General features: G+C 43.8%; 1 protein-coding gene across 1 annotated transcript; it reads left to right on the top strand.

Annotated features, from left to right (window-relative positions):
* Positions 1 to 27,896: 27,896 nt before the first annotated feature.
* On the top strand, positions 27,897 to 71,443 carry LOC132820052 (sodium- and chloride-dependent neutral and basic amino acid transporter B(0+)-like). The gene is made up of 15 exons (XM_060831970.1): positions 27,897 to 27,956; positions 29,217 to 29,249; positions 39,233 to 39,386; positions 41,128 to 41,259; positions 46,345 to 46,512; positions 47,659 to 47,797; positions 53,400 to 53,532; positions 54,225 to 54,365; positions 55,572 to 55,800; positions 57,479 to 57,604; positions 61,853 to 61,971; positions 63,182 to 63,281; positions 65,444 to 65,553; positions 65,639 to 65,809; positions 71,306 to 71,443. Exons 1-15 carry the CDS (start codon positions 27,897 to 27,899, stop codon positions 71,441 to 71,443), a joined length of 1,953 nt encoding a protein of 650 aa, XP_060687953.1.
* Positions 71,444 to 72,089: the final 646 nt, after the last annotated feature.

Raw genomic sequence — 72,089 nt, 5'->3', positions numbered from 1 at the left:
CCTGATCAGGTCCTGGTATTTGTCCACCTTTGTGTGTTTCAAGACATCCAGCACTTCCTCCTCTGTACTATGGACATTTTTCAAGATGTCGCTTTGTGCGTGGGGAATCATGTCTCATAAACTTGACTGAGTTCTCTACAAAATATATCTTCCATGCCCTTTTCCACAGTAAATACGGATGCAAAGTACTCGTTTAGTATCTCCCCCATTTTCTGCGGCTCCACACAAAGGCCGCCTTGCTAATCTTTGAGGGGCCTTATTCTCTCCCTAGTTACCCTTTTGTCCTGAATGTATTTGTAAAGATTCTTTGGATTCTCCTTAATTCTATTTGCCAAAGCTATCTCATGTCCCCTTTTTACCCTCTTGATTTCCCTCTTAAGTATACTCCTACTGCCTGGGTTCTGGGTAACCCAAAATGGAGGATGAGAAAAATTTCTAGCTGTAACAGCTGCTCCTTTTTTTGAGGTATTTTAGGTGTTGGAGGTGATGTCCTCGAATTCCAGGAGAAGCAATTACTGTTTCATATGCTGTTGCATTGTTTTGGAACTTTGGAAAAAAAAATAGTCAAAACAACAGCAGTTTTTAAAAAGGAGAGGTACAGTCAAAGTAACCTCATGGTGAGGTCCGTGCAGCAGAGAGAAAGAGAAGGACAAGGAATCCAGTATCTCATTCCAGGGTGCCCCCTTCACGTCAAAGACAGGTTGGTGCTGGCAAGCAGCTGTAGTTAGGAGAAGCACAGGACCAGCAGAAACTTCCCCTCCAGACACTGCGAAGTTCCTGGCCTTTGACCCATACCTTCTGCTTCGATGAAGAGGGTGAATCTACATCTGAGCAAGACACTCTCAAACGACTAGTGCTGTCTTGGCCCAAACAACTCTAGAAGGAACTAATTGAGTTTCGGAGGCATGCAGGGGAGCTACGGTGTAGGACCTTCTCTACTACCAGCTATGGGTGTTAGGAATATACTGAGTATAGGGATGCAAAGAAAAAAACAAAAACTCTTACCAAGGGCACATTGATAGCACCGGTGACGCATCCGTAAAAGTATTTATGCACTGTTATAAATAAACGTTGAATCGCACTCTGAAAATGTCTGCTATAGTGTCATTGTTGTTGTCGGACCTGATTAAATCTAACCCATTTGAGAGATTAGACATCCCAAGATAAAAGGATGGGATGGCCACGCAGTGCGCATTGTTCACACTTAACACCCCTTCGACATCAGGGAGACAGCCTCAGACATCGTGGATCATGGTTATTGATCGTAACCAAGGTTGACTTTAAATTGGACAACACTGAGACTATGTGATATTGGTAGGACCTTCCTTGCTCAGATCATCCATACTTGCGCACCACTCTGTGAAAGAGCGGGTGGAATCTTTGCAGGCAATCCTTCACACAATCTTTCAGCTTTTTGAGAGAGTGCACAGCCATTCAAGGGTAGGAGTAGGAGATAGACAATGGGCAGTTCACATCTCCACTCTCTCCTCAGGCACAGTGAGTCATGCACAAAGCCCTGCCTTTCTCTGGTTAAATGCTGTTTTACCAGATGCATAAATGAGAAGACTACTTGAATTCTGTAACATCGAATAGTAATGTTGAAAGTTGAAGGTAAGCTGGGTCTCCGACTTATTCCCAATATGCTGCTTTATGAGGCAAAAACAGAAAATGCTGAAGAAACTCATCAGGTTTGGCAGCATCTATGGGTCAAGAAAAGATTTAATGTTTCCAGTCTGGTGACCCTTCATCAGAACTGTAAACAGCATGAGGGACTGAGAGACACGCAGAGGCCATTTGCTGACTGAAACCTTAAAATCCACCCAACCTCAGTATCTTGAGTAGCTTTTTATTTTTCATTTCTATTATATACAATTGATATAGTTAAAACCAGACAGCCTTCCTCCAGGTTCAAGGGTGCTACATGGACAGCACAAAGTACACAATCACACATGGCATAAAGTGCACGATAAGTACAAAACTCTCAAGTTATAGTGGAATAGAAGAATGATAAACAATAGACTTTTTTTGCAGCATTTCATATTTGTGCAAATAATTTCAGATGGGAAACAGTTCGATCATATAGATTTATGAAGCCTGATGATTTGGGGGAAGAAACTGTTGTACAGTCTGGCCATGAGAGACTGAATACTCCAATATCCTCTGCCAAATGGCAGGAGGGAGAAAAATTTGAGTGAGGGGTGTGACAATAGACAATAGGTGCAGGAGTAGGCCATTCTGTCCTTCAAGCCTGCACCTCCATTCAATATGATCATGGCTGATCATCCTTAATCAGTACCCTGTTCCTGCCTTATCTCCATAATCCTTGATTCCACTATCCTTGAGAGCTCTATCCAACTCTTTCTTAAATGAATCCAGAGACTGGACCTCCCCTGCCCTCTGGGACAGAGCATTCCACAAAGTCACCATTCTCTGTGTGAAGAAGTTTCTCCTCATCTCTGTCCTAAATGGTCTACCCCATATTTTTAAGCTGTGTCCTCTGGTTTGGCACTCACCCATCAGCGGAAATATGTTTCCTGCCTCCAGAGTGTCCAATCCTTTAATAATCTTATATGTCTCAATCAGATCCCCTCTCAGTCTTCTAAACTCAAGGGTATACAAGCCCAGTCGCTCCAGTCTTTCAGCGTAAGGTAGTCCTGCCATTCCAGGAATTGACCTTGTGAACCTACGCTGCACTCCCTCAATAACCAGAATGTCTTTCCTCAACTTTGGAGACCAGAACTGCACACAATACTCCAGGTGTGCTCTCACCAGGGCCCTGTACAGCTGCAGAAGAACCTCTTTGCTTCAATGCTCAATCCCTCTTGTTATGAAGGCCAGCATGCTATTAGCCTTCTTCACTACCTGCTGTACCTGCATGCTTACCTTTATTGACTGGTGTACAAGAACACCCAGATCTCTTTGTACGGCCCCTTTACCTAACTTGATTCCATTTAGGTAGTAATCTGCCTTCCTGTTCTTGCCACCAAAGTAGATAACCATACATTTATCCACATTAAACTGCATCTGCCATGCATCTGACCACTCACCCAACCTGTCCAGGTCACCCTGTAATCGCCTAACATCCTCCTCACATTTCACCCTGCCACCCAGCTTAGTATCATCAGCAAATTTACTAATGTTATTACTAATACCATCTTCTATATCATTAATATATATTGTAAAAAGCTGCAGTCCCAGCACTGATCCCTGCAGTACCACACTGGTCATTGCCTGCCATTCCAAAATGGAGCTGTTTATGACTACTCTTTATGGGCTTTACTCTTGTATGTATGTGTTTTTTTACAATGTTCTTAGCCTTTCATCTGTAATGAAGGGAAGAGAGACCCCGATGATCTTCTCAGCTGTCCTCACTATCTGTTGTAGGGTCTTATGATCTGAGACAGTGCAATTCTCAATGAACCTCTGTAGAATGTGGTGAGGATGGGATGTGGGAGATGAGCTTTCCTCAGCCTGCACAGAAAGTAGAAACACTGCTGGGCTGTCTTGGCTATGGAGCCAGTGTCGATGGCCCAGGTGAGATTCTCCATCAGGTGAATGCCAGGAAAATGGTGTTCTTCACAATCTCCACGGGGAAGCTGTCAACGTCCAGCAGAGAGTGGTCGGTCTGTGACCTCCTGAAGTCAACAACCATCTCTTTCGTCTTATCCACATTCAGAGGCAGGTTGTTGGCTCTGCACCAGCCCAGGAACTGCCTGTGCTATACCCAACAGGAAGTTACACACTGAAAGGACATCCAAGCCCAGCTCATTATTCCTGGAAATGGGTTTTAGTCAGGTTCTGTCTGGCCTCTTGCACTTGATGGGAGATAGCTCTGTCATTGTCTCTTGGATGGTCCTGATTGTCAATCAAACCAGCAAAAAGTTGTTCTCAAGGCTCTGTTGTATCCAGGACATTCCCCACTTTGTTAGCTCTAGTTGTGGGGAGCACAGCATGCCACAGTGATGTAGCTGACCACCCGTTATGGGCTATCCTGCAGTTCCCCATCAGAGTTCTGCAGTCATCAAAACCTCATCATGGGGAGGCCTATGGTGTGTTCAACTAGGCCCTGGTAGAAGAATAACCAGCATTGTATCTCCATTGTGCATCACTGTGAGGGTTTAATGAAAATGTCCAGAGCCATGGTTGGAGATGGTAGCTCTTGTTTCCCAGCATCCATCCCTGCATGACCTGAGGAACCTGTGAGTTCACTGGTATGTGTACATATGGCAGCTCCATGGTATCGAGCACCTGTGGTCACAATGGAGCTGGAATTGATGGAGTGGAAGTCTTTTAGGTTGTTGAACCCTGCAGGTGGGGTGATGCAATGTGCAATACCATACAGCTGGTGGAAGCCAGAGATGGGTGATAATCACATGAGTTAAGCTGCATCACTCTCTTCGACAAGGCCCAAGGATATAAATAGGTGAAACCTGGAATAAAAAAGGCACCAGTGACATCTCAAATACATTTGTGGGTTGAGGGAATGGGAGATTCTGCACAATTCCTCAGATCCTTCTTGAAAAGAGCCACTGGCATACAAATTCAGACTGTAATCTCATATCCTTCAAGGTGGGAAGGCCACCCAATCTTTCTGAGTATAAGTCTTGCTCCAACAGACGACACCATTCGATAAGGATGGCCACAGGTACCTTTAACTTCCAGGCGCTATCAATAATCACCCTGACATCAGCAGATGAGATGTCTAGTCATTCTCCTCCACCCACTTGGGGAGCTCTCACCTCCTTCACCAACCTGAGGTTGTGAGACAACTGCTGCAGCTTGCTGTATTTTCAGGCATACTGACGAGGTTGTAATTGACGTGTTGTTTAATGCTATTATCTGATTTCCAATGAGGCTACAATGACTCCTCCAAGTGCATGTTCTAACCCAGATCCATGAGCCAATAATCTGTGGGATTGTTGGGCTGCAAACACTGAGCCTGAGCCCTCAGTTCCATCACTATGAAGTGACCTGTTATGGCCTCACCCAGTGTGGCATTGGAGACTTTGGCTTTCATAAGGAGACCTTGATGTGGAACTCTGAGCTGTGTAACATCATCCTGGTACATGCGACAGATGCAAAGTATTAAGAATACATTGGGGAAGTGAAATTCAGGCATCAGTTGCCATAATTGCACAGTCAGCCAAGAAAACTGCCACCTATGAACATCAAAGTTCACATCCTTGCATATGCACATTTCAGTGTGGCAAGATACTTTCCAAATTGCTCTCTTCTGGTGATGAAAGTGCTGAAGAAATGATCAAACCAGGTGAGAGTTAGTGCCTGTAAAGCCTTACAGATCTGATATGACTAGGTGAAAGTGAGGACTGCAGATGCTGGAGATCAGAGTCGAGAGTGTGGTGCTAGAAAAGTCAGGCAGCATCCGAGGAGCAGGAGAATTGATGTTTCGGGCAAGAGTCCTTCATCAGGAATGAGGCCCTTATTTTTGATGAAGAGCTCTTGCCTGAAATGTTGATTCTCCTGCTCCTCGGATGCTGCCTGACTTGCTGTGCTTTTCCAGCACCACACTCTCTACTCTGATATGACTGGGTGTCAGCTTGCAAAGTATGCAATGGCTAGGATTACTTGAGGCTGTAACATTTAATGTTCATTGTTGCAAGAAGAGTGAAATCCAATAGGACGTCAGATGGATGGTATAATTGAAACAGTGCATCTGTGATTAATAGAATTGCTGCTGGCAGGGCATCACTTGCAAAGAATTATATAGTACTGCCAAAGAGAGAAACTATAACTTACTCTACCTGTTTTGCATACAGTGCCAATGTTGTCTGTTTATTGTGCAGTTGAATTTGGAGCAAAGATGGTAAGGTTTGAGATTCACAACTTCATGAGGGACTTAGAAACTCCACCTGACATGAATAATGATGGTCCCCTTTTCCTTCAGGTTCCCTTGTGTATTGCTACCCCGTATCCTTGATAGCCTTTCAGCCTCCTTGTTTCCTTTCTACCCTTTGTATTGCAGTTAATGTGCCCCATTAATGACCCCAGTCCAGCCCATGGTTGGTGAATCGTAATGCCCTTTTTGGCCATGCATTGTCTTCAGACTCAGGCCAGAGTGATTGTGAGTTTGAGTACACCATCCTGGGGCTTCTTATGTCTGTGAGATCCGACCTTTCTATCTTGAATATGCAGTCTTCATTCCCATTGTTTCCTCAGTGACCTGGCATAATGAAGCCCAAATCCAAACTAGTGCTTCCCTGATTGCTCAGGACTTCACAGCATGTCCACTGTCAGACCCGTGACCATGACTATCCACCCTCAGATTCTGTCCTTTTCAGTCTAGGTATGATCCAAAAAACGTAAGCTACTGATTCGAATATAAAATTCAGATCTCTTAAAATATTTGAAAGTAAATACACAATACCTCCAACATGGAAACAATTAGTTGCTAGTTTCATCCATGCCTTCCTTTTGCTAACATATACATGAAAACCAGTTTGATATATATGTCAGGGTTGCATCTCTGCCTCACAGTGCCAGGGACCCATATTTGATTCCACACATAGGTGACTGTCTGTGTGAGGTTGCATGTTCTTCCTATGTCTGTGTGGGTTTCTGTTAGTTGCTCTGTTTCTTCCACAGTCCAAAGATGTGCAGGGCAGATGGATTGGCCATGCTAGGTGCCCATAGTGTACATGGATGTGCAGACTAGGTGAGTTAACCATGGGAAATGCCATGAGGAATGGCCACAATCCATGAATTGAAAAAAATCGCTGACATGCCTAGTAGAGGTTTAGCATCTTTATAATTTTAAACATTGACTCTGTTCAGTTGAGAATTTCCTACACCTATCTTCTTTTTAAAAACATTAACATTAAAGGACTGGTAAGTTGGCTTACTGGTCTCAAATTCAAAAAGGGTTTAATAGCCTAAGAGGTGGATTGTCTTATGAGGAAAGATTGAACAGGCTAGGGTTGTATCTGCTTGAGTTTAGAAGAATAAAGGGAAGCCTAACTGAAGCATAGAAAATCCTTAGGGGATCTGACAGGTAAATTTGGGAAGGATGTTCCCTCTTGCATGCGAATCTAGAATAATGGGTTGTGGTTTAAAAATAAGGGGTTAGCCATTTAAGTTAGAGATAATGAGAAATGTTTTCTCACAAAGAGTTAAGAGCCTTTGTAAGTCTCGTGTTCATAGGATGGTGGAGGCCTTTTAACATTTTTGAAGGTAGTGATGGGTAGAATATTACTAAGCAGCGATGAAAGGCTATCAGTGATATGCTGGAATATAGAGTGGGATTACAATCAGGTCATGCATGATGTTACTGAATGACTGAGTAGACATGAGAGGGAGGCAAACAATGGCATAGTGATATTATTAATCCAGAAACTCAGCTCGTGATCTTGGGATTAGGGTTTGAATCCTGCCATGGCAGATGGTAGAATTTGAATTTAATAAAATAAAAGACACACTCTGGAATTAATAACCTATTGATGGCCATGAAACCTTTGTTGGGGAAAACTCATTTTTTTAAGATGACAATGTGGTAGCAGCGCAACATGCAAACTAGGAGCCAGGAGGTCCCCTACTCTGTCAGCTTTACGATTTTATGCTTTCTATGCTTTCTTTTAATGTGTCCATTTATTATTTTAATAAAGTCAATGTAAGGTGTCTTCTCCCAGCCCAAGGCCCAGTGACAAGGTGGCTTCCAGCAGCCAGGAATGGCTATACAAGCCTGGTGGTCTTGCTCAGGAGGGGCAGTCTCAGCCTGCAGTGGCTTTCTTGTCCCAGAGGGATTCCATTTTGACATAGAGGTCACATCTTTGCTTGCGAGGCGGCTGCCGGGTCTTCCAATGGCCCAGTGTGGAGGTCTTGTCCCTCAGGGGAAGTTCTCGTCTTGTTGTTACAGTCACAGCCCAGTGTTCCAGCATACCACAAAACCAGGAGTCCTTAATTGAACTCTGATGAACTTTTTTTTTTCTGATTTATGATTTCTGTCATTATGTTAGGCACTATGATATAGTAACTTAAAAATCTTTTCACTGTATTTGATTTGTAAAAATACACATGACAATAAATTGCTATTCTAGTCTATTCTAAACTAACATCTTTCAGGAAAGCAAATCTGCCATCCTCAATTGGTCTGGCCTGTATCTGATTTCACACCCAAAGCAACGTGGTTGGAACTTAACTGCCCTCTGAAATGTCTGAGCAAGCCACAGAATTCAAAGGTAATTAGGGACATGAAATAAATGTTCACCAGCCAGCCATGTCCACATCACACAAGTGAATAATAGTGGCGTTTTCCTGCTTCTAACTCATATGTTAGCGTGTAACTTCATTGCCTTAAAATAAGAGGCTGCATCATCATAAGATCTCCAAGTCTGTTCCTCTTCAAATCCACTAATTCAGCAAAATAAATTACTGGAGAAACTCAGCAGCTCTGTGGAGAGAAAACAGAGTTAAAGATTCAAGTCAAGTGACTCTTCTTCAGAATCCTCCAGACCCTTCTCATCACACATGCTGCCAGACCTGTTGAGTTTCTCCAGCAATTTTTGCTTTTATTTGTTTCAGATCTCCAGCACCCAGTTTTATTTCCATCTGTACAGAAGACTGACTTCCCAGGAAAGCAATGAGAAACAACTACAGAGAATACTGGAGAAACCCACCGGGGCTGTCAGCATCTGTGGTTAGAGAAACAGAGTTAACATTTCGAGTCTGGTGACCCTTTTTCAGAATTGAGAAGCAACTACTTTTATGATGTGTTGAAAATCCACCTGTTTGAGGGAATCCTGGTAGGCCTTTGATATATAATTTTGGTTACTAAATTCACCTAACTATATTCCAGACCAACACCGAGATGGATCAAGTACGTGCCCTCTGTTATACTGTATATATTCGTGTAAAAGTCAAATATTTTAGAGCTAAATTTATCAGGTCGACTATTACACGGATACTACTTTTGAGGGGCTGAAATTCATGCTACAGTCCAAAATACTGTATCATTAGCAGAAGCCTAATTGATCTCTAAACAAATTAAGAACCAAGCACAATGAATTACAGTCATTACTAGATAAAGACAAGAAAAACAAAAAATGGAGTAGTAATATTTATAGGTACAAAAAGTGTGAGGTAGAACTATAATACAACTTCAAATCACAATTACATGGTACATCTTAAATTAAACATGCAAATACATCCATGTTTCCAATGTATGAAAACTTCCTTCTGTTGATTATAAACTGATGAAACTGTAATGCCTTCTAGTTCAGCAGCAGCTTTTGTGCAATCTTAGTTCTCTGCTGAAGTACTAAAAATTCAGTTCCTTATCGTAACATTAATTTACAGGATAATACCTTGACTCACAAATTTTGATCAGTTATCTATGAAGAACTGGGATTAACTTTTACACGAGATATATAGAAAATTCCAGATTTGTTGGCCAAAAGTAGGGAGTCGACTAGTACATGAGATTGACTTTTACTTGAGTATATAAGGTATCTTATTTAATTTGATTTATTATTGTCATATGTATCTAGGTACAGTGAAAGGTTTTGTTTTGCGTGTAGTACAGTAGATCATGGGAAGTTAGGACACTCTGAAAGCTTAGTTCATTTATCAGACCCTTCCAGTACCTCAAATATATGTAAACATAGTCTTGTACAGTGAGAAATGCTTTCATTGTTTGTTGAACAGAGTCAAACTCCAATGTTTCTGTTTCTTCATATGCTACTGTACAGAATCGAACTGCTTAAGTGACTATGTATGCATATAACAAAACTTTTATGATTAAGGTATATTTAAAAAATAAAAATGAGTTAGTACTAGCAATATTCACGAAAAGGGGGCTCAGTGGTCAAACTCATGGATGTGGCCATGGAAGTGCTGAATTTGCATTGGAATGTTACAGCAACCAATTGAGGTCTATTCAGAGCTATTTTGTTTAAGGGGAAACCTACCCCAAGCTTGTCAGCGTTTTCAAAGATACTAGCTGCAGGAAAACTTAGTTCATGGCTAGAGATGCAGAGAGTCCACTCAGAAACAGAGTAGAGGCCTGGTAATGAGAATCATTGGAAAATATGTAGCGGTTCCTTTATTAAAAATGTACCTTTTTTGAAACTCATCCATGAGATGTGAGCATGGTGTCACAGAGCCATAGAGCTGTACTACAAGGGAACAGACCCTTTGGAATAACCGTCCATGCTGATCAGATATCTGAAATTAATCTAGTTCCTTTTACCAGCATTTGGCCCACATTCCTCTAAACCCTTCCTATTCAAATACCCATCCAGATGCCTTTTAAATGCTGTAATTGTACCAGTCTTCACCACATCCTGTGGCAGTTCATTCCATACATGCACTACCACTACATGAAAAAATTTCCCCTTTAGATCATTTTAAATCTTTCCCCTCTCACTTCAACCTATGCCCTCTCATTTTGGACTCCCCTACCTTGGGGAAAAGACCTTGTCTGTTTACCTTACACGCATCCCTTGTGATTTTATAAACTTCTAAATGTCACCCCGCAGACTCTAATACTCCAAGGAAAATAGCCCCTTTCTATTCAGCCTCTCCCTGTAGCTCAAACCCTCCAGCCCTGGCAACAATCTTGTAAATTTTTTTTCAACCTTTTCAAGTTTCCCAACATCCTTCCTATAGCAGGGAGACCAGAATTGCATGAAGTATTCCAAACTCCTGTACAGTTGCAACATGACCTCCCAACTCCACTCCTTGGTCCATCACCCTATCTGATCAAGGTGCTGTTGTACTTTTAGATAACCTTCTTTGCTGTCCACAATACCATCAATTTTGATGTCAAATTTATTAACCATATGTCCTATGTTCACATCCAAATCATTTATATAAATGATAAAAAATAGTTGATCCATCATCGATCCTTGTAGCACACAACTGGTCACACCAGGCTTCTAGTCCGAAAAGTAACCTTTCAATACCATCCTCTATCTCCTATGTTGAGCCAGTTCTGTATCCAAATGACTAGTTCTCCCTGAATTCCATCTTGTAAACTTGCTACCATGCAGAACCTTATTAAATGCCTTACTGAAGTCCATATATAGCACATCAACCACTCTGCCTATATCAGTCCTCCTCATTACTACTTCAAAAGACTCACTCAAGTTCATGATTTCCCACACATGAAGTAATGTTGACTATGCCTAATCAATCTTTGCCTTTCTGAATGCATGTAAATCCTGTCCCTCAGGATTCCTTCCAACAACTTGCCCACCACTGATGTTAGGTTCACCAGTCTATAGTTCCCTGCCTTTTTCTTACCACCTTTCTTTAATAGTGCCTCCAGATTAGCCAACCTCCAATCTTCTGGCACCTCACCTCTGGCTATCGATGATACAAACATCTCCGTAAGGGACCAGCAATCACTTCCCTAGCTTCTCACAAAGTTCTTGGAATTACCTGGTTAGGTCCTGGGGATTCAATCACCTTTATGCATTTTTAGATGTCCAGCATCTCCTCCTTTGTGTATAGATATTGCTAGCCAGACCAGCATTTATTGCTCATTCTTAATTGCCTAGAGGGCAGTTAATAGTCAGCCATATTACTGTGGGTCTCGAATCACATGCAGGCTAAACTGGTTAAGAATGACAGATTTCTTTCCTTAAAAGGCATTAGTGAACTAGAAGGATTTTTCTTGACAATCAGCAATGGTTTCATCAGCAGTAGACTGTCCAAATTTTCTTAAAAATCCCAGGTTTTTATTGAATTCAAATACCACCATCTGTCAGATTGGGATTTGGACCTAAGCCCCCTGGATGTTAACTCTGAATTAGTAGTCTTGTGATAATACCACTAAGCCATTGCCTTCCCCCACAGTGAAAGCAAGTTACAGGGCTGCATGCACTTCAACAGCCTAGTAAGGTCTGCTCCACTTGACGTTCAGACATGACCATTTGCTTGGAACACTCACAGTGTTCCCAGCCAAGATCTCTGTCTCAGATTTGCACATACCATAGGTGTGACGTTGACATAGTACAGAGCTGAATAACAACAGGTCAGTCTCCTTGCCTGTTTAGTGCTTCGCTCCATGACATGCTGTTTGTCTCTTCCTTGGTGCTAACATGTAATGCCAGCCAAAGAGGCTGATAGTAACTGGGGGCTAACGATCCTGAATGATAAGGAAATGTGACATCACAACATCACATCACTTCCTTTTAGTTCGGCACTGAAATCAGTGAGTGTGAAGTAGAGGCTGGCCTCAAGTAAGTACAAAATGAGTGAGTGTTAATAAAATGAAAAATAAAATGCATCTCGTGCAGATGCATGAGATGATTGTATGTTCCTGTGCAAAAGGTGAGCTGAAAGAACTGCACCAACGTACACACCACTGAGCTTCAAGGGAAAGTGTTATCAAGCTGAGGTGCTGTATGCATTGATCTGAGAGTGTGCATGGTCATATCGTAAGGTTGGCGTTTGCCAATGCTGAGATGCATGGACAAAGAGATTGGTGGTCATGGTGCAAGCAAGGATAGTATTGTGAAGAAGTAGATAGACAATGGGTGGACAAGCATTTTGTGAGCTGCCTGGAACCTGTTCTGGGTTATATAGAGAGGGAATTTACATGATCCAGTTTTATGGAAGAAGGGAAGATAATTATAAGTGGTGTCTAAATATGGTGAGTTGAGGCTTTAGTGAGATCCAAATGCATAGAAATAAAGTAGTTGCTATTCAATGATGAGATTCTGAAAACACTATTTAAGACATGAGGAGAAATTAGGTCAAGAACCAGATTTCTTCATCCACACTACATTTTCTCATTTTCCTTATGATTACTCGAACAAGGAGGGGGAAAGATCTAACATCATAATGGATTAACTTCACTGCAGGACATTGTGTGGGAAGTGAAATATTATTAGATGCAAGTAGTTGTAAAATCTTCCATAATTTTTAAAAAGCTTCTCTAATAAAAACAAATCAAGCTCAGAAGATAAGCTGGTCTTTTCTCAATGTAAAATCCTTAGGAATTGAAACAACTTGAAAAGAAGACGCATTTTTTGTCTGATCAACTTTGAAGGAATGCATTTCATGCTCTCATCAAGGTAAGCAGCAATCTCAATTAAAAATAAACAAATGTTTCAAAAGCTTTTTTGCATTTTTACGAATGCATTCTTCTTTAGAATTAAGTCACATAAGTCAATCTTTAAAATTTGAAATTATCAAGCTGTATATATGTGTGAGCCTTTTTTAAACACAGAATAAAAGTCACTCGCATGCAAATCTTAATATTATAACTGAAGATTTTATTGTGACCAACAGAGGAACTTCTAGTTTTACCAGTTAATAAGTGAGTTAAATGGAAAACTCCCAGTTTAATTTTCAATTTATGTTTATCCCAAATTTAGTAAAAGCCTCAGCAGCAAGAGTATTTTGAATAATTTCAGTTTGGTTTCTGCCAAATATCTCAGGATTTCAGAGTAAAGTTTAAAAGGGCAATATTAACTTTAAGCAATTATATATGCTGTTATTAATACTGTTTCAAACAAAGGGATTACACAGTCACATAGATGCATAAACACTTTAGACAAGTTTCTGCTTTCAATGTTAAGAACCAGATGACAAGTTACTAAAGACCTTATTTTCTGCATGTATACACTAAATACTAACAAGCCTCCCTACAGCTGTTCGAAGTTATCCCTTTTCAGTCATTTTCTCTCAAAATTGTTTTTCACTTAAACCTCTTTAAATATAAGCAATTAAATAAACATCAAACATAAGAAAATACTTGAATGCAGACAGGAAAGAGTTAACAAATTTGCTTTACAAAAGGAAAAGCTTTGATATAGAAGACAGAGCAAAGTAGTCTGTCTGTGTGCTACTTGCAGGACAACAGAAGCATCAGAACGTGAATTGGATTGCTCTGACCCTAAGTATCTTTGCCTGAGAAAATCCTTGTAGGTAAGCCAACATTGGGTGGTGTTCTTTACTGGACTGAATCTGTATACAAGGAAAGGCCGAGAATGATTAAAAGATTATTCAGGTGAAATAAATTAGGACATGAGAGGAGGCTAGAAATGTAAAACCAGATAGCAAGAATTTCTATGTGTATCTACAATGGAAAAGACAAAGTAAGTGTTGAACCTCAAGAAGGTTAGTAAATAAAATATAGATGGCAGGTCTAATGAACAGACAGGAGAAAGTGAGAACTACAGATGCTGGAGATCAGAGCTGAAGATGTGTTGCTGGAAAAGCGCAGCAGGTCAGGCAGCATCCAAGGAGCAGGAGAATCGCGTTTCGGGCATGAGCCCTTCTTCAGGAATGGTACTGGTTAGTAAGGCGGGAAAGGAAGAAGCGGAGGGCTTTGAGTCCTTCATGATGGGGGATGGAGGTGTACAGGGACTGGATGTCCATGGTGAAGATAAGGCATTGGGCACCGGGGAAGCGAAAATCATGGAGGAGGTGGAGGGCATGGGTGGTGTCCCAATTGTAGGTGGGGAGTTCTTGGACGAAGGGGGACAGGACCGTGTCGTGGTATGCAGAGATGAGTTCGGTGGGGCAGGTGCAGGCTGAGACAATGCGTCGGCCGGGGCAGTCAGGTTTGTGGATTTTGGGCAGGAGGTAGTGGGACTATGAGGTTAGAGGCGGTGGATGGGAGATCCCCTGAGGTGATGAGGTTATGGATGGCCTGGTGGTGGGAGGTGGTGTCATAGTCAAGGGGGCAGTAGGAGGAGGTGTCCGCGAACTGGTGTTTAGCCTCAGCGATGTAAAGGTTGGTGCACCAAACTACTACCGCGCCTCCCTTATCTGCCGGTTTGATAGTGAGGTTGGGGTTGGAGCGGAGGGAGTGGAGGGCTGCACGTTCCAAGGGTGAGAGGTTAGAGTGGGTGAGAGGGGTGGACAGGTTGAGGCAGTTAATGTCGCAGTGGCAGTTGGTTATGAAGAGATTGAGTGAAAAGTGAGGTCTGCTGATGCTGGAGATCAGAGCTGAAAATGTGTTGCTGGTTAAAGCACAGCAGGTCAGGCAGCATCCAAGGAACAGGAAAGTTGACGTTTCGGGCCAGAGCCTGATGAAGGGCTCTGGCCCGAAACGTCGAATTTCCTGTTCCTTGGATGCTGCCTGACCTGCTGTGCTTTAACCAGCAACTCATGAAGAGATTGAGGGCAGGAAGAGGCCAGCACAGGGTGTCCAGGTGGATGGGATGTGTTGGAGGCGGGAGAAGGGGTCGTCAGAGGGTGGACGAGAATCCTGGTTGAAGAAGTAGGCGTGGAAGTGAAGGCAGCGGAAGAATTGTTCGATGTCTCGCTGCGTGTTGAACTCATTAATCCGAGAGCTTAGGGGAATGAAGGTGAGGCCTCTGCCGAGGACTGATCTTTCATCCTCAGAGAGGGTTAGTTCTGGAGGGATGGTGAAAACACGGCAGGGCGAGGAGCTAGGACCTGGTGTGGGGCTGGAGCTGGGAATGGGGGCGGGGTTAGGCGTGGGGACAGAGATTGGTGTGGGGGCGGGGTTAGGCGTGCAAACGGAAATCGGCGTGGGGGCGGGGTTAGGCATGTGGACGGAGGTCGGCGTGGGGGTGGGGTTAGGTCTGCGGATGGAGATTGGTATGGGGGCGGGGTTAGGTATGGTGACGGAGATCAGCATGGGGGTAGAGACGCATGCGGCGTGGTCGTTGTGCAGGTGAGTGATGTCACTGGGGGCAGAAGTGGCTGCTGTGACGGCAACCCAGGGGTCGGAAGTGGCTGTGACGACGGCAGAAACGGTGTTCCTGATAGCCGTGGACCCCGAGGAGGCCGCAAATCTGTCGGCCATGGTCTTCCTGGCGATCATGGAGGCGGTTGTCTGGGTGGCAATCGCAGAGGCTGCAATGTCGGTGGGGGTGGAAGTGACGTCATTGTTTGCTGTGGCGGTTGCTGCCGCAGGCGCTGCAGTGGCCGCGTGGTTAATGGCGTCTGAGTGATTTCGGAGGCCGATGGAAGATTCTGGAACAGTTGAGGAACCCAGAGTGTGGGGGTAAGTACATGAAAGTTTTTGGTACTTACTGTCTTTAATTTCCGATTTGGCTAGGAAGAACTGTTTGTTTAGTGTACGGATTTTCTGTGGATGAAGAACAGTAGAGGTCCTTTGCAAGTCTGTGAGAGTGTTATCCTGAGCTGGGTAGGGCTAATTGCAGGGAATGTAGGTTGCGGCACATGGCTGCAAGTGTGGAGCGGAGGATCTGGCGGGAGGTCTGTTGCTGGAGGCTTCGGATTTGTTGTAGGTACTGGTTGTCCTGGTTGGGTCCAAATTTTGTTAGTCTGAACGTAGTCCGGAGTCCTTGCGGGGTCAGTTGGTTCTGTAGGTAGGTGCTGAGGAAGGAGATGTGGCTGTGGTAGCGAGTCTGTTTGAGAACGTGGCTGAAAAGCTTCTGGGCAGAGGAGATGACCAGGGGTGCAGTGAGAGAGAGACTCACTGAAATCCTTGTAGAGGGTGGAAGAGAGCTTCTTCAAGGAAGGAATCTTTGCAAGAGGATTCACAGTAGGTTAAAATCTTCTAGGAGAAAGTGAGGACTGCAGATGCTGGAGATCAGAGTTGAAAATGTGTGGCTGAAAAAGCGCAGCAGGTCAAGCAGCATCCAAGGAGCAGGAGAATCGACATTTCGGGCATGAGTCCTTCTTCAGGAAAAGATAGTTTGCTTCTGTCTATTATATAGGATACAAAAAGCATCTTGGCAATACATTTACACCAGGAAGTTGAAGGAAGACGGAAACACAGTGAGATTGTGATCAATAGGGAAGCAATTGAGCAAATTGATAGAGGTGATGACTGACAAGTCTTGGAGACTTGGTAGAGTGTGTCCTAGGTTTTTAAAAGAGAAAGTAATGTGGTAGTTGGTGAGTTAGTGCTAATTTTCCAAAGTGCATAAGATTCTGCAGAGGGTCCCCCAGACTGAAAGTACTAAATATAAATTATTTAAGAATAAAGGGAGACAAAAAACAGGAAACTATAGGCAGTTAGCATGATATCTGTCACAAGGAGATGGAACTGATCATTAAGGAGATTAAAACTGGGTACTTGGAAAAACTCAAAGAAATCTGGAAGTGTCACCTTTTACAAAAGGAAAATTGAGTGTAACCAATTTATTGGAAATGTTTAAATAAGTAACGTACTTTGGATAAAGTGCCACCCGTTGATATGTTGTGTCTGGATTTGCAGAAGGAATTTGACAAATGTCCACATACAAGATTATTATTTAAAGTAAGAGCTCATGTGTCTTACTGCAAGGCAAATGCATGGAGTGAACAGATTGAGAGGGGTGTGTAACAAATCTGTATCACCATGAAGCACAATGAGAGAGGTGTGCGAGAAGTCAGTATCTGTGATGCAGTAGTTTTGTCGAGATTTATCCTGAACAACTCTGTGAGGCAGGGTTGTGCTCTATGGTCTGGCCTTCGGGATGTACACCAAAATAAAACATTGACTGCACCTGGAGGACTATCAACTTGACGAAGGATGCTCTTTGGTCTGTCCGAGACTTGCTAATCTTCCAGAACAAGGAATTGACGTTGACTAAGAGTTACAGACTGGCACAGTCCAAGGACCAGGACTATGTGCTGAGGGATCCACTACATCTTGGGCCTTATGCTGCCAAAGCGAAGTAGTGAAAGGCTTCAGTCTGAAGTCTTTCTGTGGAAATCAAATTGAGGTCCGTTCAGGTATTGGACCTTCCTGGTGCCTCAAATACGTGCAAATCTAGTTTTGTTCACATAAGAGTTGCCTTTAGTTTGTTTGGATAGAAAGTGAGGACTGCAGATGCTGGAGATCAGCGCTGAAAATGTGTTGCTGGAAAAGCGCAGCAGGTCAGACAGCATCCAATGAGCAGGAGAAACGATGTTTCGGGCATGAGCCCTTCTTCAGGAATGAGGAGAGTGTGCCATGCAGGCTAAGATAAAAGGTAGGGAGGAGGGACTTCAGGGAGGGGCGTTGGAAATGCGATAGGTGGAAGAAGGTTAAGGTGAGGGTGATAGGCAGAGTGGGGGTGGGGGCGCAGAGGTCAGGAAGAAGATTGCAGGTTAGGAAGGTGGTGCTGAGTTCGAGGGTTATATAAGTCCATATAGGTGCCAATGACACAGTAAGGACTTGGAAGGACGATCTGCTGAGGGATCATGAACAACTCAAAGCTGAATTAAAATAGCATTACCATAAAGTTAAGAATCTCAGAATTAGATTAGACTAGACTAGACTAACAGTGTGGAAACAGGCCCTTTGGCCCAACAAGTCCACACCGACCCGCCGAAGCGCAACCCACCCATACCCCTACATTTACCCCTTACCTAACACTACGGGCAATTTAGCATGGCCAATTCACCTGACCCGCACATCTTTGGACTGTGGGAGGAAACCGGAGCACCCGGAGGAAACCCACGCAGACACGGGGAGAACGTGCAAACTCCACACAGTCAGTCGCCTGAGTCGGGAATTGAACCCGGGTCTCAGGCGCTGTGAGGCAGCAGTGCTAACCACTGTGCCACCGTGCCGCCCACTAATTACTACCTGAGTACAAATTAGCATAAGGCAATTCAGATTGGCAAAGTAAATATGTTGCACAAAAATTTGTATGAAAGAAATGGGTATCAATTTATGGGGCATTGGCACTAGTTCTAAACGAGAGAGCTGTTCAGTTGGGATGGCCTTCGATTAAAACATGCTGGCATCAATGTCTTGCAACTCAAATAACTTGGGTTAAACACTTAAAGCGGTAGATTTTGGAAATATTGAAAAGTTAAGGCCAATAGGTAGCTGGTTGTTGAAAAGGAGTTGAGGCTTGGGGGAGATGAGCATGATCTTGGAGAATAGTTGTGCAAAAGTAATGTCCAGATAACTTACTGCTGCTCCTATTGCTTATGTTCCTATAATGGAGGAGTAATTTGGCATGGATTGAAGAGTGGCTGGCTATCAAAAAATAGGCACGATGCATAAATGGGTCTTATTCAGATTAGCAGGATCTGATGCGTTTTATGCTGGTTTCCAACTTTTTGTAATTTATGTGAGTTGACGAAATCAAAGGCACACTGGCAAGATTTGCAGATGGGAAAACAGAGTTGAGAAAGTACATTGTGAAAATGACACTATAAAGGTACAAATTAACTCTACGTTGAATCAGCTGGCAAAGGTCTGGCAGATGGAGTATAGTGTGGATGAAATAAATCAAATATAGCTCTTTATTTCACTTCTCCAGAGGCTGTTTGCCTTGTCCCAGAATATGGGTCAAATAAGCCACTTTTATGCTGGCAATTTTATTTTAAGCTAAACATATAACCAAACTGGCACTTCCTAACTAATTGGAAAGTTTAGTCAAATGATGTAAACGCTCATCTGTAGTTTGGCTAAACACAACCAAGAGACAAACGTAAAGCACATGGCTACATTATCCCTGATTAACTTAATTAATTAGTTGTTGGAAATGTTGCTCGTGTAACTGGAGCAGAGAGTCTCCATTAAAGTGCAGCAGAGAGTCTCCATTAAAGTGCAGCAGAGTGTGTCCATTAAAGTGGAGCAGACAGTCTGAGCGTAACTGGAGCAGAGAGTCTCAGTGTAACTGGAACAGACGGTCTCAGTATAACAGGAGCAGAGGGTCTCAGTGTAAGTGGAGCAGAGAGTCACCATTAAACTGGACCAGAGAGTCTCCATTAAAGTATAGAATACAGTCTCACTGTAACCAGAGCAGTGAGTCACCATTAAACTGGAGCAGAGAGTTTCAGTGTAACTGGAGCAGATGATCTCAGCGTAACTGGAGCAGAGGGGGTCAGTGTAACTGAAGCAGACGGTCTCAGTGTAACTTGAGCAGAAGGGTCCCTGTCTAACTGAAGCAGAGGGTCTCAGTGACACTGGAACAAAGGGTCTTGGTGTAACTGGAGCAGAGGGTCTCAGTGTAACTGGAGCAGAGGAGTGTAACTGGAGCAGAGTATCTCAGTGTAAATGAAGCAGACGGTCTTAGTGTAACTGGAGCAGGTGGTCTCAGTGTAACTGGAGAACGGTGTCCCAGTGTAAGTGGAGCAGAGAGTACCAGTGTAACTGGAGCAGAGAGTTTCAATGTAACTGGAGCAGAGGGACTCTGTAACTAGAGCAGACGGTCTCAGTGTAACTGGAGCGGACGGTCTCAGTGTAACTGGAGCACAGGGTCCCAGTGTAAGTGGAGCAGGGAGTCCCAGTGTAAATGGAGCAGATGGTCTCAGTGTAACTGGAGCAGAGAGTCTCAATGTAATTGGAGCAGAGAGTCTCAATTAACTGGAGCAAATGCACTCAGTGCAACTGGAGCGGAGGGCCAGAGTAACTGGAGGAGAAGGTCTCAGTGTAACTGGAGCACAGGGTCTCGGTGTAACTGAAACTGACAGTCTTAGTGTAACTAGATCAGAGGGTCTCAGTGTAACTGGAACAGAAGGGTCTCAGTGTAATTCGAGCAGAAGGGTCCCAGTGTAACTGAGGCAGAGGGTCTCAGTGACACTGGAGCAAAGGGTCTCAGTGTACCTGGAGCAGAGGGTCCCAGTGTAACTGGAGCAGAAGGGTCTCAGTGTAACTGGAGCAGAGGGTCTCGATGTAACTGGAGCAGAGTGTCTCAGTGAAACTGGAGCAGAGTGTCTCAGTGTAACTGGAGCAGACGGTCCCTGTGTAACTGGAGAAGAGCGTCTCAGTGTAACTGGAGCAGAGTGTCTCAGTGTAACTGTAACTGACAGTCTCAGTGTAACTGGAGCAGAGGGTGTCAATGTTACTGGAGCAGTGAGTCTCAGTGTAGCTGGACCAGAAAGGTCTCAGCGTAACTGGAGCAGAAGATCTCAGTGTAACTAGAGCAGAGGGTCTCAGTGTAACTGGAGCAGAGGGTCTCAGTGTAACTGGAGCAGAAGGTCTCAGTGTAACTGGACAAGAGTGTCTTGCTGTAACTGGAACAGAGAGTCTCAGATGTAACTGGAGCAGTCATTCTCAGTGTAACTGGAGCAGAGGGTCTCAGTGTAGCTGGAGCAGAGGGTCTCAGTGTAACTGGAAATGACAGTCTTAATGTAACTGGAGCAGAGGGTCTCAGTCTTACTGAAACAGAGAGTCTCTGTGTAACTGAAGCAGAGGATCTCAGTGTAGCTGGAGCAGATAGTCTCAGTGTAGCTGGAGTAGAGGGGCTCCGCCTAACTGGAGCAGACGAACTCATTGTAACTGGAGCAGAGTGTCTCAGTGTAACTGCAGCAGAGGGTCTCAGTGTAACTGGAGCAGAGGGTCTTGGTGTAACTGTAACTGACAGTCTTAGTGTAACTGGAACAGAGGGTCTCAGTGTTACTGGAGCAGAGAGTCTCAGTATAACTGGAGCAGAGGGTCCCAGTGTAGCTGGTCCAGAGGATCTCAGCGTAACTGGAGCAGACGATCTCAGTGTAACTGGAGCAGATGGTCTCAGTGTAACTGGAGCAGACGATCTCAGCGTAACTGGAGCAGATGGTCTCAGTGTAACTGGAGCAGAGGGTCTCAGTGTAACTGGAGCAGAGAGTCTCAGTATAACTGGAACAGAAGGGTCTCAGTGTAACTGGAGCACAGGGTCTCAGTGTAACTGGATCAGAGAGTCTCAGTGTAACTGGAACAGAAGGGTCTCAGTGTAACTCGAGCAGAAGGGTCTCAGTGTAACTGAAGCAGAGGGTCTCAGTGACACCGGAGCAAGGGGTCTCAGTGTACCTGGAGCACAGGGTCTCAGTGTAACTGGATCAGACAGTATCAGTGTAACTGGAACAGAAGGGTCTCAGTATAACTCGAGCAGAAGGGTCTCCGTGACACTGGAGCAAAGGTTCTCAGTGTACCTGGAGCAGAGGGTCCCAGTGTAACTGGAGCAGAGGGTCTCAGTGTAACTGGAGCAGAGGGTCTCAGTGAAACAGGAGGAAAGGGTCTCAATGTAACTGGAGCAGACGGTCCCGGTGTAACTGGAGCAGAGGGTCTCAATGTAACTGGAGGAGAGGGTCCCAGTGTAAGTCGAGCAGAGAGTCTCAGTGTAACTGGAGCAGATGGTCCCTCTGTAACTGGAGAAGAGTGTCTCAGTGTAACTGGAGCAGAGTATCTCGGTGTAACTGTAACTGACAGTCTCAGTGTAATTGGAGCAGAGGGTCTCAAATGTTACTGGAGCAGAGAGTCTCAGTGTAGCTGGACCAGAAAGGTCTCAGCGTAACTGGAGCACACGATCTCAGTGTAACAGGAGAAGAGCGTCTCAGTGTAACTGGAGCAGAGTGTGTCTGTGTAACTGTAACTGACAGTCTCAGTGTAACTAGAGCCGAGGGTCTCAATGTTACTGGAGCAGAGAGTCTCAGTGTAACTGGAGCAGAGGGTCTCAGTGCAACTGGAGCAGATGGTCCCTGTGTAACTGGAGAAGAGTGTCTCAGTGTAACTGAAGCAGAGGGTCTCGGTGTAACTGTAACTGACAGTCTCAGTGTAACTGGAGCAGAGGGTCTCAGTGTAGCTGGACCAGAAAGGTCTCAGCGTAACTGGAGCAGACGTTGTCAGTGTAACTGGAGCAGAGGGTCTCAGTGTAACTGGACAACAATGTCTTGGTGTAACTGGACAAGACTGGCTTGGTGTAACTGGGACAGAGAGTTCAGATGTAACTGGAGCTGATGGTCTCAGTGTAACTCGAGCAGAAGGGTCCCGGAGTAACTGAAGCAGAGGATCTCAGTGTAGCTGGAGTAGAGGGGCTCCGCATAACTCGAGCAGACGATCTCATTGTAACTGGAGCAGAGTGTCTCAGTGTAACTGGAGCAGAGGATCTCGGTGTAACTGTAACTGACAGTCTTAGTGTAACTGGAGCAGAGGGTCTCAGTGTAACTGGAGCAGAGGGTCTCGGTGTAACTGTAACTGACAGTCTTAGTGTAACTGGAGCAGAGGGTCTCAGTGTTACGGGAGCAGAGTGTCTCAGTGTAACTGGAGCAGAGGGTCTCGGTATAACTCGAGCAGAAGGGTCCCAGTGTAACTGAGGCAGAGGGTCTCAGTGACACTGGAACAAAGGGTCTCAGTGTACCTGGAGCAGAGGTTCTCAGTGTAACTGGAGCAGATGGTCTCAGTGTAACTGGAGCACAGGGTCTCAGTGTAACTGGGTCAGAGAGTCTCAGTGTAACTGGTACAGAAGGGTCTCAGAATAACTCGAGCAGAAGGGTCCCAGTGTAACTGAGGCAGAGGGTCTCAGTGACACTGGAGCAAAGGGTCTCAGTGTACCTGGAGCAGAGGGTCCCAGTGTAACTGGAGCAGAGGGTCTCGATGTAACTGGAACAGAGGGTCTCAGTGAAACTGGAGCAAAGGGTCTCAGTGTAACTGGAACACACGGTCCCAGTGTAACTGGAGCAGAGAGTCTCAGTATAACTGGAGTAGACGGTCCCAGTGTAACTGGAGAAGAGTGTCTCGGTGTAACTGTAACTGACAATCTCAGTGTAATTGGAGCAGAGGGTCTCAGAGTAACTGGAGCAGAGGGTCTCAGTGTAGCTGGACCAGAAAGGTCTCAGCGTAACTGGAGCAGACGTTGTCAGTGTAACTGGAGCAGAGGGTCTCAGTGTAACTGGACAACAATGTCTTGGTGTAACTGGACAATACTGGCTTGGTGTAACTGGGACAGAGAGTTCAGATGTAACTGGAGCTGATGGTCTCAGTGTAACTCGAGCAGAAGGGTCCCAGAGTAACTGAAGCAGAGGATCTCAGTGTAGCTGGAGTAGAGGGGCTCCGCATAACTCGAGCAGACGATCTCATTGTAACTGGAGCAGAGTGTCTCAGTGTAACTGGAGCAGAGGATCTCGGTGTAACTGTAACTGACAGTCTTAGTGTAATTGGAGCAGAGGGTCTCAGTGTAACTGGAGCAGAGGGTCTCGGTGTAACTGTAACTGACAGTCTTAGTGTAACTGGAGCAGAGGGTCTCAGTGTTACGGGAGCAGAGTGTCTCAGTGTAACTGGAGCAGAGGGTCTCGGTATAACTCGAGCAGAAGGGTCCCAGTGTAACTGAGGCAGAGGGTCTCAGTGACACTGGAACAAAGGGTCTCAGTGTACCTGGAGCAGAGGGTCTCAGTGTAACAGGAGCAGATGGTCTCAGTGTAACTGGAGCACAGGGTCTCAGTGTAACTGGATCAGTGAGTCTCAGTGTAACTGGTACAGAAGGGTCTCAGAATAACTCGAGCAGAAGGGTCCCAGTGTAACTGATGCAGAGGGTCTCAGTGACACTGGAGCAAAGGGTCTCGGTGTAACTGGAGCAGAGGGTCTCGATGTAACTGGAGCAGAGGGTCTCAGTGAAATGGGAGCAAAGGGTCTCAATGTAACTGGAGCAGACGGTCCCTGAGTAACTGGAGCAGAGGGTCTCAGTGTAACTGGAGCAGAGGGTCTCGGTGTAACTGTAACTGACAGTCTCAGTGTAACTGGAGCAGATGGTCTCAGTGTAACTGGAGCACAGGGTCTCAGTGTAACTGGATCAGTGAGTCTCAGTGTAACTGGTACAGAAGGGTCTCAGAATAACTCGAGCAGAAGGGTCCCAGTGTAACTGATGCAGAGGGTCTCAGTGACACTGGAGCAAAGGGTCTCGGTGTAACTGGAGCAGAGGGTCTCGATGTAACTGGAGCAGAGGGTCTCAGTGAAATGGGAGCAAAGGGTCTCAATGTAACTGGAGCAGACGGTCCCTGTGTAACTGGAGCAGAGGGTCTCAGTGTAACTGGAGCAGAGGGTCTCGGTGTAACTGTAACTGACAGTCTCAGTGTAACTGGAGCAGAGGGTCTCAATGTTACTGGAGCAGAGAGTCTCAGTGTAGCTGGACCAGAAAGGTCTCAGCGTAACTGGAGCAGACGATCTCAGTGTAACTGGAGCAGAGGGTCTCAGTGTAACTGGACAACAGTGTCTTGGTGTAACTGGACAAGACTGTCTTGGTGTAACTGGGACAGAGAGTTCAGATGTAACTGGAGCTGATGGTCTCAGTGTAACTAGAGCAGAAGGGTCCCAGTATAACTGAAGCAGAGGGTCTCAGTGACACTGGAGCAAAGGATTTTAGTGTAACTGGAGCAGAGGATCTCAGTGTTACGGGAGCAGAGTATCTCAGTGTAACTCGAGCAGAGGGTCTCGGTATAACTCGAGCAGAAGGGTCCCAGTGTAACTGAGGCAGAGGGTCTCAGTGACACTGGAACAAAGGGTCTCAGTGTAACTGGAGCAGGGGGTCCCAGTGTAACTGAAGCAGAGGATCTCAGTGTAGCTGGAGTAGAGGGGCTCCGCATAACTCGAGCAGACGATCTCATTGTAACTGGAGCAGAGTGTCTCAGTGTAACTGGAGCACAGGATCTCGGTGTAACTGTAACTGACAGTCTTAGTGTAACTGGAGCAGAGGGTCTCAGTGTTACGGGAGCAGAGTGTCTCAGTGTAACTGGAGCAGAGGGTCTCGGTATAACTCGAGCAGAAGGGTCCCAGTGTAACTGAGGCAGAGGGTCTCAGTGACACTGGAACAAAGGGTCTCAGTGCACCTGGAGCACAGGGTCTCAGTGTAACTGGATCAGAGAGTCTCAGTGTAACTGGAACAGAAGGGTCTCAGTGTAACTCGAGCAGAAGGGTCTCAGTGTAACTGAAGCAGAGGGTCTCAGTGACACTGGAGCAAGGGGTCTCAGTGTACCTGGAGCACAGGGTCTCAGTGTAACTGGATCAGACAGTATCAGTGTAACTGGAACAGAAGGGTCTCAGTATAACTCGAGCAGAAGGGTCTCCGTGACACTGGAGCAAAGGTTCTCAGTGTACCTGGAGCAGAGGGTCCCAGTGTAACTGGAGCAGAGGGTCTCAGTGTAACTGGAGCAGAGGGTCTCAGTGAAACAGGAGGAAAGGGTCTCAATGTAACTGGAGCAGACGGTCCCGGTGTAACTGGAGCAGAGGGTCTCAATGTAACTGGAGGAGAGGGTCCCAGTGTAAGTCGAGCAGAGAGTCTCAGTGTAACTGGAGCAGATGGTCCCTCTGTAACTGGAGAAGAGTGTCTCAGTGTACCTGGAGCAGAGGGTCCCAGCGTAACTGGAGCAGAGGGTCTCGATGTAACTGGAGCAGAGGGTCTCAGTGAAACTGGAGCAAAGGGTCTCAGTGTAACTGGAACAGACGGTCCCAGTGTAAGTCGAGCAGAGAGTCTCAGTATAACTGGAGTAGACGGTCCCAGTGTAACTGGAGAAGAGTTTCTCGGTGTAACTGTAACTGACAATCTCAGTGTAATTGGAGCAGAGGGTCTCAGAGTAACTGGAGCAGAGGGTCTCAGTGTAACTGGACAAGAGTGTCTTGGTGTAACTGGAACAGAGAGTTCAGATGCAACTGGAGCAGATGTTCCCAGTGTAACTCGAGCAGAAGGGTCCCAGTGTAACTGAAGCAGAGGGTCTCAGTGACACTGGAGCAAAGGATTTTAGTGTAACTGGAGCAGAGGGTCCCATTGTAAGTCGAGCAGAGAGTCTCAATGTAACTAGATGGAGGTTCCCAGTGTAACTGGAGCAGAGTGTCTCACTGTAACTGGAGCAGATGTTCCCTGTGTAACTGGAGAAGAGTGTCTCAGTGTAATTGGAGCAGAGGGTCTCGGTGTAACTGTAACTGACAGTCTCAGTGTAACTGGAGCAGAGGGTCTCAGTGTAGCTGGACCAGAAAGGTCTCAGCGTAACTGGAGCAGACGTTGTCAGTGTAACTGGAGCTGAGGGTCTCAGTGTAACTGGACAACAATGTCTTGGTGTAACTGGACAAGACTGGCTTGGTGTAACTGGGACAGAGAGTTCAGATGCAACTGGAGCAGATGTTCCCAGTGTAACTCGAGCAGAAGGGTCCCAGAGTAACTGAAGCAGAGGGTCTCAGTGACGCTGGAGCAAAGGATTTTAGTGTAACTGGAGCTGAGAGTCCCAGTGGAAGTCGAGCAGAGAGTCTCAATGTAACTAGATGGAGGTTCCCAGTGTAACTGGAGCAGAGGGTCTCTGTGTAACAGGAGCAGAGGGCCTCAGTCTTACTGAAAAAAAGAGTCTCAGTGTAACTGGAGCAGGGGGTCCCAGTGTAACTGAAGCAGAGGATCTCAGTGTAGCTGGAGTAGAGGGGCTCCGCATAACTGGAGCAGACGATCTCATTGTAACTGGAGCAGAGTGTCTCAGTGTAACTGGAGCAGAGGGTCTCGATGTAACTGTAACTGACAGTCTTAGTGTAACTGGAGCAGAGGGTCTCAGTGTTACGGGAGCAGAGTGTCTCAGTGTAACTGGAGCAGAGGGTCTCGGTATAACTCGAGCAGAAGGGTCCCAGTGTAACTGAGGCAGAGGGTCTCAGTGACACTGGAACAAAGGGTCTCAGTGTACCTGGAGCAGAGGTTCTCAGTGTAACTGGAGCAGATGGTCTCAGTGTAACTGGAGCACAGGGTCTCAGTGTAACTGGATCAGAGAGTCTCAGTGTAACTGGTACAGAAGGGTCTCAGAATAACTGGATCAGAAGGGTCCCTGTGTAACTGAGGCAGAGGGTCTCAGTGACACTGGAGCAAAAGGTCTCAGTGTACCTGGAGCAGAGGGTCTCGATGTAACTGGAGCAGAGGGTCTCAGTGTAACTGGAGCAGAGGGTCTCGATGTAACTGGAGCAGAGGGTCTCAGTGAAACTGGAGCAAAGGGTCTCAGTGTAACTGGAACAGACGGTCCCTTTGTAACTGGAGCAGAGGGTCTCAGTGTAACTGGAGCAGAGGGTCCCAGTGTAAGTCGAGCAGAGAGTCTCAGTATAACTGGAGCAGACGGTCCCAGTGTAACTGGAGCAGAGTGTCTCGGTGTAACTGTAACTGACAATCTCAGTGTAATTGGAGCAGAGGGTCTCAGAGTAACTGGAGCAGAGGGTCTCAGTGTAACTGGACAAGAGTGTCTTGGTGTAACTGGAACAGAGAGTTCAGATGTAACTGGAGCTGATGGTCTCAGTGTAACTCGAGCAGAAGGGTCCCAGTATAACTGAAGCAGAGGGTCTCAGTGACACCGGAGCAATGGATTTTAGTGTAACTGGAGCTGAGAGTCCCAGTGGAAGTCGAGCAGAGAGTCTCAATGTAACTAGATGGAGGTTCCCAGTGTAACTGGAGCAGAGGGTCTCTGTGTAACTGGAGCAGAGGGTCTCAGTCTTACTGAAAAAAAGAGTCTCAGTGTAACTGGAGCAGGGGGTCTCAGTGTCACTGAAGCAGAGGATCTCAGTGTAGCTGGAGTAGAGGGGCTCCGCATAACTGGAGTAGACGATCTCAATGTAACTGGAGCAGAGTGTCTCAATATAATTGGAGCAGAGGATCTCAGTGTAACTGGAGCAGAGGGTCTCGGTGTAACTGTAACTGACAGTGTTAGTGTAACTGGAGCAGAGGATCTCGGTATAACTCGAGCAGAAGGGTCCCAGTGTAACTGAGGCAGAGGGTCTCAGTGACACTGGTTCAAAGGGTCTCAGTGTACCTGGAGCAGAGGGTCCCAGTGTAACTGGAGCAGAGGGTCTCGATGTAACTGGAGCAGAGGGTCTCAGGGAAACTGGAGCAAAGGGTCTCAGTGTAACTGGAACAGACGGTCCCAGTGTAACTGGAGAAGAGTGTCTCAGTGTAACTGGAGCAGAGGGTCTCAGAGTAACTGGACAAGAGTGTCTTGGTGTAACTGGAACAGAGAGTTCAGATGTAACTGGAGCAGATGTTCCCAGTGTAACTCGAGCAGAAGGGTCCCAGTATAACTGAAGCAGAGGGTCTCAGTGACACTGGGGCAAAGGATTTTAGTGTAACTGGAGCAGAGGGTCCCAGTGTAAGTCGAGCAGAGTGTCTCAATGTAACTGGAGCAGAGGTTCCCAGTGTAACTGGAGCAGAGGATCTCAGTGTAGCTGGAGCAGAGGATCTCAGTGTAATTAGAGCAGAGGGTATCTGTGTAACTGGAGCAGAGGGTTCAGTCTTACTGAAAAAGAGTCTCAGTGTAACTGGAGCAGAGGGTCCCAGTGTAACTGAAGCAGAGGATCTCAGTGTAGCTGGAGTAGAGGGGCTCTGCATAACTGGAGTAGACGATCTCATTGTAACTGGAGCAGAGTGCCTCATTGTAACTGGAGCAGAGTGTCTCAGTGTAACTGGAGCAGAGGGTCTCAGTGTAACTGGAGCAGAGGGTCTCGGTGTAACTGTAACTGACAGTCTTAGTGTAACTGGAGCAGAGGGTCTCAGTGTTACGGGAGCAGAGTGTCTCAGTGTAACTGGAGCAGAGGGTCTCAGTGTTACGGGAGCAGAGTGTCTCAGTGTAACTGGAGCAGAGGGTCTCGGTATAACTCGAGCAGAAGGGTCCCAGTGTAACTGAGGCAGAGAGTCTCAGTGACACTGGAACAAAGGGTCTCAGTGTACCTAGAGCAGAGGGTCTCAGTGTAACAGGAGCAGATGGTCTCAGTGTAACTGGAGCACAGGGTCTCAGTGTAACTGGATCAGAGGGTCTCGATGTAACTGGAGCAGAGGGTCTCAGTGAAACTGGAGCAAAGGGTCTCAGTGTAACTGGAACAGACGGTCCCAGTGTAAGTCGATCAGAGAGTCTCAGTATAACTGGAGTAGACGGTCCCAGTGTAACTGGAGAAGAGTTTCTCGGTGTAACTGTAACTGACAATCTCAGTGTAATTGGAGCAGAGGGTCTCAGTGTAACTGGACAAGAGTGTCTTGGTGTAACTGGAACAGAGAGTTCAGATGCAACTGGAGCAGATGTTCCCAGTGTAACTCGAGCAGAAGGGTCCCAGTGTAACTGAAGCAGAGGGTCTCAGTGACACTGGAGCAAAGGATTTTAGTGTAACTGGAGCAGAGGGTCCCATTGTAAGTCGAGCAGAGAGTCTCAATGTAACTAGATGGAGGTTCCCAGTGTAACTGGAGCAGAGTGTCTCACTGTAACTGGAGCAGATGTTCCCTGTGTAACTGGAGAAGAGTGGCTCAGTGTAATTGGAGCAGAGGGTCTCGGTGTAACTGTAACTGACAGTCTCAGTGTAACTGGAGCAGAGGGTCTCAATGTAGCTGGACCAGAAAGGTCTCAGCGTAACTGGAGCAGACGTTGTCAGTGTAACTGGAGCAGAGGGTCTCAGTGTAACTGGACAACAATGTCTTGGTGTAACTGGACAAGACTGGCTTGGTGTAACTGGGACAGAGAGTTCAGATGCAACTGGAGCAGATGTTCCCAGTGTAACTCGAGCAGAAGGGTCCCAGAGTAACTGAAGCAGAGGGTCTCAGTGACACTGGAGCAAAGGATTTTAGTGTAACTGGAGCAGAGGGTCCCATTGTAAGTCGAGCAGAGAGTCTCAATGTAACTAGATGGAGGTTCCCAGTGTAACTGGAGCAGAGTGTCTCACTGTAACTGGAGCAGATGTTCCCTGTGTAACTGGAGAAGAGTGGCTCAGTGTAATTGGAGCAGAGGGTCTCGGTGTAACTGTAACTGACAGTCTCAGTGTAACTGGAGCAGAGGGTCTCAGTGTAGCTGGACCAGAAAGGTCTCAGCGTAACTGGAGCAGACGTTGTCAGTGTAACTGGAGCTGAGGGTCTCAGTGTAACTGGACAACAATGTCTTGGTGTAACTGGACAAGACTGGCTTGGTGTAACTGGGACAGAGAGTTCAGATGCAACTGGAGCAGATGTTCCCAGTGTAACTCGAGCAGAAGGGTCCCAGAGTAACTGAAGCAGAGGGTCTCAGTGACGCTGGAGCAAAGGATTTTAGTGTAACTGGAGCTGAGAGTCCCAGTGGAAGTCGAGCAGAGAGTCTCAATGTAACTAGATGGAGGTTCCCAGTGTAACTGGAGCAGAGGGTCTCTGTGTAACAGGAGCAGAGGGCCTCAGTCTTACTGAAAAAAAGAGTCTCAGTGTAACTGGAGCAGGGGGTCCCAGTGTAACTGAAGCAGAGGATCTCAGTGTAGCTGGAGTAGAGGGGCTCCGCATAACTGGAGCAGACGATCTCATTGTAACTGGAGCAGAGTGTCTCAGTGTAACTGGAGCAGAGGGTCTCGATGTAACTGTAACTGACAGTCTTAGTGTAACTGGAGCAGAGGGTCTCAGTGTTACGGGAGCAGAGTGTCTCAGTGTAACTGGAGCAGAGGGTCTCGGTATAACTCGAGCAGAAGGGTCCCAGTGTAACTGAGGCAGAGGGTCTCAGTGACACTGGAACAAAGGGTCTCAGTGTACCTGGAGCAGAGGTTCTCAGTGTAACTGGAGCAGATGGTCTCAGTGTAACTGGAGCACAGGGTCTCAGTGTAACTGGATCAGAGAGTCTCAGTGTAACTGGTACAGAAGGGTCTCAGAATAACTGGATCAGAAGGGTCCCTGTGTAACTGAGGCAGAGGGTCTCAGTGACACTGGAGCAAAAGGTCTCAGTGTACCTGGAGCAGAGGGTCTCGATGTAACTGGAGCAGAGGGTCTCAGTGTAACTGGAGCAGAGGGTCTCGATGTAACTGGAGCAGAGGGTCTCAGTGAAACTGGAGCAAAGGGTCTCAGTGTAACTGGAACAGACGGTCCCTTTGTAACTGGAGCAGAGGGTCTCAGTGTAACTGGAGCAGAGGGTCCCAGTGTAAGTCGAGCAGAGAGTCTCAGTATAACTGGAGCAGACGGTCCCAGTGTAACTGGAGCAGAGTGTCTCGGTGTAACTGTAACTGACAATCTCAGTGTAATTGGAGCAGAGGGTCTCAGAGTAACTGGAGCAGAGGGTCTCAGTGTAACTGGACAAGAGTGTCTTGGTGTAACTGGAACAGAGAGTTCAGATGTAACTGGAGCTGATGGTCTCAGTGTAACTCGAGCAGAAGGGTCCCAGTATAACTGAAGCAGAGGGTCTCAGTGACACCGGAGCAATGGATTTTAGTGTAACTGGAGCTGAGAGTCCCAGTGGAAGTCGAGCAGAGAGTCTCAATGTAACTAGATGGAGGTTCCCAGTGTAACTGGAGCAGAGGGTCTCTGTGTAACTGGAGCAGAGGGTCTCAGTCTTACTGAAAAAAAGAGTCTCAGTGTAACTGGAGCAGGGGGTCTCAGTGTCACTGAAGCAGAGGATCTCAGTGTAGCTGGAGTAGAGGGGCTCCGCATAACTGGAGTAGACGATCTCAATGTAACTGGAGCAGAGTGTCTCAATATAATTGGAGCAGAGGATCTCAGTGTAACTGTAACTGACAGTCTTAGTGTAACTGGAGCAGAAGGTCTCAGTGTACCTGGAGCAGAGGGTCTCAGTGTAACTGGAACAGAAGGGTCTCAGTATAACTCGAGCAGAAGAGTCCCAGTGTAACTGAGGCAGTGGGTCTCAGTGACACTGGAGCAAAGGGTCTCAGTGTACCTGGAGCAGAGGGTCTCAGTGTAAGTCGAGCTGAGAGTCTCAGTTTAACTGGAGCAGACGGTCCCTGTGTAACTGGAGCAGAGTGTCTCGGTGTAACTGTAATTGACAGTCTCAGTGTAACTGGAGCAGAGGGTCTAAATGTTACTGGAGCAGAGAGTCTCAGTGTAGCTGGACCAGAAAGGTCTCAGTGTAACTGGAGCAGAGGGTCTCAGTGTAAGTCGAGCTGAGAGTCTCAGTTTAACTGGTGCAGATGATCTCAGTGTAACTGGAGCAGATGGTCTCAGTGTAACTGCAGAAGAGCGTCTCAGTGTAACTGGAGCAGAGTGTCTCAGTGTAACTGTAACTGACAGTCTCAGTGTAACTGGAGCAGAGTGTCTCGGTGTAACTGTAACTGACAATCTCAGTGTAACTGGAGCAGAGGTTCTCAGTGTAACTGGAGCAGAGGGTCTCAGAGTAACTGGAGCAGAGGGTCTCAGATGTAACTGGAGCAGACAGTCTCAGTGTAACAGGAGCAGAGTGTCTCAGTGTAACTCGAGCAGAGGGTCTCAGTGACACTGGAGCAAAGGGTCTCAGTGACACTGGAGCAAAGGGTTTTAGTGTAACTGGTGCAGAGGGTCTCAGTGTAACTGGAGCAGATGGGTCTTTGTGTAACTGGAGCAGAGGGTCTCGGTGTAACTGTAACTGACAGTCTCAGTGTAACCGCAGCAGAGGGTCTCAGTGTTACTGGAGCAGGGGGTCTCAGTGTACCTGGAGCAGAGGGTCTCAGTGTAACTGGAGCAGATGGTCTCAGTGTAACTGGATCAGAGAGTCTCAGTGTAACTGGAACAGAAGGGTCTCAGTATAACTCGAGCAGAAGAGTCCCAGTGTAACTGAGGCAGTGGGTCTCAGTGACACTGGAGCAAAGGGTCTCAGTGTACCTAGAGCAGAGGGTCCCAGTGTAACTGGAGCAGAGGGTCTCAGTGTAAGTCGAGCTGAGAGTCTCAGTTTAACTGGAGCAGACGGTCCCTGTGTAACTGGAGCAGAGTGTCTCGGTGTAACTGTAATTGACAGTCTCAGTGTAACTGGAGCAGAGGGTCTAAATGTTACTGGAGCAGAGAGTCTCAGTGTAGCTGGACCAGAAAGGTCTCAGCGTAACTGGTGCAGATGATCTCAGTGTAACTGGAGCAGAGGGTCTCAGTGTAACTGGACAAGAGTGTCTTGGTGAAACTGGGACGGAGAGTCTCAGATGTAACTGGAGCAGATGGTCTCAGTGTAACTGCAGAAGAGCGTCTCAGTGTAACTGGAGCAGAGTGTCTCGGTGTAACTGTAACTGACAATCTCAGTGTAACTGGAGCAGAGGGTCTCAATGTTACTGGAGCAAAGAGTCTCAGTGTAGCTGGACCAGAAAGGTCTCAGCGTAACTGGAGCAGATGATCTCAGTGTAACTGGAGCAGAGGGTCTCAGATGTAACTGGAGCAGACAGTCTCAGTGTAACAGGAGCAGAGGGTCTCAGTGTAGCTGGTCCAGAGGGTCTCTGCATAACTGGAGCAGACGATCTCAGTGTAACTGGAGCAGATGGTCTCAGTGACACTGGAGCAAAGGATCTTAGTGTAACTGGAGCAGAGGGTCCCAGTGTTAGTCGAGCAGAGAGTCTCAGTGTAACTGGAGCAGAGGTTCCCAGTGTAACTGGAGCAGAGGATCTCAGTGTAGCTGGAGCAGAGGATCTCAGTGTAATTAGAGCAGAGGGTATCTGTGTAACTGGAGCAGAGGGTTCAGTCTTACTGAAAAAAGAGTCTCAGTGTAACTGGAGCAGGGGGTCCCAGTGTAACTGAAGCAGAGGATCTCAGTGTAGCTGGAGTAGAGGGGCTCTGCATAACTGGAGCAGACGATCTCATTGTAACTGGAGCAGAGTGCCTCATTGTAACTGGAGCAGAGTGTCTCAGTGTAACTGGAGCAGAGGGTCTCAGTGTAACTGGAGCAGAGGGTCTCGGTGTAACTGTAACTGACAGTCTTAGTGTAACTGGAGCAGAGGGTCTCAGTGTTACGGGAGCAGAGTGTCTCAGTGTAACTGGAGCAGAGGGTCTCAGTGTTACGGGAGCAGAGTGTCTCAGTGTAACTGGAGCAGAGGGTCTCGGTATAACTCGAGCAGAAGGGTCCCAGTGTAGCTGAGGCAGAGGGTCTCAGTGACACTGGAACAAAGGGTCTCAGTGTACCTAGAGCAGAGGGTCTCAGTGTAACAGGAGCAGATGGTCTCAGTGTAACTGGAGCACAGGGTCTCAGTGTAACTGGATCAGAGAGTATCAGTGTAACTGGAACAGAAGGGTCTCAGTATAACTCGAGCAGAAGGCTCCCAATGTAACTGAGGCAAAGGGTCTCAGTGACACTGGAGCAAAGGGTCTCAGTGTAGCTGGACCAGAAAGGTCTCAGCGTAACTGGAGCAGACGTTGTCAGTGTAACTGGAGCAGAGGGTCTCAGTGTAACTGGACAACAATGTCTTGGTGTAACTGGACAAGAGTGTCTTGGTGTAACTGGAACAGAGAGTTCAGATGCAACTGGAGCAGATGTTCCCAGTGTAACTCGAGCAGAAGGGTCCCAGAGTAACTGAAGCAGAGGGTCTCAGTGACGCTGGAGCAAAGGATTTTAGTGTAACTGGAGCTGAGAGTCCCAGTGGAAGTCGAGCAGAGAGTCTCAATGTAACTAGATGGAGGTTCCCAGTGTAACTGGAGCAGAGGGTCTCTGTGTACCAGGAGCAGAGGGCCTCAGTCTTACTGAAAAAAAGAGTCTCAGTGTAACTGGAGCAGGGGGTCCCAGTGTAACTGAAGCAGAGGATCTCAGTGTAGCTGGAGTAGAGGGGCTCCGCATAACTGGAGCAGACGATCTCATTGTAACTGGAGCAGAGTGTCTCAGTCTAACTGGAGCAGAGGGTCTCAGTGTAACTGGAGCAGAGTGTCTTAGTGTAACTGGAGCAGAGGGTCTCAGTGTAACTGGAGCAGAGTGTCTCAGTGTAACTGGAGCAGAGGGTCTCTGTGCAACTGGAGCAGAGGGTCTTAGTGTAACTGGAAATGACAGTCTCAGTGTAACAGGAGCAGAGGGTCTCAGCATAACTGGTGCAGACGATCTCAGTGTAACTGGAGCATTGGGTCCCAGTGTAACTGAAGCAGAGGATCTCAGTGTAGCCGGAGCAGATGGTCTCAGTGTAGCTGGAGTAGAGGGGCTCCGCATAACTGGAGCAGACGATCTCATTGTAACTGGAGCAGAGGTTCTCAGTGTAACTGGAGCAGAGGGTCTCGGTGTAACTGTAACTGACAGTCTTAGTGTAACTGGAGCAGAGGGTCTCAGTGTAACTGGAGCAGACGGTCCTTGTGTAACTGGAGCAGAGGGTCTCATTGTAACTGGAGCAGAGGGTCCCAGTGAAAGTCGAGCAGAGAGTCTCAGTGTAACTGGAGCAGACGGTCCCTGTGTAACTGGAGAAGAGCGTCTCAGTGTAACTGGAGCAGAGAGTCTCAGTGTAGCTGGACCAGAAAGGTCTCAGCGTAACTGGAGCAGACGATCTCATTGTAACTGGAGCAGAGGGTCTCAGTGTAACTGGAGCAGAGGTTCTCAGTGTAACTGGACAAGAGTGTTTTGGTGTAACTGGGACAGAGAGTCTCAGATGTAACTGGTGCAGACATTCTCAGTGTAACTGGAGCAGACGATCTCAGTGACACTAGAGCAAAGGATCTTAGTGTAACTCGAGTAGAAGGGTCCCAGTGTAACTGGAGCAGAGTGTCTCAGTGTAACTGGAGCAGAGGGTCTCTGTGCAACTGGAGCAGAGGGTCTCAGTGTAACTGGAAATGACAGTCTCAGTGTAACTGGAGCAGAGGATCTCAGTCTTACTGAAACAGAGAGTCTCAGTGTAACTGGAGCAGGGGGTCCCAGTGTAACTGAAGCATAGGATCTCAGTGTAGCTGGAGGAGATGGTCTCAGTGTAGTTGGAGTAGAGGGGGTCCGCATAACTGGAGCAGACGATCTCATTGTAACTGGAGCAGAGTGTCTCAGTGTAATTGGAGCAGAGGGTCTCAGTGTAGCTGGAGCAGAGGGTCTCGGTGTAACTGTAACTGACAGTGTTAGTGTAACTGGAACAGAGGGTCTCAGTGTTACTGGCGCAGAGAGTCTTAGTATAACTGGAGCAGAGGGTCCCAGTGTAGCTGGTCCTGAGGGTCTCAGCGTAACTGGAGCAGACGATCTCAGTGTAACTGGAGCAGACGATCACAGTGTAACTGGAGCAGACGGTCTCAGTGTAACTGGAGCAGACGATCACAGTGTAACTGGAGCAGACGGTCTCAGTGTAACTCGAGCAGAAGGGTCCCAGTGTAACTGAAGCAGACAGTCTCAGTGACACTGGAGCAAAGGTTCTTAGTGTAACTGGACAAGAATGTCTTGGTGCAACTGGAACAGAGAGTCTCAGATGTAACTGGAGCAGACAGTCTCAGTGTAACTGGAGCAGACGGTCTCAGTGTAACTGGAGCAGAGGGTCTCAGTGTAACTGGAAATGACAGTCTCAGTGTAACTGGAGCAGAGGATCTCAGTCTTACTGAAACAGAGAGTCTCAGTGTAACTGGAGCAGGGGGTCCCAGTGTAACTGAAGCATAGGATCTCAGTGTAGCTGGAGGAGATGGTCTCAGTGTAGTTGGAGTAGAGGGGGTCCGCATAACTGGAGCAGACGATCTCATTGTAACTGGAGCAGAGTGTCTCAGTGTAATTGGAGCAGAGGGTCTCAGTGTAGCTGGAGCAGAGGGTCTCGGTGTAACTGTAACTGACAGTGTTAGTGTAACTGGAACAGAGGGTCTCAGTGTTACTGGCGCAGAGAGTCTTAGTATAACTGGAGCAGAGGGTCCCAGTGTAGCTGGTCCTGAGGGTCTCAGCGTAACTGGAGCAGACGATCTCAGTGTAACTGGAGCAGACGATCACAGTGTAACTGGAGCAGACGGTCTCAGTGTAACTGGAGCAGACGATCACAGTGTAACTGGAGCAGACGGTCTCAGTGTAACTCGAGCAGAAGGGTCCCAGTGTAACTGAAGCAGAGATTCTCAGTGACACTGGAGCAAAGGTTCTTAGTGTAACTGGACAAGAATGTCTTGGTGCAACTGGAACAGAGAGTCTCAGATGTAACTGGAGCAGACAGTCTCAGTGTAACTGGAGCGGACGGTCTCAGTGTAACTGGAGCAGAGAGTCTCAGTGTAACTGGAGCAGACAATCACAGTGTAACTGGAGCAGACGGTCTCAGTGTAACTCGAGCAGAAGGGTCCCAGTGTAACTGAAGCAGAGAGTCTCAGTGACACTGGAGCAAAGGTTCTTAGTGTAACTGGACAAGAATGTCTTGGTGTAACTGGAACAGAGAGTCTCAGATATAACTGGAGCAGACAGTCTCAGTGTAACAGGAGCAGATGGTCTCAGTGTAACTGGAACATTGAGACTCAGTGTAACTGGAGCAGCGCGTCTCCATATAACTGGACAAAAGTGTCTCGATGTAACTGGAACAGAGGGTCTCGGTGTAATTGGAGCTGAGGGTCTCAATGTAACTGGAGCAGAATGTCTCAGCGTAACTGGAGCAGAGAGTCTCAGTGTAACTCGAGCAGAAGCGTCCCAGTGTAACTGAAGCAGAGGGTCTCAGTGTAACTGGATCAGAGAGTCTCAGTGTAACTGGAGAAGAGGGTCTCAGTGTAGCTGGAGCTGATGGTTTCAGTGTAACTGGAGCAGACGGTCTCAGTTTAACTGGAGCTGTGGGTCTCAGTGTAATTTGAGCAAATGGTCTCAGTGGAACTGGAGCAGTGGGTCTCTATTAAACTGGTGCAGACAGTTTCAGTGTAACTGGAGAAGAGTGTCTAAGTGTAACTGGAGCAGAGAGTCTCCATTACACTGGTGCAGAAAATGTGTTGCTGGAAAAGCGCAGCAGGTCAGGCAGCATCCAAGGAGCAGGAGAGTCGACAGTGCTCCTTTAATGCCGCCTGACCTACTGCGCTTTTCCAGCAAGACATTTTCAGCTCTGATCTCCAGCACCTGCAGTCCTCACTTTCTCCTATTAAACTCGTGCAGACAGTCTCAGTGTAACTGGAGCAGAAGAGTCTCAGTGTGAGTGGAGCAGACAGTCTCAGTCAAAGTAACTGGAGCAGATGGTCCCAGTGTAACTGGAGTAGATGATTTTGATTTAATTGTAGCAGTGTCTCAATATAATCAAGATGTGTAGACTCAGTGCAATTGGAATAGTTAATCTTCATAGAATTGGGATCAAAGCAAAATTTCAAACTCTGATTTTAAAATGAACAACATTTAGTTGTTTGAAGTCCAAAGTTTAATAAATACATCGAGTATTGCTTCAGCCAAGTCCATGTTCGGTGGAATTCCACTCGGTGCTGTCCCATTGAAAGATTCACTTGGTGTCAAGCCAGTTATTGTTGTTCTTGCTGTAGAATAATTGCACTTTAATGCTGAGTATTCTGAAACTGGCATGCAAGCTAGCCTACAGAAAGTTTAGGTTCAATGGTTTCACCTATTCTTTCACCTTCGATGTAACATTGATGCATGAAACTTGAGCTATGCTCTCTTTTGATCACATGTGGAATAGTTATTGAGCTTTGTACTGTTCTTGGACTCTGTTTAAGAATGCAAGTCTTTAACCAGAGTTCTGTCCAAGTAAAACTTCTTTGTGTTAAATTCAAAACCCTCTTGAAACTGCAGAATAATCTTCAAAGATCCAAAGATGCACCAGCGAGAGTTAGCTTTAACTGGATTCTTAAAGAATGACCATGGAACACATCTTCCAGAAGATATGGTGAGTCTTTTTGTAAAATATGGGAATTCATTCATGTAAACACTTGAGAGGTGCTGATGATTTTCAGGAGTTTGTTTGTTGCGAGTTGAAGAGATTTTCTATTGGGGTCAATATCTCCACAAAGCATTGAGAATTTTTGTTAAATGTGGAACAATGCAATGTTTCTGTAGTGGGTGAAACCGTACTTTTATATTCAATTTCACTTGGACGAAGTTTGATTTCTGAGTTGGCCATTTCCTCTCTTTTCCCCAGGCTACCACCAATGAACATGTGGGTGAAAGTGACGAGAATGTGGAGCGAGGTAACTGGTCCTCGAAGGCTGACTATCTTCTCTCGATAATTGGTTATGCTGTGGGTCTGGGCAATGTCTGTCGATTTCCTTTCCTGGCTTACAGAAATGGAGGAGGTACTGTAAATAAATCCAAAATACAGGGCAAAGAACATTATCAGAAAATGTGCAAGAAAACACCTCTTTCTCAATCAATATCATGAGATCTTTCATACTTTCCAAGAGAGCAGGCAGGATATCAGTTCAAATTTTAACCTGATAAATGGAATAGTTAGAAAACCAAAAGAAAACTTGTTATTTACTTCATAAATAAACCTGATAAATATTACCTAGACAGATCTAGGTAATTATAGGTCACCATTTGTGTGCTAGTTAGTGTAACAGTTGAATATATACCATTCTTTTCTTCTTGACCATTCCCACAATCATGTTGAAGAGAATATTTGTGCCGTGGCAAGGCATCTGGAAAGTTCTTGTAAAGTAGTAGTGTCCATACCTTAAAGCCATACCTTGCTCTAGACATGTGTCATATACAATGACATACCTGAACAGGTTGATCAAAAGTATCTGTCCTGTGTGTTAGTATTTCCTGTGTACCAAATGATTTAACAGTATCCACAATTGGTTAACTTGTCCTTCAGGTTAAAACTGAGTTGGTAATTAAATAGAACAGGAATGTGGGATCTGAGTGAACAGAGGAAGGAATGGGGTATCTCCTTCACCATCAAAGTGAAGGATTGTGAAATAAACTGGGTAACATAGAAAGGGAATATTCATGTAAATATGTAGAGTCAAAACCAAAACAGGTACAGAAGAAATCAAGACATAAAAAGGATTGGATTAAGAAAGAGCAAAAGAAAGGACACAACAGAAAAGAATAATCATTATGATGGTTATAAGATGGTTCACATCAGAGCTGTGTCTTGAATTTCAGATGAATGAAGATCAAGTGACCTGTTCCAATCTTGTCCTGATTGGTTGGAATTTGGTTGGAGATTTAGTTGGAATGCCATGCTTCTAGGAATTCTTGTGCATGTCTCTGTGACAAGCCAAACAGAGACATGCATGAGAATTCCTAGAAGCATGGCATTCCAACCAGAATTCTATCAACAACCACATTGACTTGGATCCCATTTACCACCCCCTGAGAAAAAGAACATGAAATGACGTCCCAACAGGAAATGACAACACCAACCCAAGGAAACCCAAACATATAAATAGAAAGTGGGCTACACCACCAGGGCTTCATCTGAAGGCTCACTAGTGTGGTGACGAAACGTCTGAACACAAACCTTCCAGCTCAGCAGACAAACCTACATCCAGAACCTTAACCTAGCTACAAATCTTCTCAAAACTCACCAACACCATTTAGTTGTTGTGTCAGTATGAATTAGTTAGTTACATTCTTCAAACAAGATGCAGGGCAAAAAGTTGTTGCTGTAGCCATATTTCTTACATTGTTTGGGTGTTCAATAAAGCACTTAAATGATGACATTTAAATTTATTTCAGTGCGTTTAATGTATGAGTGGTGTAATCGTTCATAATTTTAATATAATTTTATTTTAACATTACCTTAATTTAAATACACATTCACCATTTCCCATTACTTGCTGAAATTGTTTGTCAATTTTTCTTACACATGATTGTTACCTGTGTTTTTTAACTCAACTGTTTCATCCAGTTATAAGTTTTTTGATGCTAGTCACACTGCAATCCAGTTTTCAGACTGAAGGTGTATCTTAAATAAAATAGGATTATTTTAATTATTGTAACAAGCAATCAAAAGACTGCATACATAAACCTGATCATTCCAACACTTGTACAATTGAATATCATTTTCTTTCCCATGTTTTCCAGGTGCATTTCTGATTCCCTATGTTCTCATGCTGACACTCGCTGGGATACCAATGTTTTTCTTGGAAACTTCCTTTGGGCAGTTTGTCAGCCTCGGACCCATTGCAGTGTGGAAAGCTGTGCCAATATTACAAGGTGACTATCTGTTGAACAAGTGTTATTTATGATAATAAATGGTATGCAATAACTAATAATTAAAGTTACATGCAATCTGATTGATAGTAGACTTTAAAAAGTCCAATGATTAGATAGAAGCAACGAGTGAATTGTTTTATTTTCTTATAGTTTTGGCCAGATGTCAGGAGAATGCTCAGTATTCCATTTTATTGTGAGCATGGTTTTATCATTTTTCCAAAGGAGTTGCTAATTAAGAGACTTGTTTTTGTTTTACACATTTGATTTTGATGCAACTGGTGACTCATCAGCCATTGAATGGAATTGCTGGAGATGGATAAATATTTTCCATTGATTTTAACAAATTTCTCTTGGTTGACTATGAATACATGGAACATAGAACAGTACAGCACAGTGCAGGCCTTTCAGCCCTTGATGTTGTGCCGACCTTTTATCTGACTCTTAGGATCAAACTAACCTGTATCCCCTTCAATTTACTATCATCAATGTGCCTATCCAAAATGTTCCTAATGTATCTAACTCTACTACCACCACCGACAGTGCATTTCATGCACTCACCATTCTGTGTGAAGAACCAACCTCTGACATCTCCCCTGAACCTTCCTCCAAACACCTTAAAGTTATGCCCCCTTGTGATAGCCATTTCCACCTTGGGAAAAGCTCTCTGACTAGAACAGTACAGGCTCTTTGAATTTTGCTGGCAAAGTAAATATTTTTTGGCCATCTCTCATTGGCAATCCCTGTTGCGTTAAGTTGGGAAGTATATTCAATATCAAGCTAGTGAGTACAAACCAATTGAGCTAAGCTAAATGGCACAGGGTTAATAGTCATTGGACTAGTTAGGTGTCTCAATCTTTGAGGGAGGGGAATGCAAGACCCACCAATGCAAGGCCCTTTAGAGGCCAAGAACATTACATAAAGACCGATGCATTGCACATGGTTACCTAAATCGTGGTCATCGTAATGCATCGGCTCCCTATGTGCTGTACAACTCCTTGCTTTCAACAATATTGATCACTTCATGCAACACCCAACACTTTTGTACACGGACATCAGTAAAAGAATAGGGATGTTGATCAAGAGAGGAATTGCTGTCACTGGATCCCATATACATCTTGTTCATTTCACTTCCATATGATGCATGAGACTCTCAACATAAACATTGACCCACAGGACATCCGGTATGGATGTGAACTTAGCCTCACAGGGGCACAGTCACATATGGGACTAGGCAGAGACTAAACAAACTGATATATTACAAATTCATTGGCGTTTATGTGAATGTAAGAATTTAAATACGGTGCAATGTTACCCATGACTTTAAAGTGACTTGCAAGGTTTCTTTTCCATTTCCTTCCCTCTGTATCATCAGTGTTGTCCCAGGTTCTGCAGCTGGGTGGAGGGGCCCTGCTCCAAAATGTGCTAATGTCTGCACTTACAGATGGGCTCATAGTCATAGGGATCTACAGCACAGGAAAAAAGCTCTTTGGCTCATTGTGTCTGCATTGGTCAAAAGTAGCCATAATCCTTGTTAATGCTAATTCTAGTGGTTAGCACTGCAGCCTCACAGTGCCAGGGAATCCAGTTTGATTTTACCATTGGGCGACTGTGTGGAGTTCTCTCCATGTCTGCGTGGGTATCCTTTGGGTGCTCTGGTGTCCTCCCACAGTCCAAAGATATGCCAGTTAAATGGATTGGCAATGCTAAATTGCCCTGTTGAGTTCAGGGATGTACTGGCACAGTGGATTAGCCATGGGGAATGCAGAATTACAGGATTAGGGTAGAGGAGTGGGTCTGGGAATGCTCTTTGGAGAGTTAGTGTCGACCTGATGGGCTGAATGACCTGTTTCCACAATGTAAGAATTCTAATCCCACTTTCTGCGCTATGACTCTATGACTTAGTCCATAGCCTTGTATCTTTTGGCACCACAAGTGCATATCTAAAAATTTCTTAAATATTATGAAGCGTTCTCCCTACAGGCAGTGAGTTCCAGAAACCTACCACCCTCTGAGTGAAATAGGTTTTTTCTCACATCTCCTCTATACTTTATCTCCCTTCTCTTAAGTCTATGCCCCTGGTCAATGATCCCTCCATCAAAGGGAAAAGTTTCTTCCTATCTGTGCCTTCATAATTTTATACATCTCAATCCTATTGCTTCTCAATTTCCTCTGTTCTAAGGAAAACAACTCTAGTCTGTCCACTCACTCTTCATAACTGAAACTCTCCAGCTGATGCAACATCTTGGTAAAACTCCTTTGTGCCCTCTCACGTGCTATCACATCTCTCCAACAATATGGATTCCAGAACTGCACACAATGCTATAACTGTGCCTATAACTGTTTTATACAGTTCCAGCGTAACCTCCCTGACCTTATACTCTATGCCTCAACTAATCAAGGCGAGAATACCAAATGCCAGCGTAACCAGTTTATCCACCTGTCCTGATGTCTTAAGGCTTTAGTGGGCATGTACAATAAAATCCCTCTGACCCTCAGTACTTGCCAGGGTCCTACCATTCATCTTGTATTCCCTGCCTTGTTTGGCCTGACAATTAATTCAAGACAATCAGTTGTTCTTGTGACATGGCTAACTTTCCCTTGTTAAAAGAGACATATATTTACATAGGACTCGTTCGCTGCAGACAGAGGGAATATGTTCAAGTTTTTTTGCATTACCCGGGAACTCAGAGAGCTCCTTATTTCTCCTTGTTGCTTTCTCCATGGCAGCACCTTGGTCAAGCAGAGATGAGTTGGCAACCAAGCATCACTGTTTTCTTTCTGTGCTCTAAACTGTTGTGATTGTTTGGAATTTGACATTCTTGTATTTGATCTGATAAGTAAAATATAGCAATGATTGTCAGCTTGTTCCTGTTTGCATCAAATGGTAAATAATGTTGACTGTTCAGGTTATTGAATGACAAATATTCATATGGACAGCTGACTCGGAGTTGAGAAACCCCTTCGAAAGCAACCTTGGAATGAGTTAAACCTTCAGTTAATGAGAAATGGAGTTATCCAAAATCAATTTTAGAAATCGTTTTCATGATTTTAAAAACATGACATTCACATTTTAAATGATGTCCAAAACAAGGTTTAAGATTTGAAGTGTTTATACTTATACTAGGTCTCACATGGCAATGCCCACACTATCAGCCGTTATAGAAGGTCAGTAATATTGCAGATATAATTTGTCTTTGAGCAACGGTGCCTGGTTAGATAATGATTAGGTTAATGTTGGGAGAAAGGAGATGATAGAAAGTGTTGTGTGAAATCTAAAGGCTGAGATAATACAAAGCAATTGGAGAAATGTGTGTTTTTAAGCATGACAGGAGGGCTAAAATGTCATAGGGCATTGAGACCATGTTTGGAATAGGAGACACCTGTGGAGGATTAGGAACAGTAACCTCAGGAGGCTTGTTAGTGTGCTTTTGGAATGTTGGAACTGCATTGGGAGAGAGAACAGAACATTGAAGTAGAAACGGCACATAAGGTTTCCAAAGTTTGAGTATGAGGAGAGACAAAAGGAGTACCATGTTAGTTGGGAGCTATCCCTAACAACACCCTGTCTTGACATTGCAGTAGTTTAAGAAGACAGCTCACCACACTTTCTCCAGGCTATTTAGGAATGCACAATGAATGCTGGCTTGGCCAGGGAAGCCAAAATCCCATGAATGATGAATAAAAATGCTGTATTATGGCTTGAGTCCATTTGAGTTAATAATGAGTCAGCTGCTGCAGTGAAGAAAGGGAAATAAATCTGTAGTGCAGATCCCGCTATCTTGTAAGTTCTCGTTTCCCTGTGTCCAAAGTTCTGTCGGTTAAAAATTAGTTTAGATTACTTACAGTGTGGAAACAGGCCCTTCGGCCCAACAAGTCCACACTGACCCGCAACCCACCCATGCATTTACCCCTTACCTAACACTACGGGCAATTTAGCATGGCCAATTCACCTGACCCACACATCTTTGGACTGTGGGAGGAAACCAGAGCAAACCCACACAGACACAGGGGGAACGTGCAAACTCCACACAGTCAGTCGCCTGAGTCGGGAATTGAACCCGGGTCTCAGGCGCTGTGAGGCAGCAGTGCTAACCACTGTGCCACCGTGCCACCCAAGTTCATTCATATGAAGACCTGTGGGCTGAAGCACATTACTCAAAGTTAGTGTCATCCTTGAATTGAAGGACAGGCAAAAGGTGATGGTAGGGAGTGCATCTTAGCTTTAATCACAAAACCAAATTTACCAAAAATTCGAGTTCAGGTTTAGAGATTAACCTGAGGTGGAAACAGTGGTGAGGGAATGGAGTTTGTGTTGGGAATCAAAGAAATGTAGATTTGGAGAGGGGCATTTTATCACAATTTTGGTGAAACTGAATATAGTTTTTGACTTTGAAAAGTGGCCCTTCAGTAGTGATAGGGACAGAAGTCTGATTCTTGCAATTTTAACTTGGAATCGTAAGAAAGATGGAGATTGATTCGATGGATTTTCTCCAGCCTCTCCATGACTGGATCTGTAAACCTGCGATGAATTGGGCCAAATGTTTTCTGGCACGTTTAAAAATCTCTTACATCTGGAACATCGTGGCATCTTATTTTTAATTAACTGGCTTAAAAAGTGTGGTTTGGGCCTAGATTGCAGAATGAATATCGGAAAATATCAAAAAAGGAATTGCATTGCAGAGATTCGTGTTTTATTGATTTTGAACAAAGACATTTGATTAGATTAGATTACTTACAGTGTGGAAACAGGCCCTTCGGCCCAACAAGTCCACACCGACCCGCCACCCACCCATACCCCTAACCACTATGGGCAATTTAGAATGGCCAATTCACCTGACCCGCACATCTTTGGACTGTGGGAGGAAACCGGAGCACCCGGAGGAAACGCACGCAGACAACGTGCAAACTCCACACAGTCAGTCGCCTGAGTCAGGAATTGAACCCAGGTCTCCAGGCGCTGTGAGGCTGCAGTGCTAACCACTGTGTCACCATGCCGCCCAGTGAACCAGTTGAGTCTGTCTGAAGTGAATTATTTAACATCAATACATACTTTATTTAACTTGTCTCCCTTCACTCTATTTTAAGGTGTGGGGATTACAATGGTGCTTTCATCAACATTTGCCACCATTTCTTACTCCTGCATCACCGCCTACACTCTGTACTACCTGTTTGCTTCCTTCCAATCACCCCTGCCGTGGGCAGACTGCTTCAGTTGGTGGGGAGCAGATGAAACATGCAGCAGGACTCCCAAAGGTACAGTGTTCACATCTATTGGGGGAAAGTGTAGACTGTTGAATGACTGTTAATTGTTCATTCTGTTTAAAAGTTTAAGAAAGAAAATATTGTCACTATTTTCACTGGCTGTCTCCATTTTGATATTACAGCAGAAAAGTTTAGATAATGATGATTTACATGTGTGAGTGTTTGAGCTTTCAGGATTGTGGATAGTTTAAATCTTTATTGAAAGTAAATTAGCTTGAGTGCCAATTTGTCACATATTGATAACATTTTACTTTAAAATAGCATGTCTTATCTTATATACCTGCCTGCTTGTTGTTTTACTTTATTTTTTATGCTTTCGACTCTTTGTTTCATCGTTTGTCTGTCTCCTACTTTCGACACTGTTTATTGTGTGTTTCACACTTTTATCACTTGGTTCTGTGTTTTTTCCCAGCCAGAATCTCATCCTTTTCCTGTTTGTAAAATATTCTGCCTTTCTGTTTTCCATCTCCTCATGATTTTGTCACTCATTCTTTCAGTGTCTTGAAAAATTGTCTCTATTTCTGACACTTTGCATTAAAATAAAGAATCAGTTTAGTCTTCAAAACCTCTTAGAAATTAAGAAACCATCTTATTTTTCTCCAGGAGAGGGTCCTTGGATGTGTGCATTTATGATAAAAGGTTAAGTGTTTATGCCTAAATTTGATTTAAAAACCATTTAAATACATAAATACTCAGAACATTTGCTGGGCTCAAGTTCCAGAGTAAATATTGGGTTGTACTGACATGCAAACTGTCCCATACAATGTTAATAATCATGGGCAGGTGCATGTATTGCTAGGCAAGTAACTCAGCCAAATCAATAAAGAGTCCCAATTGTTACATCTCTTGGGCCTTGCTAGAACCACATCCCAGAAAGAATATTAATAATACATGCATGATTTATGGAAAATTATAAAACAAAACAATCAAAATATCTTACTTCCTTGCAGTAATAATGAGAATAGAATTGATATAATCTGACTACCTGAACTGTAGACAAAATCTTGGACAATTATTATAATAAAAGGGATTAGGCTAATTCAGTCAGGGTGACGCTCCAGTCCTAATTATCTGATTAGAAGTGGCTGCTTTGTTCTTAATGAAGAGTAATTCTAAACCAAGTTTTATGCAATCTAGACCCACTCTGCAATCTCACTCTGAATGATGGATATTTTGAAATCGTTAATACAACATGGCTGCAGGCAAGCAATGAAACTTGTCCGAATGGATCTGAAATCTCCATTCCTCACCAGGGTCCAAGTGAGCAATACTGGGAGTAAGTACATTGCTGCAGAGAGCTGCACCTATAACCTGCACAGCTGGGCCAGTAACTCCTCTTGGGAAGGTTATTTGGTAAATGCCCTTGTTTAATGAACGTAAAGTTATTTGATATTGCTAGAGGTACAATTGATATTGTACACCTTTTACAAAATGATATAACCACAGAGGCCCATTCCATAGCTTATATCTCCTGGATGCTTATATTCTATGATGAGTTAGCAGTTATGCAGCAAAACCTACATTCATCAGTCTTATCCATTTATATCCATTAATTAAAATGATTCTTCTTGAAATCAAATGATTCTAGTTATCCCTTTAAGCAGCCGACCTGAGAATTGAATTGAGAGGGTTCCATTGTTAGTAAAATGTTCATGAAGGCTCACATTCAGAAGTCCTGCCCTTGAATATGGCACTTAGCATTTTTCAAACCGGGGTTTAGGCCAAGGGTGATTAATGGGGACTCATTCCAATTTTTAGTGGCGTGGTTCATAGGTGAAGGTGCAGCTGTCTCATGCCTGATATGATTTTCACTAATGGACTGACCTACACACAACTTATACACTTCAGTCCAGTTGAGGGAATTTTTGATATCCTTGGAAAGGTGAATTAGCCATTTCAGTAAGCTCCCTAGCCACCTTTGGGGAGACTAGGTGTACTTTTGGAGAAGCAACTGTCCTCTGGGATTATTAAAATTAGACTTGAATGGGAGAAAGAAATGCAGAAACAATTTCAAAAGGATATGTCAACTCTATTGTCAAGAAAATCTGTCAACCTTTCAAAGCATTGAAAACACATGCCCTCGAAATAGTTGAAACAAAATTGTTTGCAGTGCTTAACAAAAAAGTACTTGCTCTTGACATAGGTTTGAGGGTTATCATAACAGAATTAGTGCTGATTTCACAACCATTCTTTATTACAATGTGGTGTCAGTTTACAGTTTGTTTGACAGAACGAGGTGGTAATGAATTCCAGTATTTGTTTACAGAAGGAATGAAAAGTAGTAAATGTAGTCTCAATGAAGGTATTTCTTTTGAAATAGTGATTAAATTAATGGACAATGGAAACTTTCTTTAATCCTAGCAAGTGTCCTGAGTTCTGCCCATGGGGTGAATATTGGACAAGTTGGTAGGATGTAGGTTTGCTTGCTGAGCTGCAAGGATCATTTCCAGACGTTTCATTACCCTACTAGGTAACATCTTCAGTGGGCCTCATGCGAAACAATGCTGAAAATTCCTGCTTTCTATTTATGTTTCTTTGGGTTGGTGATGTATTTTCCTGTGATGATGTTATTTCCTATGGTAAATTCAGTTCCTGTTCCTTTTCTCAGGGGGTGGTAGATGGGGTCTAACTCAGAGTGTTTGTTGACAACACAGAAGCATGGATAAAAAACTTATCTGACTGACCCTTAACAGACACTGTAAAAGCTATCTTAGTAAGAGGATTAAATTACAACTGCCAGGATGCAGACAAGAAAGATTTCTTAGCAGCATTAGAAACAACACTAAAAGACAACCAATTCACAGAAGAAACCCAACAAACCATCAGACAGGTAGTCGTACCAACATTAAGCAGAAAAAAAGGAAGGATACACATTCAATATTCAAGAAAAGAAAGCACTGGAAAGTCTAACAAAAAAATAAAAACATTGTTATCCTATATGCAGACAAAGGACGCTTGACAGTCATTCTAAATCAAAGAGACTACATTGAAAAAGCAAACACACTACTTACGGATACCAACACTTAGCAACAAGTGACGATAGCCCCAACCCCACAAGTAGAGAACCGAATCAGAGCCCTACTCAAAAAACTTCAGAAATCTGGACAAATAAATAAGACCAACTTTCAAAAAAATGAACCCAGACAGGCCCAACACACCACTTCTATGGATGACCCAAAATTCACAAACCAGGAGCCCCCCTCAGACCCATAGTCTCGCTACCTGGAACACCACTTGCAGATTGTCCAAGGAGCTACACGAAAGACTGAAACACTTTGTAGAATTCTCATGCCACTCCATCCACTGCACCCAAGAATTCCTGAGGACCATCAAAGACACTAAGATAGAAGAGGATGAAATAATGGTCTCCATTGATGTAACAGCCCTGTTTACTTCAATCAACGTTAACCTGGCTAAGGAAACACTGACTACATTATTAGAAGACCCAAAGACACATACACCAAACACCACTAACTTTGTCAACAAGGAGAATATCATCAAGCTAGTGGACCTATGCCTTACCACCTGCTTCACCTTCAACAACAAAACCTACAGACAAACCAATGGAACACCCATGGGATCTCCGATATCAGGGTTCTTAGCAGAGGAAGTAATGCAGAGACTTGAGAAAACAGCTCTGCCAACCATCCAACCCAAACGCTGGATGACACCTTTGTCATCACTAAATGAAACAAGTTAAAGGCCGTGGCACAGTTGGACGGCACGGTGGCACAGGTGGGCGGCACAGTGGTTAGCACTGCTGCCTCACAGCACCAGAGACCCGGGTTCAATTCCCACCTCAGGCAACTGTCTCTGTGGAGTTTGCACATACTCCCTGTGTCTGCGTGGGTTTCCTCCGGGTGCTCCAGTTTCCTCCCAAAGTCCAAAAATGTACAGGTTAGGTGAATTGGCCATGCTAAATTGCCCGTAGTTTTAGTTGAAGGTGTAAATGTAGGGGAATGGGTCTGTGTGGGTTGCTCTTCGAAGAGTCGGTGTGGACTTGTTGGGCCAAAGGGCTTGTTTCCACACTTTATGTAATATAATCTAAACCTTCAAACCCATCAATGATACCCTTGCTGGCATAAAATTCACTAAAGAGGAGGAAAACAACAAAAACTGCCATTCCTCGATGTGACAGAAGAGCGAACAGCGAATGGGGAAATTCAAACCAGCATATACGGGAAAACAACACATACTGACCGAATACTGAACTACAGAAGCAATCATCCTAACACCCACAAATGAAGCTGTATCAGAACATTATTTCAATGAGCCAACACACACTGCAGCACAGAGGATCTACACAGATGAGAGGAAAATCACCTATACCGTGAATTCAAAAAGAATGGGTACCCCATGAACATAATCTGCTGATTTCCCAGCAACAAACCCAAACAAGCAGACAAAACACATCCAGAAACCCTAGCCACTCTCCCCCACATCAAAGACATCTCGGAAATGACTGTCAGACTACTCTGACCCCTTGGCATCATGGTAGCCCACAAACCCACCAACACACTAAAACAGCAGCTAATGAACTTGAAACACCCTGTACATACAATGAGCAAAACTAATGTCATTTACAAAATATTATGTAAGGACTGGAACAAACACTACATAGGACCAACAGGCAGAAAACTAGCCACCAGGATACATGAACACCAACTAGCCACAAAAAGACATGACCCTCTCTTACTATCCTCACATATGGATGAGGAAAGACACTACTTTGACTGGGACAACACAGCCATCCTAGGACAAGCCAAACAAAGATATGCACGAGAATTCCTAGAAGCATGGCATTCCAACCGGAACTCTATCAACAAACACATTGAGTTAGACCCGAACTACCAGCCCCTGAGAAAAGGAACAGGAAGTGACTTCACCACAGGAAATGACACCACCACAGGAAATGACATTACCAACCCAAAGAAACATAAATAGAAAGCAGGAATTTTCAGCATTGCTTTGCATGAGGCCCACTGAAGATGTTACCTAGTAGGGTAGTGAAAAGTCTGGAAATGATCCTTGTAGCTCAGCAAGCAAACCTACATCCAAAACCTCAACCTGAGGTACAAATCTTCTCAAAACTTACTAAGTTGGTAGGTGTAAAGAGAAAATATGTGTTGGTGTCACAGGGGCTATAAATAATCATGGGGATAGCAAAGGGATATAGATTGGCGTGAAGGATGTGAGGAGACAATGGGGATTGCAGAGGCTGGAGAAATCACAGTTGATAAAAGCGTGGCACAGAAAAAGGCACAGCAGGTCAGCCTGCACCTGAGGAGCAAGAGTATCAACATTTTGAGCAGGACCCTTCTTCAGGGCTGAGGAGGGGAAGAGGGTTGAAAGATAAATGGGGGAAGGGGGGTAGGGTGAGGAAAAAGTTAAGCAAGGTGGGTGAAGGAAGGAAGTGATGGTGATAGGTTGGTGGGAAGGGTGGAGCGGATAGGTGAGAAGGAACGTGGATAGGTAGGTCAGGTCAAGAGGGCAGATATGAGTATGAAGGTTGAATCTGGGATGGGATGGAGGGAGGGGAGATTTGGAAACTGGTGAATTTAATGTTCATACCATCTGGATGTAGACTCACAAGATGGAAGATGAGATATTCTTTGAGTTTGCGGGTGTCCTTGTGTGGCCCCTTCCTCCTCCCCAGTCCTGAAGAAGGACCTGCCCAAAACACTGAATCTCTTGCTTCTTGGATGCTGCCTGACCTGCTGTGCCTTTTTCAGCACCACACTTTATCAGTTATGAGGATATGAGGACGATTGGTCATATATTATGAGGAATAGTTTGGCTGGGGGAGAATGAAGAGCAATTACATTGGTAATGGCATGAGATAACGTGTTGGCATGGATAGAGCATGGGGAGTAAACTGGGGTGGAGGGGTATAAGACAAGATGGCTGAGGTGCTTTTTGTTTTGATTTATAGTTAATTCAATGATTCAACAAAGTACCAATGCACAAAGGTCAGATGTTTGTCCAATCTGCCCCTATAGTAACAGCCTCTGTGTTGTCTCTCAGATCACCCATTTTCATCTGCTCCACTACATACCAACAGTTTCCATCCCCTAACACCTTCCCCTCCCCACAGAATGGAAATCTGACCTCCTAGAGTATTTACACATCCTGACCTTGTGGTCTATGCAACAGTATTATGACTTTAAGAAGTTACTTTATCCTATTTATTAAAGTCGCATGTGAAACAATCTGTTTTGTTAAATATGTCTTTTGCCAGGAGTTTGTCTATGGAATGTTGCTGTATTGGAACAGTTACTGTTTAGTTGCTAACTAATCTTTTATTGTGCTACAAGCCAATTCTTTTCTTTTTTCTTTTGTTGTATTTTAGCTATAGTTAAGAATAAATTGTGTTTTACTTAACGTCAAGTAGTTTGACCACTTGAATAGCATCAGGAAAATAACACACCTTTGATTTGCCTTTTTAAAATAAGAAAGATTTAGGGTCTAGGCTACCTTCTTAATCTATTCTGAGGGGTTTTGGTCTGGTCATAACATCTTGAACTGGGATCTAATATTCGATGCCACGGTGACCAAGTACACAGATAGTTTCAATAGTGCAATGTACAGCAGTTAATGAAGCACTGTCAGAACTCCATCAAATCAAATCAGTTCTATTGCGAATCACATCAGCACTCACTGTTTAAGTAATATCACATCTTTAGAAAGTCAGGAGACACAGAGAAAATTTAAAAGTTTAATCGCAACATATTAATTCATTTCTAAAATTTTAATTGGTTGTCTTTATGTTGGTTAACTTACAAAAATCTGTTTTTACTTGACTGTCTGCTTCTGTATATTTGTCATTGTGTGAATTAAATACTATCCTGACACAATGTTTTTGTTGTCATTTTCTTTAGTAAAGCAGTTTTACGACGAACCAGCTCAATAGATGAGACTGGGGAGATAGTCTGGTATTTAGCTCTCTGTCTGCTTCTGGTCCGATTGATGGTGGGGGCAGCGTTATCGAAGGGAATCAAATCATCAGGGAAGGTAAATGATTGGTGATGAATAGAATGAAAACTAGTGACAAGGTACAGCTTTCTGGGACAATAAAACTAAAATTTATAAATGATTTATGAAGTGGCTGGTTAATCTCCAAGGTGACGTTAATAAAGTCTGTTTGGGGAGTGGGAGATCCATAATTCGTCAACACTTTAGGCCTGAGGGAGATCTGAAGATCTTTCACCTGAGGGAAAGAACAGCAGCAATTCCCCCAAACCCCTGCAATGTTACCCTCATTCTAAGGGTTTCACTCATTGATGCAGAGATTCTGGAGGAATTTCCAATTGTTGTGGAAAGCTGTGCAGGACTGGGGGAAGGATTTTATTTGAGTGAAATGAGACTTGTCGCAATAATGAGATTGGGAAAGAAACTCGAGCTGTACAGGTGAGGAATGAAATATCTTCCGCATAGTCTGTTCTATTTTTCTGTTAAATTTGATACTTTACTGAATATGCAAAATAAATGAGATATAATTATATTTTTTAAAATTCTGTAAAGATGGAGCATATCAATGTTAAATATTCCCTTTATACATTATTATTCCTTAAATGACATTTTGTTTCAATCTTTGCATTGATTACAATCCAATCCTATATAATTTCCATTGATTTGGACTCAATACTGTAAATGTTGCGCCAGCCTTTTTAGGAAAGTCTAAAAGAATTACTCTCCATGGTCAGGTGGTTTACTTAACTGCAACATTCCCATATGTGGCTTTGACTATACTCCTGATCCGAGGGCTGACACTGGAAGGAGCCTCGAAAGGAATTGAATTCTACATCGGAAGCCAGTCAGACTTCTCCAAACTGGCTGATGCTCAGGTAATTAGAACAAAGTCAGTGATTGAATTTCAAGAGTTTTTTTTTAATCATTGTGTTTGGTGTTTCTGTCTTATTTAATTTGCTGTTTTACATAACCATTTGAAGAGTACAATGTTGCTTTTTTGGCCCATGTTTAAACACATAAAACATTATTTCAATTATTCTGATTACTCTGTGGATGGGCTTTTTTGAAATACTTCTGACAACTTCCTTTAACAAATGGTCTTAACAGCCTCTGGGGCTGCTCCCTCACTTGAGATGGTGGTTTAACCTGAGAGTCACTGTACCTCAGGTGAGGGGAGAGATTGTAAAGAGTCCTTCAAGGTAACTTCAGTCAGCGTGGGACTTGAACCCACACTGTTGGTGTCACTCTGTATTATAAACCAGCTAGCTAGCCTACTGCGCTAACCAAACCCTAATTCAATGGCGCGCTGTGATAGAATGGAGTGGCACAGTATAGGCTGGTATCAGAAGGACAGGATGGAGTGGATATGATGGACTTGGACAAAGGAGGATGGGATGTGCTGGAATTGATTGAAGTAAGTTGATGCAGTGAGGGTAGGGTGGAGATGGAATGAATTGAGGCATAATGCAATGATGATGGGTCTAGATGGACATGATATCATGAAGTAGTGAAAGAAGGAACAGGCAAAATTGGTTTGGATGAGATGAGAGTTCATAGAATGGAATGAGACAGAGTGGGGTGAAAAGCAATCCTGACATTTTTTTTTGTTACACATTTTGTTTTAATTCCTTGTAACAAATTCATTCATACAACTATTGCATTATTGGTTTAGCAATCTTTATGTGGAAAATTAAAAGTGGCGTATGGTTATCAGTCACACAGAGACTTAGTAGCATGTCAATAAGCAACCACAATTATTAAAAAGCGTTACTATGGAACAAAAAACAATAGTCCACTATACCACAGTAATGAAACTGGGTCTTCACTTTTTACATGACAGGGAAAAGTAATAATGTTCCAAGGCAGAATTTATCATTAAATGTTAGGCCAGGAAACAAATTGATGGCTTTAATACTCATTGGAGATAATTTTTATTGATAAAAGAAGCTTCTTTTTCTCCCTTCATTGTGACCTGTGCTGCTAACAAAGTTCCTGTTTGTCAATGTAATTTTGCCTTCAATCTTTGAATGAGTTCAAGTAAAATCTCCAACTGCTCATTTGTTCTATCTCCTGTTTACTAGGTTTGGAAAGATGCTGCAACACAAATTTTCTTTTCTATTGCTGTATCAATGGGAGGCTTAACAGCACTTTCATCTTATAACAAATTCCACAACAACTGTTACGCAGATACCTTCATTGTCTGTGTTGCTAATTGTGCTACGAGTGTGTATGCTGGATTTGTCATTTTCTCTGTCCTTGGACACATGGCTCATGTACAAGACAAGCCCGTTTCAGAAGTTGCACAGTCAGGTAAATGAGATCTATTTGATAGATATGAAATTATAATTCATCTAGGCTGCAGGTGCAATTATCAATCATTGGGATCAGAGCAGTAATCCTGGTGAAAAATAACTTCGCATTCCGAAATTCTACACATGAAATAGTGGTTGTATTATGTCAGGTAGAGATTGGTGGATTAATTGTAAACCAGAAATTTTGAAGTGGTGACTAATAGATGAGTTGTTGAACTTTTTCCTTTAATCACAAGGACTTTAAATCATCACGTTACAATATCACAATGCAATTGATTCACATTATAAATACACAGTATAGTGTAGGACCTTGAATTTTCAGTGATGTTTCCAGTCTGCCACCACAATACTTGTGTCACAGCAGAAAGAGTAAAAGGCTCTGAAAGATTTTTTGTCTTTCATAATCACTGAATATCTCAACACACTTTTCATCCAATGAATTACTTGAGCTTGCTTTTGTTATGTACAAAATGTGGTTGACAATTTTCTCACAACAAGCTTCCACAAATGGCACAATGGTACTGACCAGATATTGTGATGTTGATTGAAGGATAAATACTGGCCAACATTGACTACATTGTAATCTGTGGGTTTAGGTTCTTTTTGTTTCTAGTGCACAAATCTTTATTTAATTTCCACCACCAGGAAGAAAGGAAACACCCGAGTGGCTGTGACAAGCAGTGCCCTTCACATCAAAGGGCAATGCTGTGTGATCAAAACAGTGAAGGGGAGGGCAGGGACTAAATCAAAATAGAGTTGGAGGGGGAAATGATGCACTCCACTCCCTGCGGCACCCACCTCTCCCTGAACAACTCCAGGGTGTTGGTGGACACCGCGTGCTCCTTCTCCAAGGATACCCGGGCTCTAGCGTAACCGCGGAAGAGGGGCAGGCAGTCAGCCCTAATGATCCCCTCCACGGCCTGCTGCCTGGACCTGTTTATGGCCAGATTGGCCAGGCCCAGGAGCAGACCCACGAGGAGGTCTTCAGACCTGCCCTCCCTCCTCCCTACCGGGTGCCCGAAGATCAGGAGCGTGGGACTGAAGTGCAACCAAAAGCAGAGGAGTAGGTTTTTGAGAAAATCAAAGAGGGAGTGCAAACACCCACACCCAATATACAGGGTTTAGGTTCTATACTGACTGGAATCACGTACATCTCATTGATGACAAGGTTTTTGATTGGAGTTGTTAACCTGGGCCAATCAGGAAAGGCTTGGCTGACCAATGTCAGCAGGATTTTAGAACCTCCTCAGTTGAGGACAGACTCCAAGCTGGCCGGCCATAGCCAGTGTACTGTGCACAAGTAAATAAAGGGTGACTTGGTGATGGGTACTGGCCTCTATGAAGTTATTTCAGGTGCCATTCTTGCATGCCTGTTCTAGAGGCTTTAGTATAAAACCAAAACTTAGTGTAAATGGATCCCTGCCTAGTTTCCAGCCATTAGAAAAGCAATCTGCTCCAAGAGTCATGCATATTTGAATTCTAACTGCAGGAAATGGAAACAACCTAATTTTCTAGTGTGACATTGCTCAGCTTAAAGAATTTTTTAAAATTCACAAGGCAGATGTTGAGCAAAATAAGATTGATTTTGACAATTGGGATTGCAATTTAATTAAGCATATATAAGTTTACAATTAAACACCATTAATTTTACTGTACTAATTGTACTTATTGCTTAGGTATTGGTTTGGCTTTTGTTGTCTACCCAGAGGCCCTTGCCCACTTACCATGGGCACCTTTATGGTCCATTTTATTTTTCTTCATGCTGCTTACTCTGGGATTGGGCAGTGAGTTTGCAAACCTCGGTAAGTGTCTTTATAATCCACCTTGATCAAATTTAAAGGCATTTTTGTTCTAACTCTTTCATATAGCTGTTTGATGGGATTTTATTCTCTTGGCCAATGAAAGAGTTTTTAAAAATTAAAAGGCATTGTGAATACCTAGTTTGTTAGTGTATAAATTTTAGAAAGATTGTAAGTTGTGTTAAGGAAAATGGATTTTTTAAATAAACATAGTTAACATTCTGATGGAGAAGCTGGTTAAAAACCAACAAGTTCTTTACGAATCGGTGAGTGGTTGAAGTGTTTACCTTACAAAGTCAATGTTATTTTGGGGAAAACTTGAAATAATAAATTCTTGGTCTATCCAAAACATCCATCATTGTTCATTTTGTTCTCAGATCAAAGCAAGCCAAAAGCAACTAGTCAATAAAGGGGTTTATGGATGGACACTATTTCTGAAGAGTACAATTTTATCCATTAGAGAGATAAATTATTTATATAGGTCACAGGATAAGAGGGTTGCTTTCAAGGTTAAAAAGTATTCAGTTTACATTTCAGTTCTGGATACCCTAAGGTATGTCACGTTGCCATGGAAATGGGCTCTGGGGTTAGGAAAGTGCATTTTTTCAATTTATTTGTGTGTTTGCTCTAGAAAACATCCACCAGCTTCTTTAGGCCTTTAAGAAAACAGAGAAAGATAGAGTCTTCCAGGAGCTGTAATGCAGTTGTGGGACCAGAGCTGTACAAGAACTTTGGGAGCAGATTAGGAGAACACAGTGTGTGTCTGTCCATACTCAGCACATAGAGCATGGAGACTATTAGGAACCAGGCATGTTCCTGATTCACTAAGCAGCAGCGCAATGGAATCCCAAGTTGAGTTGAGAAATCTGCAGTCATGAGGTTTTAGGAAACAAGCTGAAGTGTCACTTAGCCAAATGCTAATGGAAGGATCCTCATGATATCTCATGGTTCACAGAATACCTGGAATACTGAGAAATCAAAGTGAATTGCTAAAAATCATGGCATGCCTTGGTTTAGTCCCAGAAAGCAATAAATCAATTTTTTAAGATTCTGTTGCAATGTTTGAGGAAACTCTTTGTTCTTGAACCTAAGGCTTTACAAAATTGTTAACTTAGTAGTTTTTGCTTTGTTTATTCTGTTTCATTTTGTTCTTACATACAGCAAAGCTTTCTTGAATTCAAACTGGGTTCCCAGTGGCTTCTGCATCATTGAGGTGGTCCTAGCCCTGACTCAAGGCGGCTGCAGCAGAGGAGAGTTTAGTTTCCCAGTGGCAACTGTGACTAGCACAGATTCATGGCGGTGGAAGTGTGAGGCGAGTTCAGGCCCAGTATGAGATCCAGCAGCATCAGCAGCAGCTACTTCAGTGTTGTGGGTCTGAAGGGGACTCATGGCAGTGATGGAGTCAAGTTTGGGCTAATGCAATACCAGGCAGTATCGATGACGCTTGTATTGGTGAGGACCAGGGAGGACTCATAGTGGTGAGAGCACTGGTGGAGGTGAGATGGTACTGAAGAGTGACAACTTTCATTCCAGTGGCACTGGAGCAGAGAAGGCAACTCGTGTCTGAACCACCAGGCCCATGATGGAGGACTTAACAAGAAGGTCTTTATCATTAGGCACTTCCTCTATTTCTTCATTTTTCTGCCTTTATATTCTATATCTTGGTTCATTTTTCTGTGTTTTAGATGGTGCCAGAGTGTGGCAATGCTATACAAAACTTTTCACTGTATTTTGTAACAAGATACATGTAACAATAAATAAATAAAATAGATGGAATCCTGAGGGATTTTTTTTTCACTTAACCACTTTGGGCTGTTCAACTTTCTCCCTAAATGTTCACAATCACTATGGAGAGTCTAACAATGGTGAGGAAGCACATTTGATGATATTTGCTTATCTACATCTTCAGATTCCCCTGTTCATCCCCCTCCCATGGTGCAAAAGCTGTAGCTACCCATGATAGGAGGCAGCCTCAGTCTTCCAGTCACTCTGGGATTGCTGCTGGGAATATTGCCTCTCTCTCTGAAACCTTTTTGCTGTGAGTGAATGCAACTTTCTTCCACCTATGTCTCTCCTAATCCTGTTTGATATGAAATCTAGAAAAGACCATCAGGTGAATAAAAAATATTTCAGCCTCTTTACTTGATCTGAGTTTCTGGCTTCCACCATCTCTGAGGATGGGATGGTTGTGCAGCCACATCCTCCAGCTAGTTGTTTACCTGCTTACTGCACTCATGACTGAATGTGTCAGGACTGCAGAGCTTTGATTTGATCCCTTGGCTGTAGGGTCACTTAACCCTGTCCGTGGAATGTTTCTTCTGCTCATTAACATGTACTTAATCATTTGCTGTAGCCTTACCAGGTTTGACACCTTTTTCAGGACTGGTGCTGTCCTGGCATGCTTTCTTGAACTCCCTATTGTAGTAGGATTGGTCCTCTGCCTTGGTAATGCTGGTAGAGTGAGTGAAACATTGAGTCATGAAATCATAGGGTAGCATGCTAGCAGAGTGGTTAGCATGGCTGCCACACAGTGCCAGGGACTGGGTCTCAATTCCAGCCTCTGGCGACTGTCTGTGTGGAGTTTGCACATTCTCCCCATGTCTGCGTGAATTTCCTCTGAGTGCTCCAGTTTCCTCCCACAGTCCACAGGTGTGCAGGTTACGTGGACTGGCCATGCTAAATTGTCACGTAGTGTCCAGAATGTGCCGGCTAGGTGGGTTAGCCATGGGAAGTGCAGGGGTGACATTGATATGGTAGGGAGTTGGATCTGCATGGGATGCTCTTTGGAGAGTCAGTGTGGACTTGCTGGGCTGAATGGCCTGGTTCTACTGTATAAGGATTCTATTTTTTAGCTACATATTGTAGTTGAATACACTTCCGTCTACAAGTTTGCTGATGACAACACCACAGTTAGATGGATATCTAACAACGATGAGTCAAAATACAGAGGGGAGATGGAGGGCTTAGTGAGATAGTTAATTGAGAACAGCTTCCCTCTCAATGCCAGTAAAGCTAAAGAGCTGATCACTGACTTCAGGAAGAAAGGAGGATAACACACCCCTGTCTACATCAACGGAACTGAGGATGACAGGGTGGAGAGCCTTAAGTTCTTCGGAGTGCCGATTACAAAAACGTGTCCTAGGCTTCTTGTGTAGGTCAAGAAGGCATAACAACACCTTTTCTTCCTTAGGCAACTCAGGAAATTTGGCATTTCCATAAGGATCCTCACCAACTTCTAAAGATGCACCATTGAAAGCACACTGTCCAGATGCATAATGGCCTAGTATGGCAACTGCTCTGCCCAGGACCGTAAGAAACTACAGAAGGTGGTGTGCACAGCCCAGACCATCACGGAAGCCAACCTTCCGTTCATGGTCTCTGTTTACATTGCTCACTGCTGCAGCAAAGCTGCCAACATCATCAAGGAAAACATCGATAATGATCTCCTACAACCTCTTCCATCAGGCAGAAGACACAGAAGCCTGAATATATGCACCAGCAGGTTCAAGAACAGCTTTTTTCAGGCCATTATTTGATTGATGAATGGACTGTCTAGCCTCAAATAACCCTGACCGTGCTAACGTTGCTCTCGCCTAGTGCACACCCTGTGCAATGTAACCTCTATGCCTCTGCCTTAGTCTTGTTGATCTGTACATCCTTGCTTACTATGATCTGCCTTTACTGCTCGTAAGCAAAGCTTTTCACTGTACTTCAGTACACATGACAATAAATGCATCAAATTCTATTGGTGCTGAAGATTTACAATGCCTACATTTTTAAAGTAATTTATCTAGCTTTTATTCACTAGGTCTGATCTCAGCCTGATGCTATTTGAATGAAGGTGTCTTTGTTGTGAAGAGTAGACAATGACTGTTGTTGTCACTTTTTCCAATGACTATCCGAGACAGATGCATCTGTGACAGGTTGATTGCAAGGATAAGGTCAATGTTTTCCTCTTGTGGATTCTCTCTCCATCTGCTGCAGGCCCAGTGTAACAGATACACCCTTTGAGATTTGTCAAGTTCAGTTAGTAATGGTGTTACTCTCAGTTCATTTGATAAACTGAAATCCTCCACCTGAATACATTCTATACCCTTGCATCCTCAGTACTTCTAAGTAGCATGCAACATGAAGGGGTAATAATCCATCAGCTGAGGGAGGATTCCTGATGATAATCAACAGCAAAGAGTGTATTTCTGTGTAAACTATCAATAACGTTCTGATTTCAATTCACTTTCTTCCTATCATCAGAAACAGTTATAACAGCCATCCAGGATCAGTTCCCCAAATTTCTACGATCAAGGCGCCTTCTTCTGACAGCTGCTGTTTCTATGATATTTTATTTCCTCAGCCTTCTACTTGTAACACAGGTATGCTGTCATTCATTAATTCGTGATATTTCTGCCTAATAGTTAGAAATCTGAGGTTAGAATTTTACTGCATTGAGTAATAAATAAAAACGTCTGTTTGTCGTATATTTTCCCTTGTTTATTTAATGTAATGCAGTGATAGTTTGGAAACATCTCTATCTGTTGCTCAACATAGAGCCTGATTAGAGCATTGACTTAGCTTTGTTCACACCATGCAAATCAGACGTACATTTAGTACATTTTTAAAATGAAAGGACATTGTCTAACAGTTCCCTTGATGTCATTTTGTAAATTTTCATCTCGCTTTCAGTTTGGTTCAGTTTGTAAAACCCTTGCCTTCAGGTCAAAAGATGTTTGTGAATCTCAATCAACAATTTAAGCAAATAGGTAGGCTGATGTGCCACAATAGTGACGAGAGGGAGTCTGGCATTGTCAGATATGCCCATTCTTTAAAGTAACCATTAAACTGAGGACCATAGCCAGGAAACCAGGAAATCCAGAATCTTACTGTGCTTTAAATGCAGAGAGTTACTGAGACATGCAGGTACATTTGATTTGATTTGATTTATTGTCATGTTGTTTCAAAATACAGTGAAAAACATTATAAACATTGTATAGTGTTGCTACTCTCCATTTTAATGGTTCCACACACATATAGCCACCTCAAAGAAAGAAAAATTCTCACATTTATTTCTTAAAAGTGAGATCCCATATTCTTAAATTGTGCCTCCTCATCCTGTTTTATCTAAGAATGGGAAAGCAACCATCCCATTAAAACCCCTCAAAATCTCAATAAGATCAACTCCTCGTCTTCAAAACTCCAATGGATGCAGGCCCATCCTGTACCACACCTATCTAAATGATCGCCCCAATCCCCGTGCATCACAGGATTTAGTCAAACAGGGCATCCTCTTTTTAAGTGCTGAGATCACTGACCTGCGGAGAAGGGCTATGCTGTTTACTGACCGGGAACATTGGGTGTTAAGGCTGGGAGCAAGATTATGTGAGGGATGGTTGCTGAGTATATAGACATAATTGTCAATGGGCATTTTTTTTGGCAACTTCACAGGTGGAACATACATGATAGCAATAAGTACTGAATACTTCTGCTCAGAGTGATGTCTCTGGATTTGGCAATTTACCATACAATCTAGAAAATTAGAATTTTTTTTTCATGTGGTACACTTTCTAACTGTTTGTTTCTTATTAGGCTGGGATTTACTGGATAAATTTAATTGACCATTACTGCATTGGATGGGTTCTCATTGTATCAGCCCTACTGGAACAGATGGGTCTAAGCTGGATCTATGGTAAACGTATCAAGAAAAGTATTCAAATAAAATGAAGCAATTAAATTGAGCAGGTTTACACAAGGAAAGTTCTCAACTTCCTGTTTGACATAAAGTTTGAGAATACAAAAGTTCTCCTTCATTATCAAATCATCAAATAGCTCTCCATTTAGTTCCAGAAGCCAACATGAGAGAGGCAGTGTCTCCAGCCATTGAAAAACTCTAAATTCTGGACATGTTCAGCAGGTTATCAATGCCTTTTGCATCTTTCCCTCGTGGTATATTTGGTCTTGCTGGATCATGTTTGGTTTTAATAGAGAAAATGGTCCGACTGGCATTTTCTTAACTTCTGCTCGAAATGTTGTTCAAACACCTTCACCCGAGATTGTACAGCTATTTGCCAGTTGAGTTCCCCTTTCTGCTGATTCTCAGGTCAGTTGGATCCTGACTACTTGTCACTCTGGAGTTAAGAGTAGCCTGGGATACTTATGCATTCTAGGTATCACCCAACTTCAATTGTAGCACCTTCCTTAGTACACCATGGTATTAAAGTGGTGACTGAAGCAATTTTTTCAAATGACCAAATGCTTCTCTTACTTTCAGTATTGGACTAAGGTTTATATCCGCTCATTTTGTTAGCAATGTTCTCATGTTTCACTCCAGAGAGCGGAGGCCTTTAGAAGGAAATGATTTATTTGGCTGAGCCACATGTCTGGCAATGAATCTGTAGGTGAGGAAGAGACAATATTCCAGCTGCAGAAGGAAGTGTACCACTTTAGATGGCAGAGGAATATCCAGATATCTCTCAAAATTAGTTGGTTAGCATGGAATATGGAATTTATTATACAGTAACATCTTTGCCACATTTCCCAAACATCCACATAGCTGTTGGTTAAATCAGTCCACACCAGGACAGCACACAGATGGAGCACAAGTGAAGCCAGAAAAGCAAGTACCTGCAAAACTATCATTTACTCCAGACTCTAACCCACATTTCTACAAACTGAAGCAAACCATCTTTGGAACTTCTGTATGATTAATGAGTTTTCTTGATTCTTCACGATGGTGCCCCAGTTCATTACCAGCTGTACTACATACAGGCTGCTCACCCTTATGTCCTTTGCCTGGAATGACTTTGGCAGGATTTCACGTAAAATTGTGAGGACCTCGGCATCTCAGAGTTCTCCTGGACAGTAGCAGGAGTGCCATCTGTCACTGCAACACTGGCAGAGGGGCAGTGGGGTGGATGACCTCATTGAGTACCCTGAGACATACCTCATTGGCTGCTCATACCTGACCTCTCCTCCCCCCAAGCCTCCCACCCCTCACTCAGATTCTGGGCACTGAAGCTCTGGTACAAGGCAGGTCAGAATGCATGATGCATGTCCCAACAGTGAACTGCTAAGCTTGGTTGTCCTTGACAGTCTCTCAATGGAGGCAGCTATTCGTTTCGCAAGGGGAGCAATTGTAGGTCTCATAGCCTGCATGGACTCCTTCACTCTCTGCCACAGAGTTCAACACTTCACCTTAGAATCCCTGCCACACCTCCACATATCTGGTGCTGCACATGCAGAAGCTTCCAGTTGACATTTAACTTCAAAGGGTCTTTTTCAATCGGGTGCTTAGTACCTAGTTTGGTTCCAGCCCTTCCCAGAATGCCAAAGACCTGCACGATTTCAGTCTCCAATGATGGGGCTTGCAGCTATGATTTGCTTGCAGTGCTGACCAATATTACCCATTGATCTGAGTCGATTTGACCTGGTGCTAGTGGCTGCATAAGAACAAGCACCCCCCTCCTCATCAGATGAGAAGTGTCGAGTGTCTGCAGCTGCTGAGGGAACAGCCAAAGATTTATGAATAAGCGATTTCTTTTTCAATGTAGCTACACACATGCCATTGTCAACATATAGTTCATAACTGAGAAAAATAATCCAATCTGCATCTATATAGTACTAGTAAAATGACTAAGATGCTGCATTATCAATCAAAATTTTAAACCAAAACACATTGAGATATCAGGACATAATTTTCTCATCCTGTCTGAAGTCCTGAGTGACCTCTTTTCTGGTTTAACCTGTTCATTAGTGCCATCCAGCAAAAGATGAACTTTGACAGTAAACAAGCTGCCCTGAAGACAGGACAGAGTGAGTGATGGTGTCTCTCTGCTTCCTTGTTGTATACAGGGCTGAACAGATTCATCAAGGACATTGAGATGATGATTGGGGAAAGGACTTGGCTCTTCTGGCTGTGGTGGAGAGTCTTCTGGTTTTTTATCACCCCGTGTTTGATGGCGGTAAGGAGATGTTACGGAAAGTAATCAAACTTCAGACAATCTCTCATTCTCTTTCTGATCTTGCTCTATGCATCCATTTCATTAGGTAATCTTCTTCTGGTCCTTAGCAACATTCACCCGGCAAACACACGGACATGTCGAATATCCTGGCTGGGCAACAGCACTGGGATGGTGTATGATAGTCTTCAGTATTATGTGGATTCCCGTTGTAGCAGTATGGAAAGTAGTTCAAGCTGAGGGCTCCACCTTGTGCCAGGTAGAGTTACACCTTCATAAATTTTAAAGGTGATGTAAGATGATTTCTGAAGTATTCCAAATGCCCAAAGTATCTTCAATGGAAGATCATTATAAAGTTAGAAAGGTGTGATGACGCTGCTCATTTTACAAGGTTATTCTATCCTTATTTTTTTTCTCTGAGAGGGATCGTAAACACATCAGTTCTTATGTGTTTGGTTTGTATGGGTTTTAGGACCCATTTGATTATAGCTAATGGATACTGCCTCAGGCAAAAGGCTTTTAAGTTTTTAAAAACATTTGTACAATGAAAGGGGAGTGGCCAGTTCTCCCAGCTTAGTTTTTCTCCGGTTTGTTTTGATTTTAGCAAGCTGTTTAGTTTGTAGCTGCTGGTCAAGACTTAGCTGGGAACCTAGAGAATCTGCTGGACCCAAAGAAACAATTTTCCTCTCTCTCTCTCACTCTCTTTCTCTCTCTGGAATGTTGCAAGTATTTGAATTGTATTCTGTTTAAAACTGAGGGGTTTTGACCAGCTGACTTCACATCTGCTTAAAACCACAAGAAATGTTAGGGTTTGAGGTACCTTCTTGAAACATTTTGAGGGGATCTGGCCTGGTCCGTAACAAAGGCACTATACAGATGGGAGAGAGGCCATGATGGGAAAACTTTTTTTTCTGAAATTCTGGTTGTCTGCCGCAAGATAGAGTACTTTAGAGACAGTGCCTTTGAACGTTGTGGCTTTAAAGCTTTCTGATCAGTTTGAATCAGCAGAAAAGATGAATGTCTATTCCCATAATTGTCTGGAATGTAAATGTAACAAAAAACATTGACTCCCTTCCAGCACATTTCCACAGAGACACCTGCAAGAGTTACATTCTACAGACCAGCTATGCACTTTGGCTATTTCAGGGGATTTTACTCTTCATAGATACTGGAAAAACCTAATGACCAAGGGTGGCCTAAATGAGATGTTTGTTGAATGGTTTCAGGGTACTTTCTTCAAACACCACAATCTGCAGCTAGCCAGAGAGCAAACTATGCTGCAGAAGGTGTTATGCAATGAGATGGAATTAGTCATTGACCTCAGCATAAATGTTCCTCCAGGTAGCAGAATCATCATTTAAACTGAATCTTAAATTAAGTTTGAGAGAGAGAATAGTAGGTCTCCGATTAACATTTTAAATTGAAATAAGGGCAATTATGAGAGTAGGAAAGCAGAGTTAGCTGGCAACTTAATTCAAGGGATAGATCAGTTGAGATGTAATAGCAGACACATACTTGCATAGTTCAAAATATATGGAATAGGTACGTTCCAATGATAAATAATCAAAAGTCAAACAACAGGAGGTTATAGTCCAACAGGTTTATTTGATTTGGAGATGCCGGTGTACAAAAGTGGTTGATGATGAGGGAGCAGTGCTCCGAAAGCTAGTGCTTCCAATTAAACCTGTTGGACTATAACCTGGTGTTGTGTGATTTTTAACTAGGTTTATTTGAAATCACAAGCATTTGGAGCTCCATTCCTTCCTCAGGCATGGTATGATAGAGAGGAATGAGACACAGTATTATAAGCAAAATGTTAATATGCTAGCACGGTGGCACAGTGGTTAGCATTGCGGCCTCACAGTGCCAGAGACCCGGGTTCAATTCCCGCCTCAGGCAACTGTCTGTGTGGAGTTTGCACGCTCTCCACGTGTCTGCATGGGTTTCCTCCAGGTGCTCTGGTTTCCTCCCACAGTCCAAAGATGTACAGGTTAGGTGAGTTGGCCATGCTAGATTGCCCATAGTGTTAGGTGAATGGATAAATGTAGGGGAATGGGTCTGGGTGCGTTGCTCTTCAGAGGGTTGGTGTGGACTTGTTGGGCTGAAGGGCCTGTTTCCACACTGTAAGTGATCTAATCTAACTTTAAAGGATTCAACAAGGACAGCTAATTTTAATGAGTTCGGAGGTAGACTGCTGATTAAAATGTAAAATTCAGATTCCTTTCAAGTCTTTGTCCCTAAATAATTAAAGGTTTTATCAATTTATAAGAGTTGATATCTCCGGTTAGACAATGCACTTTAGGTGTAAGCAATTTCTGTTTTTATTTGTGACACACCATCTGTGGTTAACTAAACAGTTAAAGATAGTGTCAACTTAAAGCATATAATTGCACAAAGGTGAGCTGATGAGAATATTGCTTCGAATATAATAAACAGCAAAGAGTGACTAAAACATGAAGAAGGAAAACAATAAAATAAGAAAATAAGATATCTGTTGAAAATCCTACTAGTTTAAAAAGTAAATTATTAATGAAGTGAGAATTTGTCCAAATTAACAATGAAACATAAAGAGTTGGCAAATGAATTGAACAAATATTTTGTATTAATCTTCACCACAGGTGATATAAGTAACATCCTAGAAACAGCTGTAAATTCAGAAATGGAAGGTAGAGAGGAGCTTAAGAAAATCAAACTCACCAGTGAAGTGGTAGTAAGAAAGTTTTTTTTTTAGATTACTTACAGTGTGGAAACAGGCCCTTTGGCCCAACAAGTCCACACCGACCCCCAGAAGCGCAACCCACCCATACCCCTACATTTACCCCTTACCTAACACTACGGGCAATTTAGCATGGCCAATTCACCTGACCCGCACATCTTTGGACTGTGGGAGGAAACCAGAGCACCCGGAGGAATCCCACGCAGACACGGGGAGAACATGCAAACTCCACACAGTCAGTCGCCTGAGTCGGGAATTGAACCCGGGTCTCAGGTGCTGTGAGACAGCAGTGCTAACCACTGTGCCACCGTGCCGCCCACAAAGTTGTTGGAACTACAGGCTTCAAGTCCCCAGGTCCTGAGGGCTTCATCTTAGGGTGTTAAAATAAGAGGTCAGTGCAGTAGTCAAAGGCTTTTTGGAAATCCAAATTGATCATGTCTCTGGCCCTCCTATGGCTAACCTGCTCATTATCACCTCAACGAATTCTAACAGATCTGTCAACCATGATCTCCCATTGACGAAGCTGTGCTGACTCAGCCCTCTTTTCTCATACACTTCCAAGTACAGAGGATCATCGATTATCCAAATATCAATTAGCTGAATTTCGGATTATTTGAAGAAGGTCTCAAGGTCCCGATAGAAACATTACATCAAAGATGTGTTTCCAACACCGATCGCGTCTTTTGTTTACAATGATTAAAAGTGAATTCGGCTTATTGAAATACTGCCGAGAACAGTCCTGGACATCGATAGGAGCCCAAGCACCGTCTCCAAATGACTGACCACCCATCCTCTCTCCCTCTGCCCACACTTTCCCTGGAGTTCTACACAGGGGTGTACCCGAAACCCACTTCCCCCAGATAATCTCTCCAACAGGGCAAAGGTGGAACTTGTCAAAACGTTGCACTAAAATGTTTGTGTGTGTGTGTGTGTGTGTGTGTGTGCATGTGTGTGTGTTTGACAGTTGTGCTGTTGGTGTCCAGTCCGATGCCTGGAGGAGGGGCCTGAACAGGGGCTGCACAGGGGTGAGGGTGGCTGGTTCAGTTGGGGGGAGGTGGGGGTGGGGTTGAACAGGATTGGGGGGGGTGGGGTGAGGGGGGGCTCGTGCATAGTGTGCTGCTGCTTAGTCTCCTGAACAGGGAGCAAACTTAGTAAGTGCTCGCTGTGTCAATCCCATTGAACGGATGGCGGTGGGGTGGTGGGGAGGCCGTGGGGGGAGGCTTCAGCAATGCTGCAGGTCCCTTACACACAAGTGTGTGTCTGCTCAGAAACAAACCCTGAGACAGAAAGAGGGAGCAAGGCAGAGCAAAGAAAAAGGAAACTTCAGAGTCCCAGAGGAGAGGCATTGAATCAATTAACCAAATAATCAGTTATTCGAACAAAATATGCCCGTCCGTCTCATTCGAATAATTGAAGTTCCTCTGCACTCCACAATGTCATCCTTAATAATGGACTCTAAAAATCTTACAATGACCAAAGTCAGGCTAACTAGTCAAAGATTTCTTGTCTTCTGCCTCCCTCCATTTTGAAACAGGCATATTACATTAGCCTTTTTCCAGACCCTCCCTGACTCCAGTGATTCCTGAAAGATCATTACCAATATCTCTACAATGTCCTTAACCAACGCCTTCAGAACTCTGGGGTATAGTCCATCTGGTCCAGATGATTTATCCACCTTCAGACCTTTCAGCTTCCAAAGCACCTTCCCTTGGTGATGGCTACTACACTCACCTCTGCTCCCAATTCTCTTGAAGTTCTGGTATGCTGCTGGTGTCTTCCACTGTGAAGACTAATGTAAAGTACCTATTCTGTTCATCCGCTATTGCTATTTGATACCATTTGTATTCAGGAAAGGAGAGAGGCAAAAAACAAGAAATTACATGTCAGTTAGCTAACATTGGTTATTGGGATAATCCTAGTATCCATTTTTAAGGAGGTGGTAGCAGGATATTTAGAAAAACATGATATCATCAAGCGGAGTCAATATAATGTCAAAATTGAAGAGTGTTGGAAAGAATATCCGCAGAGCCTACACGTAAATCTATGTTCACATTCCGGTCTTCAAAGACGTGGAAATCAATGTGTGGCTGTATATATTGTGGTTATCATAAATCAAAATTGTGTGGACACATTCAATGGATGAATGCATTTATTAAAACACTCACTTAATTTGGGATTTAATCACCTTAAGGTTCCTTAGCCTTCCTGAAATGAACAGGATGGAAGAAGACAGAATAGTTCCTTTTAATGTACAGAATTTTTCTGACTTTACACATAAAATGCATGTAAATATGGCCTGGAACTGTCAATTTCTTTTTTGTTAAAATTAATAATTTGAGTTGGATTTACTGGACTAGTACACAAAGCAGAGCTCCAGCAGAAACTAACAGTAGATTTTGGTCCTTTCTAATTCACATGTACAAATCAACCGTAGATGTTTTTGGCATGTTTATCTTTTACCAAGATAATATTATGAGCATTTCCAAGCTGAAGTGTACACAGGCAATTCTGACCACTTTTTAAACCCTTATATGGCCTTATACAGCTCCAAGAGGAGAGGCTGTAAGGGTCAATTTAATGCTCATTGTGTTTCCAGAATGAGAAACTAATGATTGATTGAGTAATTGATTGATTAATTAATTAAAGTAATTATGATTCCTTAGTGGTGCATCCTATGTGTTAAATAATTATCGTATTGATGTCCTTTTACCAAGACAGAATATATTATTGACCCCTCTTCTTAAACTGCCATGACAATAGGTGCATTCAAGATGTTTCAACCATTATTAATTAGATTTGAGACAAGTTCCTTGACTGTATCTCATTGCCAATATGTTGCATATGCAAAATTAGAACTTACACAAGATTGTAGCCTCATTAATAAATGTACAGGTTAAATATTCTTCAGTAGAAGATGAATTGTCATGGGTTAGTACAAACTGCAAGATAATCTGATCATGAACAAGATTTATTTTTAATGGGAAGCTAGTGGCAGATAAAAATCAGAAATGATTAAACATTTTGCTTTTCCATTCACAGAAAATATCTGCTGCTTGCACATCAGCTCCTGATTGGGGTCCCTACTTGAAACAACACAGAGGGGAAAGATACAGGAAGAAGCTGGATACTACAGAAGCACCTAACCCTATGAAACTTCTGGTTACTTCTCAGATATGAACATTTAACAAAACAGTTCTTACTCAGCTTGAAAACAATGTTCCTAAATATCCACCACTGTTCCGATATACTCCCACCATAACTTATTTGGGTGTTTGCCAAAACAGATAATGGCCTGGGTACAACTTTGGCTGACTTTTCTTCTGCCCATAGTCAGGTAGGACATGGTACAGAGGTATTACTGAGAATTTGAGCACCTGCATCATGGATATGTACAAAAAAATGAACTTCCTAGTGAGACGTATTAAACAGAAAGAATTCTAATAGCTCGGGTTGTGAACAGAGACTTGATGATCAGCATCTTTAAAGGGCAATCTCACAGTGTCTGAAAAGTAATCATGAAAATGTTCTTCACTCTTTAGTAATATATCCATGGGAATGTAGGCTGGTAGATGGAAAAGCCAAATTTCTGCAGAACATATTGCATAATAAAGAGAAATGTTTTTGGAACCACCTAAGGAAGTGAATGGTGCAGAAGGGAAGCTGCAGAATTTAAACAAATATGTTTGTGGATTGAATGATGTATTGAAGGCGTAGTTTTATGTCAGTTGTGCAACTACATGAGTCCTGGTTTTAAATGGATCCGAGCCAGGAGGTAAAGTACAAACCAGGGCACTGATCTTTTCCTTGTTAGTAGGTTTCTTCA

Source organism: Hemiscyllium ocellatum, chromosome 11, assembly GCF_020745735.1.
Source record: "Hemiscyllium ocellatum isolate sHemOce1 chromosome 11, sHemOce1.pat.X.cur, whole genome shotgun sequence".
Lineage (NCBI taxonomy): Eukaryota > Metazoa > Chordata > Chondrichthyes > Orectolobiformes > Hemiscylliidae > Hemiscyllium > Hemiscyllium ocellatum.
This window is presented reverse-complemented; position numbering and strand designations above follow the sequence as displayed.

Coding starts and splice junctions, on each gene's coding strand:
- LOC132820052 (XM_060831970.1), top strand. CDS start 27,897: ATGGATTTTAGTGTAACTGGAGCTGAGAGTCCCAGTGGAAGTCGAGCA. Junction 57,605..61,852: donor CAGTGAGTTTGCAAACCTCG/GTAAGTGTCTTT, acceptor TCCTATCATCAG/AAACAGTTATAACAGCCATC. Junction 61,972..63,181: donor GCCTTCTACTTGTAACACAG/GTATGCTGTCAT, acceptor GTTTCTTATTAG/GCTGGGATTTACTGGATAAA.